General features: G+C 42.8%; 2 pseudogenes; both read left to right on the top strand.

Annotated features, from left to right (window-relative positions):
• Positions 1–35,019: 35,019 nt before the first annotated feature.
• Positions 35,020–41,680, top strand: LOC114204977 (protein NipSnap homolog 3A-like; annotated as a pseudogene).
• Positions 41,681–45,197: 3,517 nt separating this feature from the next.
• On the top strand, positions 45,198–45,560 carry LOC114205095 (large ribosomal subunit protein eL30 pseudogene; annotated as a pseudogene).
• The last annotated feature ends 26,529 nt before the right edge of the window (positions 45,561–72,089 follow it).

The raw sequence follows: 72,089 nt of genomic DNA, 5'->3' as shown, positions 1-72,089 counted from the left end.
AAGCAAGTGGGGTTCTACCTGGCTATGTGTCTATTTTCTTACTCCTATAGATGGTCACAAACTTGTGGTGGTCAGCTCTCCATCTCTCTTATGGTCCTTCACACAGTTCTCAGAAATTTCACATCACGGATCTCAGAAATTTCCTTCTACTGTTTGCTTGACTTTTTATTAAGTTATAAAATTGGCAGTTAGCCACAATAAGAAAGAGGCACAAGTTTTTGAATAAGATCTGTGAATCCTGATTCGAACTTTTAATAATTGTGTAAGTCTTGGGCAATTTACCTAAATTCTCTGAGCCTTAATTTCTAGACTTGTAAAATAGGGATAATAATATATCTTTATAAGTTTAATGATTGGAGATGACATATATGAAGGACTTGGTATACAGTAAGTGCTTATTAAATGGTGGCTTTTATTTTAATTTCAATAAAATAACTGTCAATGGGTTTTTATCAGTTAACAGGTTACTGTGAAACTCACCATTTTTCTAAGTTTGAGATTTTTTTCCTGTAACCTAAATTAGTTTCCACTTAGTCTTAGAAGGTTAGAGTTCAAAGGCCCTGTGAGATCATCATATTTGATTTCTGGGGACTTTGAATGGCTTATTCAAGGCCACAGAGGTAATTAGTGGCAGATAAGATGAAACCTTAATTCTTTTCACTTGTAGTTCAGTGTGCTCTCCAAGACATCCTATTAAATTCACTGAAAATTGAGCATACCAGAACTGCAGTTTCCAAGTGGGAGCTTTTGAATGACCATTTGTCTGATTTGGTTGGGTATGAGTCTGGGCTGTCATTTTCCTGAATTTCCTGTCATTTTTAGTATTATCATGTAAGACAAGTCTAATGAATTTTATTGTTTCCAGAGAGGTTATCTCTATCTAGTCTTTAAATTGTGACTTCCTGTTCATTTTCTCCTGAAAAAAAAAAAAGGACATAAAACAATAGATTCTAAAATGCCATATTTTAAACCTATTTTCTTCTCATGCCTCCCTTTACAAACCATTGGGCCTCCTTTCTTTCAATGGTTTTCTGGTGATTAAGAACATACCATCCCTGTAGATTTCTCTGTGTGTAGGGAGGGTTTTTTCATTCAGTAAATACGTTATAATATTCCATTGTGAAAATCCAACTGACTCAGCAACACTGTTTTCAGAGAACTGAATTTCTGATGAACATAATTAATAAAGATATAGACCTCCAGCTCTGACCATATGGTTATGAGTTGGATATTAATAGGGAGAATGAATGGTCGTTGCATTGTAACATATGACCCCGATCCAGCACTGTTCTTTTTCTTTTCTCTATGGGGTAGTCTTTGCCAGCCCCAGTAGGAAGGACTTACTAATCAGAAATGTCATCTTACTGCCTTGATGTTTTGAGAAGTTCTTCTGCCATGTCTCTACAACACAGGACGACTAGGTGAGGGTCTTTCCCAACTCACCAGACTTCACCAGATCAAAACCTCTAGGCTGTGGAAAGGCATAAAGGACTCTTAGCAGTAGAGATCTAGAGGGCTGGAAGGTCAGAGACTGAACCTGCCAGCAGGATTAATTCTTCTATACCACACTTCCAAAGGCTAGTTCAGGCTTAGGCCTCTGAGTGGAGGATATGCCATGAATATCCTCCCCTATCTTTGTCTCTTCTCTGTTTTCATGCATTCTCTCCTTTTAAATTCATTAATCTTTCAAAAATGCTTCATGAAAGGCATTTTTCCTCCCATTTTACCCCCAGAAGCAAAGGTGAGATCCTTGTTCCCTCAATTTCTTATAAATTAAAATGCTTTATTCTCTGGCCAGATATTAATAGTGTGCTCCTTGGCTTAGTTGTAAGAGTTTGGGAAGAGTGAGTTCTGGTCCCAATAACTACCTCTCGTTTCCTTATTGTTCACCTACAAAGCAAGCACACTGGAAGCACATTGGACCAAGGTGAGTGTTCTGAAAGACAACACAGTTTAATATCACACGAGGAAAGAAGAGTCCTAGAGCAAACCTGGAGTTAAGCTCACTTGTTTTGAAATATTAAACCCTTGCATTATTGTATTATGGAGACTTTGACTGCCTCCCAGACCCAGCTGGCTTTTCAAGGGTCTCCCCCAATCCTCCGCCCCGTGACATAGTACAAATGTCTGGCATGTTCTTGTTGCCCTCCAGGAAGCGAGGCACTATTTCTAACTCTTCTCTTCTATTCTCTATAAAAAGAAGTATAAGATTAATAACAAAAGTTTATCATTAGACTGGGAAGATGTACTATTGTGACTCTTACTGTTGCAAGTAACAGACAATCAACTGAGACTAACTGAGAAGAAACAAAGGATATAAATGTTAAGTTCCAGGGGAATATGTTTAGCTCCAGGTATGGCTGGATCCAGCAGTATCAACAAATAATCTCTCTCTCTTTGCATAGTTCAGCTCTGTTCACCTCACCTTGGCATGCTTCATGTGTTAGCATCAGGCTGCCGGCTGTCCCAGGGCTCTGCTGTTGTTACAACTTCTAAACTCTCTGGGACAGAGGCTCCAGAAATGATCCCATCTTAGGGTACTTTTAATTCCAGAACCACTCCCTGAGAAGAGGGATAATTTCCCTGATTAGCCAAACCTGGGTCCGATGTCCATGCTTGGGTGGTGGTGGGTGAGGGGTTAGCCCCACCTCAACCTTCGGGATGGAGCAGAATCACCTTAGGACGGAGGAGAGGATGTTCCTCACAGGAAGGAGGAGTGCTTTGTAGATAACAAATCCCACACTTCCCCTCTAAGAAGTATGACATTCTAATGGCAAATAATTAAACAATACCAAACAGTGAGTACTTAAATACTAGAATGCCAAATCCATTAGGGCAGGGGAAAGGGGCCTCCTAAAAAGAGGGAAATCAGAGAGTGTTTCACACAGAGGGCCTCTTTGACCTGGATTTCAGTGAAAACCTTCAGACAGAGAGTGGTTAATGAAGGCAATAGAGACACAGGCAGGGAAACAGAAAGAGGAGGTCTGAGACAGCAAGAATTCATGTCAAGGCCATAGCACAGCCCATCTAAACAAAGGATGGTGTAAAACCTGCAACTCCTTACCTTCAGAGTTTGTTTTTTCAGCAAATGTACCTATGATACTTTACTTCTTAGTGTTCCTTTGAACTTTGGCTTCCCCCAGGACTGAATCAAAGCATCATTTGCGTATGGGGAATCTGAAATGAAGGCAGAGATCAGGGCTAGCCCTCTCTATCAGCAGAGCAGGGGACTGCCGGGGAGAAATGAGGGCCCCTTTCTCCCCAGACCTCTTCTTTACCTGATGGTGGATGCCTGAAATTGCAGCAAGGAGATCATGAAATGGCTCGTGTGACCATGCCTGGAGAGTGAGGCTTGGGACAAATTCTTTCTACGATGCTTTGAATGAGTTCAGAACCTTGGGAGGTCAGATGGGTAAGGCGAGTAAAGGACTGGAATTAAATAAATGCTAGAAACGAAAGGTGAGGGTCTTAGGAAGTGGGAGAGCGAGTTCAGAAAGAGGAAGAAGGCTTAGTCAGGGACAAACTACCCACTTTATAGACCAGTGAGCTGGTGCGGGTGGTGTGGTGAGGAGTGTTGGGCGCCTGATAAAGAAAGCCATATCCTTCTGCTTTGTAATATGGTAGAAACTACTCCTCTAGGAACTCTTATTCTGGAAAGCAATGTAAATATTTATTTGGAGGCACATCACATCTTCTATGCTGTAAGTGAGTGAACAAGTGTGAGGGTGGGTGTTTGTTGTGTGTTGTGTTATCTCAAGAACAGTGTGACCTTTTGCTCTCAGTCTTGTCATGCTCAAGGAGGAGTGTCACAGCCTCAGGGGTGTGCTCTCATTCTTGTCCGCACGCAGCACATGGCTCAGCAAGTGAATGGAATAAGCAGACCGCGCTGCGTGGAAGGGCAGCCGTGAATCTCTGGGTTGCTTCGGGTAGATCATGAGAAAGGCTTTGCTCTTGGGGGGGTTGCAGCTTACTCTGGGCTGCACTCCCATGTTTATTTTGGGAGTCATGGAGACTCAGAACCCAGCATGACACTTGCATGACAATTTATTTTTAAAGGAGTTATAAATATGTAATTCATTCAGCAAGAAATCAAATCTCTTGGGTATATTTTATAATCAGTTACTAGCATCCTCCTTCTTTCTGGAATAAGCTGGATTACATTTTAATGCAATTTGCTTTGATGATTTCATTTTCATTTAATTATCAGCATTTTCTTTGCCGGCATGTAAGACATGCTCCCAACAGTCATCTGTTTCAAAGCTGTGCTATGGGGTCTGTTACTGGTACCCAAGAGTGCGTGCTTTCCGTGGAGGCTGTCTCAGAGTTCATATCCCCGTTCTCACTTCCTCAGACATTCATTTCCAGTTCTCCTTGTTATTTAGTCTTCCTTTCTAATATCGTAAGCAGAAATCCTGGTAGAGCAGAAGCGGGGGGCAGGGGGGAAGGCAGAAGGATGGAAGTAGGTATATTTTGAACAGTTCTCCGTGGTGGAGAGTATGGATTTGAGAAACAGATATGGGTGGTGGGTTCAATTCCAAGGTCAATCACTTCCTGCTCAAATTGGGCATAGTACTTAAGTTTTAGTCAAAATCTCCTCATTTGTAAAATGAAGATAACACTCTTCCTCATGGGGCTGTTAGAAAACTGAAAAGACACTATATAAACCACTAGGCAGATAGTAGTCACTTTATAAGTGTTACTTTCCTTCTTTACTTAAAGAAGAGGCAGAAATCTTCCAGCTTATGAAAGAGATAAAACATTTCTTTTGGGGCGTAGCATATGAGTCAGGATAGGAATAGGCTAGATTATGCTTCTGTAACAAACAATCTCAAAATCTCAGTGACTTACAAAAACAAAAGCTTACTTTTTGTTTATGCAGCAGGTTCATTGAAGGGGATTTGCATCTTTATTTTATTTATTTATTTATTTTTGCCGTGAGATCCAGGAGGATGGAGCAGCCTCTCTCTGGGACACACTCATCATGGCAGCAGAGGAGAAAGCTAATGAATTATGAGCTACCTCTTTGACTCAGAGTGACACATATCATTTTGCCCACATTTCATTGGCCAAATCAAGTCAAATGGCTAAGCGTCATGTTGATGCTGGTACAGAGAAGCAGAATTCTTTATCCCTGTGTGGTTCGTGGAGCTGACTTGTTAAAAACATAAGCTAAAATCAAAGTCTGAACCAGGATGGTGTATGAGAATCACCCATACACGCAACAGAGCCCTAGTGAATCAAAACCTGTGGTAAACTTCCAAATACACATTTTTGCTACTTTCCATAGGCAATGCTGCTGTGCACTGTCTGGTTAACAGCCATTGTGCTAAAAGGTTAAGTTTGACCTAAAAATCAAGAAAATTAGTAAGATAATTAGCTTTGGAAGAAAATGTTAAAAAGAGATAACTTTGCCCTTTTTTGCTAAGTCTTATAAGTCTCTCTTTCTTCATTCTTTTTCCTGTTATTCTTCTATTGAATTGTTCCATGGCCTTTTTATTTATAATTTAGGAAGCGGGTGAATTCAGTACTTTATATTTCTCCCAGGGAAATAAAGAACTAGGTTGCTTTTTATTTGTTTGTGGCCCTCCATTGATTTTTCAATGGGTCAGTGGTTCACAATGGAAAACAGCATCACCACCTTTGACTTAAATCTTTCAGGGATGCATGAAGATGGATAATGAGGAAGAGTCAGACCTTGATTAGCCATTTGCTTTGGGTACTATCTACCTTCTGCTGTACAGATAGTCTTCGGTTAACTTTATATGGTTTCTGTCAGTCAGTCAAGAATATTGGGTTTCACTTCCCAACACACTCATTTTTTTCTTTGGTGCAAAATAAGGCTATGAAAGAAAACAATTGGAGAGGAGTGTGTGAGGGAGGAAGGCACAGGAAAGCAAAAGGGCAAGGGGGCAGGTCTAGATTGAGCACTCTCACTCCAGATTGCCTTTTTGATGGTGATGTGCCTTCAGTCTTTATTAATCACATCCTCTAGTTCTGGATGTTCCTTGAATCAGGAAGAGGGGCCTGAGCCAGCACCTCCCTACATACCCCTGGGAAAGAGACCCAACCCATATGCCAGTCCTTGCAGGTGTTTAGTGAAGTCGTCTTACTAAGGGGGAGGAGTTGGCAACAACTGTGTTCTTGGTGAAAACACACCAAAGTGAAAACACATTGAAGCACAAGACCACAAACTCTCAGTGGGATTCTTGGAGTCAGTATGGCTTCCTCCCAATCTGATGCTTACTCTGGGGGTTGGGTTGTTCTTCCCATTTCAAAAATGAGAAGCTGAATTGCATAAAGTTCATGCAAGTGTTCAAATACCTTTAGAAGTCAGTGCACTACAGGACCATGGGCTAGTATTATTTTGTTCTTTGTTCTTGTTCTTCTCAGTGGTCCCTCTTTGTGTGTTCAAATGCCTAGGGAGTGCTTGACAGGGCTGATCTGTGTCTTGGCAGAAGCTCCCTGAACTGAGGTGTCAGAGCAGCAGAGAAGTCCCTTGGCTCCCCACGCATGCTGCCAGGTGAATGGCCCACAGCTGAAATTCCACAGACTGAAATATGCTTTGGCTTAAGGTTTCAGGTTTTGTTGAAGTGCCTCTAGCAGGAGTCAAATCTCATTTTATGTAGTGTGTGTGTATGTGTGTGTGCTTTTTGTGAAAATAGAATGTAGCGCTGTGCAAACTGTAATGCTCTACAAATGTTTGCTGATTTTTCCCCTGGGAGTGTGACCTAAGTGGCTAGCTCCTCTTCTATAATATATATCCATCCCTGGGAAATAACTGCTCAAGGTCTACCCTCTAACATACTCTCTTGTAGCTAAGTGTGGTCATGTGACAGAGTCCTAGCCATTAAAATGTAATTGGAAATTGCACTGGGTCCCAGTGGCAGGGGAAGACTCTAGTTACTTGGAGGCTAGCAAAGATCATCACAAAACCAGTCACCAGGAAGAGAAGCCCAAACACTTCTGACCACTGCATGTTAGAGTCAGAATCACCAAGGAACACATAATGCATTGGCTGCTGGGAAAGATGCACTGACCGTGGGGACTGATGCCCACTATTGAAGCTGCTCTTGCCCTGTTTCTTTTCTATGTGATTAAAGCACTCCATCCAGTGCTTGCCTGGAGGTAAGTGGATGACAGCAGGAAAAAGGGAAGCTGGTTCTATAGCTGACGGCATATGCATCAAAGGAGTTGAAGCTTTTGAAAAAGAAGGAGGCAAATAATTTGAAAGCAGCAGTGTCATGCAAGGAGGACATCTCCCAGATGCTCAAGCTGGTGGGGCACAAGATAGAGGAGGAAAAATAGCCACAGTTTGAGGGCATGGCAGAAAAGGAATATTTAGATCAGGGAGATAATGAAAAGGAAATTAGGATCTGAGAAGAGTTGTCCATGGAGTGTCCATCTAGTTCCCTGTATTTTTGGTAAGAGAGTAATTTAAATTTGAGGAGTTCCATCCTGGGTGATTTCCATATTAGGAGGTACTTCCCCTGCAAAACATGGAAGGACATTTGGAGGTTAGGGCAGCTGGTAGGGCCCTAAGGAGCACAGACCTACTCTATCTAATTTATGCTTCTCTGGTTAGGTTTCTGTTGAAGAGTTTTGATGTTTGTAAAGAAAATTGGAGTGTACACAATAATTTTCTACATTAAAAACTGAAAATAATATAGATTGCATCTACTTCTGTAGGCTGGTTTGGGAATCCAGCTATACAAAGAAAACAAGGTGTGTGTGTGTGTGTGTGTGTGTGTGTGTGTGTGTGTGTGTTTAGTACACGGTGGATAGCCAAGGGGTTGGACTTGCTCTTAAAGGAGGCCTGAGTTTGCTTCTAGGCTCCAATATTTAGTAGCAGTATAACTTTGTACAAAAATCTAACCTCTGTGAACTTTGCTGTTCTTATCTATAAAATAATGTTGATAATCCTACGTACTTTATAAGGTTGTTGTGAAGATTCGGTGAAATAATCCATACACAGCACATGACATGGTGTCTGGCATATAGTGAACATATTATTGTTGTTATTTTGCTGTTACTTTGAAAGGAATTCTGTATTGCAAACATTGTACCAAATAGACCTTGGGCTGTAGCTTTTGCATTAACAAGTAGCTGTTTGTATTTAAGAAAAACAGACCAGCTGTGTCTTTGTAGTCAGGATACTGCTGCACTAATGGGACCTATTGATTAGAGGGTGTGCCCAGAGCTCTGAGAAGCCTCTGCAACCCTGTTTATAAATGGACAGTGAGGCACAGAGTAATAAAATGTTTTATGGGAAAACCCATGAAAACTTCAAGGCTTCTATAATCCTGATTAAGGATAAGTTAAACCATTCATATTTTATTGGGAGACATCAGTGGCTATGAGTTAATCAATTTCAAATTGATTTTATTTGTGTAAAATCGGCATTTTAGAAAGTGAATTTATTGCTCACAGTTACCTCTTCCAATGTGAAATTATTGCAATATTAGTAGTAAATGCACTCTGATTGAATCTCTACCATTAATCAAATATTCCCAAATTGAACTCCTAATGTCTTATAAGATTCAATAAAAAGACCCAGAGGATGCTTACTGCTTTTCAAAGGCTCAACCAAGGATGAGGAAATGGTGATTCTAGAGGACATTTGCTATTTTATTTTATTTTATTTTTTTGGCTGCCTAGATTCTGAAACCCCACCTACGTTGGAGGAATCCCCCACCTGGTGAGTGGTGTAGGAGGCAGAATCCTTTTACTAGAGAAGGTGCGGGGCAGCAGCTGAAAGGCCAGATGCATTCCCAGTCTCCCCTGAAGCTAGAGTGGGTGTGTGACCGAGGTTCAATCAATCAGACAGCCCCACCCCAGAGTTTGAATTGTGGCTAATGAAGCACAGGACAAGCCAGTGGAGAATCCATTCTGGCCGCAGAGATAATGTGGGAGCAACTCCAGGTCTAAGACGGGTGGCAGGGGCAGGGCAAGGCGGCGTCAAGTGTTCTTCCACTGTAAACAAGTCAGTTAGCTGTAAGTAGGATGACCATACGTCCTGGTTTGCCTGGGACAGTCCCAGTTTATGCCTGGGAAACTCTTCATGCTCCCACCACCAAGAATACTGGCCTACTTACAGTTTACCGATTTACTTAGCTCTCTTTCCCTTTATAATGGACTGTCCATATGCTCTCTTCATCCAGACCCTTCACATGTGCACTGGATCCCACCCTCTCACCTCTACTCAAAGCTATTGCTCCTTTGATTACACCCACCTGCTCCAGCATCATCAACATTTTCCCTCTGTTGGATCACTCCTGCCCTTTTTTGCCATGCCTTCTGCTTTGATATGGAAGGGCTGAAATGATGGTTTATGCATGTGCACATGCACATGCATGCGTGTGTGCAAGTGAGAGCTATCTATGAATCTTCATATTTATTCTCCAAGGGTTTAATTGTAAAATCATTTCAAATTAACAGATATTTATTTATAATCTATCAAATGCATATATATTTAGTAAGGAGTAATGAGGCTTTAAAACAATGTAGGTGCTTAATACAAGTCCTAGGTTATCCAGAGAAGTTGAGTTATAAAAACTTTTACTTGCTATCTGCATAACTACATCTGTCCCTGCCAGCCTAAGTAACCAGTTTTGGGTTCAAAAATAGTTAAGTCATGTAAGAACTATCTCTGTCTTTGAATTCGTTTGGGGGTATCATGCATGAAATGCTAAGAATAAGGGACACAACCTGGGGAGATAGCCCCACCTGAATGGCTAGGACCTGGGGTTAGAAAAGTCTGGTTCCCCTGGAGAGGAAGAGCTTCTCCTGGCCAGTACTGAATGGGGCCAGTGCTAAGCAGTGGGTGGTTTTGATCGAAGGGCTGTGGTCTGGTTGAAATTGTTCTGTACTGTAGGCAGGCATCAGCTTTATTAGAAGTTGCCATCAGTCCTCCAAAGTGGCTGCACCATTTTATACTCCCACCAGCAAAGTAAGAGAGTTCCACTTATTCCACCTCCTTGTCAACACTTGTATTTGTCAGTCTATGATTTTAGCCATTCTGATGGATTTGCAGCAGTATCTTCCTGTGGTTTTAATTTGCAATTCCCTGGTGAGCAGTTACACTGAGCACCTTTTCATAGGTTTATTGGTCATTTGTATAGCTTGTTTTGTGAAGTGACTGTTAAAATCTTTTGCCTATTTTGTATTGTGTTGTTTGTCTTATTATTGATGTGGAGGCGTTCTTTATATATTCTGGATACAAATCCTTCATCATGTGTAAGCCAGGAATACTTCTGAATGCAAATAATAGAACTTGGGGATGCCTGGGTGGGTCAGTCAGTTAAGTGTCTGACTCCTGGTCTCAGCTCAGGTCTTGATCTCAGCTCAGGGTCGTGAGTTCAAGCCCTGCATTGGGCTCCATGCTGGATGTAGAGCCTACTTAAACAGTAAAATAAAATAAAATAAAATAAATAACAGAACGTGACTAGTGGTGAGTCCAGCAATAGCAGCATCGATTATCTGGTCAAACAAAAGGTCTAGAGTCAGGCAATCTATGGCTTACTAAGCAGATTTGCCATCCTTAGCAGGCTGGCTCTTCATGCCCATGCTTGCAATATTGTAATTGCAAGATGGCTGTCTTTGCTTCAAGCACTATACCTGCACTGAAAGGTGTAGTGAGCAGTGGGTACATCCAGGGAGGCAGTATGAAGTGGTCCTTGGACGATGCTCCTTCTTTCAATGGAGATAAAAGTTATTTCTCAGAAGTGCTCTCAAACTTCCTTTTATTTATTTCTTTTATTCTTTTTATTTCTAATTAGCCAGAATTAGGTAGCCTACATACATACAACAGGAAGGCTGGGAAAATGAGCATTAGGCAATGGTACACTACCCTAGAGCCATGACTGGATTAATCAGTCATGATCTGTGCCCTGGGGCTGGGCACACTGCAGGAACACAGGCACTATGAGTCAGAAGAGAGGAATAGCTGCTGAGTAGGCACCTGACATGTCAATATTAAAACACCCAAAGCTATATGTTTCTCCCTGCTGTGGTGGTGGTGGTGAGGGGGTAGTCTTTGGAACATTCTGAGAGACCTTGGTAAGCTTATGGACAACATAGAAGTATCAGAAAAAAAAAGTTAGAAAACCAACTCTTTTGATTTAAATGCATAAAACAACAACTGCACAAACTCTCATTAAATATCTGATCTCAGAGAAGCCCTACTGGCTGGATGAGCTGACTCATGTTGTTAGTTGTGATCACATTTTATTGCTGCAATAGGAAGAGCGGATTCATCACTACATCGTCCAGGGGAACAAGGCCCCAGTCTAATAGGAGTGCTGAGGGGAAGTGGGAGTTAAGGGTCCATGCCTTTGACTGGTCTCCTCTGAAAGTCGAGCCTGAGGCAAAGACATTTTAGGAAGTGTATTTGGCAAGTGATCCCAGGAAGGAGTGAGGTACTGGAGAGAGTGAAAGGAAGGTGGGAAGGTGATGCAAAAGCACGGTAAACACCGGTCATTTCTGTGGGCGGCTGGCCCTTGATTTGCTGGGAGCCTCTGAGGAGCTGCGTAGAATACATGCAGAATTGTTCTGTATGTGCGGCCCTTGAGCCAGTTGCATTGGTGTCCCCTTGACTGTGTTATTCATGCAAATTCATGGCCCCCACCCCCAGCTTCTGAATCAGAATGTCTGGAGGGGAGCGGCCCAGGATATTGCATTAAGGAGCTCCTCAGGTGACTGTGCACATTCACATTTGAGAACCAGAGGTCTCCTCTCCAGAGAGCACATTTATCCATGGGCTCACATCCCCTAGTGGTCAGACCCTGAGGGGGTTAACTCCCTTCCACGTTAAGTTTGCTCCTGCACTCCTGCATCCCTCACCTTCAGACAGAGAAGCCCAGGGTAGAAAGCAAAAGGGTTTCAGTGCAGCGGAGGCAAGATCTGCCCGCGAACATTGACGGGGTGCTGCTTTCCAGCAACAGCTGGAGCAGAAGGGGGCCAAAAGATTGTGGCACAAGAGATGTCTGATCCAGGAGAGAATAAGAACAGGCCAGTTTAGATCCTGATGGCTCTTTCAATACCTGAACTTCATGGAAGAGGCCAGGAAGTCACTTTCTAAAGCATTAAGCTCTTTATAAAGGGCCTTAAGCTTCTAGAAGGAAATATACCACGTAATTGCATAGGACTTATGTACAGAAAACATTAACAAGACACATGAGAAACAGTAGCTGTGTGTGCTGTAGTATATCCTCAAGGCAAGGGGAGTATTTCTGTTGAAAGTAGCCTCTGGTGTCTCCCTATTGGGATCGAGTTAAAGAAAATGGATTTTTCAATTTATTGGGGAAGAGATTTGTCTAAACAGAAGGTATTCATCAGCCTTCCCTAGATTTTTTTTGGAATTTAAATCTGTGTAGATTTCTCTTTTCTTTCATATCACCCCAGGAGAACTCCTACTTCTGTACCAGCCTTTGAGTTTCCTTCGAGTTTTCTCCTTTCTCCCTGGACCCTAAAAATGTCACTGGTGGGTCATGATCTGATTGAGATTATTTGAAGATAGGAGAAAAATAGCTTGTCAAGACTAGAATTAATGTGGGCTGCTGGGGCAGGGATGATTAATTGGGGCATGGTGTGAAGATTCATCCTGCAAATCCTTTGTAAGTGATGTTTGATTCAGCATAAGAAACCTCAGATTTTGATTCAGAAATATCATTAAGCTGGAGAGGCAGTAAGGTGAGCTGGAAAGATTGAGAGAGAGAACATATTGGCAGGCTTTTTCTGCTCTGGGTAGGAGGTACTTTAAAACTCGATTTAAAAAGTTATTGCGATTTGGAATTTTGGAGTTCATGTGTGTAGAGATTTCCCTGGGGGAAAATGGTCAACTTGTCCCTTATTTTCACTACTTTAGGTCTTCCATTCCAGTGCTTTTCTCCCAAACACCAACTGTTTCTGGTGATGACACTTAGTGCATTCCTATTGGTGGTGACTGAGAAAGTCCCCTGCACAGGTCATGGCAGGAGCTGACTTAGTGTCTAAGAGTGATAGTAATTTTCCAGCTTCCTTTGAAAGAACAGATGGAAGGAATAATTCTCCATTGGAGGAAAACTCTTAGATTCATCATCCTAAAATGTACCCTTTATTATGTTCCCACTTAGTTCTAGAATCTACATCTCTCATAGAATGCCCCAGATGTCAGCTTAGGCCTCTGCCCTCAGGATCTAGCCCAAACGAATCCCAAACTGCACATTATGGGGGCCCAGTAATGCCCAGGGCCTGTGAGCTGACACACAGGATGGGGAAGTCAAATCAGATTCATACCAATCAGAGGTCTTACCCAGTATTCTGTTGTACTAATTTGTTTCTAGGATACAGGCAATCAGTAGGTCAGAGAGCTCTGGGGCATCAAGAGTGGCTCCCCAGGTCCTTCCTTCCCTGGTTGGAGAAGTCTCCCTGGCTCAGAATAGGTAAGGTTTCCAAGTGAGTTTGATAGGGATCCTCCAACAGAAATATCTCCATTTTTACCTGCAGACAATGGTACAGCTCAAGTGCCAATCTCTAGGGGCCAGGCCTCATACCCAGATTCTACCTAGTTTTGGTGATCCTTAGCCAAGGGCATTTCGGAGATGAAATCTCTTTCCCAGCTCTGTTTGTCCTGAGTTTTGAACTTCCCTTTGGGAGGCTCTTGGATCTGTTACTGTTTCCCTTCTCTTGCTCGCCTCCAAAAAGTGGACAGCATCCCTTCAGGTTGTAGTCAGAGATGAGTGTCATCCTTTTTGTTCCTCTTATATCACAACGGAGGCAAGTCAGTTTTCAAAATGGACCATTCATTCACAAATTAAATAAACAGGGACACACAGGGGAAATATTCGAAACAAGAAGACAGGTTTGCAAAATGCAGGTTTCTGAAATTGCCTCTTGCAGCTCACTTTCAGGCTCCCAGGCTCTTTCACCTCTCTGGTCCTCACTGAGGCAGCAGAGTCCACCATTATCTAAGCTCCAAGGCTGTCTTCCTTCTCAGTGCCATCTTGCCTCCATATTCATGGGTCCATTGAATGGCCCACAGGTCTAATAGTGTGGGTTCTTCTGCCTGGGCCCTTTGATGCCTCAGAGCCAAGGAAGCAGAGTCTTCCACCTTAATGTCATTTGTTTAGGGCTATGTGGCCACTTGGAAGTTGTATGTCTAAGGAGCAGTCCCCTTTCCCTATTTATGGCAAATCTGTTGAGAAGGAAGCAATGAATGACCCCAACATTCCAATGCCACACTCCCTGTATACAGGGACTCTCTAAGAGGTCCAACAGTTTTATGCTAAAATAAAAATAAAAAACAAAAATATTACCCAAATACCCAGAGCTACTGTGGAAGAGATTTTATCTGGAGATCCAAACATTAAAATCTGTGAGTAATAAAATTATTATAAAAGAATTAAAAATGATTTTCTCTATTTTAAATCATACCATTGTCATAACTCATGATTCATTTTATAGCCTAGCCCCCCTGCCCCCCAGCTGTGATTGATCAGCCTATGATTCCACAGTTGTTCAATCTGACAGATAATTTTAGCGGGCAAATGCTCTTTTTGAATATAATTGTAAAAATATAATTTATCCTTCTCATTCCTTAGTTTTGCACAAAAAGTAAATTACAAAACTGGACTGGATCTCATCTCTGTTTGGTTCCAAGTTTGGCTTAAAGTTTAGTTAAATCAAAAGTGCTACCCACAGAGACCAGTACTAGCAGTAATAATTAACAAACACCCTGGATATTTTGGAGAGGGTTAGTAAGTCTTAACAATCACTTACTCCCCAGTGTGAATTAATGTATTTTATCCTTTCTTTATGGTGGGTTTGAAGGAAGAAAGGACAATGACTGAAGGCCATTAACCTGACTGCTGTCTTCTTTTTTTTTTTTAAAGATTTTATTTATTTATTTGAGAGAGAGAGTGAGAGAGAGAGCCCAAGAGGGGGTAGGGTCAGAGGGAGAAGCAGACTCCCTGCTGAGCAGGGAGCCCCATGTGGGACTCGATCCCCGGACTCCAGGATCATGACCTGAGCCGAAGGCCGTCACTTAACCAACTGAGCCACCCAGGCGCCCATGACTGCTGTCTTCTTGATGCGGTCATCACAAGTTATCCTGATGCCTTTCATCTACAGTCACATCCCAAACGTAAAATTGCATGAGCCCCTCAAAATATTATTGATGTAGCTTTAAGACTTCTCTCTTTCCCTTGGTAGGTTCAGAAAGCAGCTTTATCCCTTTTGCATTCATGACAGAGGGTGAGGAAGATGTGAATTCTGATTTCTCTCCAGCATCTCAACCTGGGAATAAGATTTCTAGCAACACATTGCTTTTATTTAGATCCCAGCTCATCAAAATATTTCGCAGGTCTCGTAGATTTCAATTGAATATGATTTTTATGCTGAGAATTTCCTCTAACTATTTAAGGCTGGATCTGCTCTGGGAGACCCACAGTTTGGACTCCCGTCGGGACATGCAGAGGAAAACACGAATAGTGAGAGTCCCAGACACTCCAGAGCACAGACCCCAAGATGCCCAGCCCATAAAAGTATCAGGAGCCTTAAATCCTATTGGCAAAATCTCATCACTGTCTATTCAGTTCCCGGTGGGAAAGAAGGGAGGACCTCAGTCATCTGGAAATGGGATGAGAATTCTGTCTTTAAAAACGCTGATGGGGTAAGGTATTTCTGCATAGACCCCAGATGATATCAGGGGTGCTGTGTTTGTTCAGAATTTGCAATCAGGATCCAGTCCCATTCATTTCCTGGCCAACCACAACCAGGACTCAATCCATGAAGTATAGACTGGGTGGGTGGGACTGGGCATGAGCAAGGAACAGAGCTAAGCTTCCGGTTGGCTGAGGTCTATGATGAATGCATGGGGTCTAAAGGCAGACTGGAGAAAAGAAGGTGATAATGGGAGGGATATTCACACTTTTCTGGGCCTGCACCAGGAAGCTTCTCTCCTCTGGTGCCTGAGGAGAAACCACCATAGCCTCAGATAATACTTGAATTCTGCAATAACTTGAATATAAACAGAAAATTACTTGTACATCATTTTTTAACTTCTTGGCAAACACAACATTCTATTTTTAAACATCATTTTTACCAATTCTGTGAGTCTCTAAAAGTTTTTGTTTTAAAATTCAGGGATTCTCTCAAAAATATTCACTAATTTTGAACTTCTGAAAGTTTAGTTCCAAGAAAAAGTGAACATACTAGGAATCAAGAAAAAAAAAGGAACAAAGAAGGACAACAAAATAGGTGAAGGGGATTAAGAGGTACAAACTTCCAGTTATAAATAAGTCCTGGGGATGAAAAGTACAGCATAGAGGATATAGTCAATAATATTGTGGTAACTTTACAAGGTGGCAGATGGAAACTATATATTTGGTGAGCATTTTGTAATGTATGTAATTGTCTAGTCACTATGTTGTGGACCTGAAACTCATATAGAATTGTATGTCAGCTACAATTAAAAATAAAAGTTAAAATTTTTAAGGGACATATTAAAAATTAAAATTAAAATTAAATATTAAAATAATTTTAAAGTAACATATTAAAAGCAATATCACTAACATGGTTCCTGTTGTGAGGGTGTATTTTCACTCTCAATGACTCTTACGGGGCGGTGTTTAGAGGGAAAAAGAATTCCGGGCTCTAAGTCCATTGGTTGTGTCATGCCTTCCTAACTAGCTGTGTAATATCTGCATCTTAACTTCTTTATCTGTGAAATGATGGAGCTGGATTATAGAGTCACAGGAACCCCCTTCCTTTCTCACCTACTCAAAAGCCAGACAATTCATTTTATTTTGGATTTTGAAAAGGTATTATGTTTAATTTAGTTTAAACTTAAGAAAAAATACTTAGTTGTATTTAGTCCATCAATTTAATTTCAGTTGAACACAACTTCTTAGCTCGGGTATGTCCTTTGGGTTTTGCATAAGCCTTGACTTGGATAGTATCTGATTAGGCATGATGCTTCGCCATGTGAATTGGGGTGGACCTATGGAGTCATTAGGTACTTAGGGTTCCTTTCACGCAAGCCAGACAGTCCAGTCTGTTCTCTCATCCAAACGTTTGTACATCTGGATTGGCTCTTGGGTTAGGTATCAACTTCTAGAGTTCACCTCCTGTGACACTGAAGGCCAGGACTGCAAGACATCTGTCATTCATTCCCATTTACTGACAACCTGTGATGACACTGGAATGGGACCAGGGCATATCTTTCCAGAGATGTACCATATTGGAAGGTAAATCAGCAAATTAGCTTTGTGAGATGTACCCCTCCCAGAGGAGAAAACATTGCCCTATTTTCTTCCATGATACCATTTACCAATGACAGAAAGCCGAGTAGGCTTTGTGAATGAGTGGGGTCCTCAGGATCCGTTAGAGGAGAGAGACCTTGGCTGGAAGTTAGATCAAATCCCTTGTCCTAATTGATGGATCAACTTGAAAAACTCCCTTCTCATGCCTATGCCCAAGGTGGTGTGTTTGTTTCCCCATCAAGTAAATGAAGAAGTTAAGAGAATTTCAACCTTTTCCTAGCTAGAACAACATTTTCCAGGGAGAGTTACACTTGAAGAGTTGTAAGGTATTACAAGAACAAAGGCTTCCATGGCTAAGTGGGAAACGGTGCATGAAACAAGGTTAACAGCTTTTTTGTTTTTTGTTTGTTTGTTTGTTTTTTAACTACTAGTCTCTACTATGAAGATATGCTTTTGATCCTCTAATAAGGGAATTAAAAGGAAGCTTTCCCCAAATTTATTTGAAAATGATTTTTTTTTCTTTTTTTGAGGAGCATCTTATGACATTAATGTTCACCAAACTGCTTTCAGCTTTATGAATGTCATCATAAAAGAGTGAACTAATTATTTTAGAAGAAGGGTAGGAATGTCCATTAAACCCAATACCCTTAGGGGCTCAATGAAGATCTATATTTTTGGGGGAAGCCATTCTGTATTTCACTGTTTTCCAACAGGAAACTTCTACTCCTCTCAGTGGAGAGAATATTGTCTGTGACCCACTGAAAAGAGAATTATCAAAGAAAGTGCTTCCAAATAATTTGATGCAAGTTTCCTTGACTTTTATTGGCCCCCTTGCTTCCATATAATGATTTTCCCCTCCATTTGCTGAACTACTGCCTAGTGTTAAAGTCAGTACATGCAAATCTGAACGTATGAAAAATTAAAAATGAGAGAAAAGCTATTCATACATGGAAGAATTCTTCATTTTTAAAAAATGATTCTTCCCAGAGTCTATTTTAAAGAGAAAGAAAGTTGCAGACACTGAAGGAAATTCAACAGTCTCACAATTTTCTCTAAGTTCTGTAATATTTATTAGTTTTTTAGTAACTTTAACCTTTAAAAGTACTTTTTTGATGCCTCCATTTACCCTTCCATTAAGATTGAGACCTTGATTCACTTCCCTCACCCCACTGGACACCAGCGGGCTGATTTAGCATATCTAACCTTAGAAATGGCACGCCTCCACTCTCACTCTGCCAGTGGCCCAAGTGCCCTGCTGGTCAGGGAGGATTTACCCACCAGCAAGGGACCACTGGTTAATGTTAGACAAACTCCCAGCTAGAACCTCATTGTTCATTTTTCTAGTCTTGCTTGGAGCTTGGAGACTTATTTATTTACTTGTGGAGATTATCATCCTTCATCAAAAATAAATCTTTGGATATCATTTTTTTTTTAAACATGCATGTTCAAATTGCTGAGACTTTTCCTCCCTTGTTTGGAAAAAGGGTTTCTACTTCAGATAGTTACAATGAATCAAGATGTACATCAAACTTGATTTTAAAGGTGTTTCCTGCCTTGTTAATCCAATCATTATGAAGACAAAGGAACACTTGGATTGTTGCTGTGTTGGCAAAAAGCATTAGCTTTCTTGAAGGGGTGATTTGCCAATTCAGGCATAATTAGGCCGCCTAAATGCTTATCTTTGTTAGTCAATGGACTGGGAAGTCTTTATCTTTATCATGAGTGATGTAGTTGAAAGAAAGTCTCAGCTCTAAATGGAGAAGTTCTTTCAGTGCAAGGTAGTTTCTTTTACTTTTCTATTTTTTTTTTTTAAGATTTTATTCATTTATTTGACAGAGAGAGACACAGTGAGAGAGGGAACACAAGCAGGGGGAGAAGGAGAGGGAGAAGCAGGCTTCCCAAGGAGCAGGGAGCCCGATGCAGGGCTCGATCCTGGGACCCTGGGACCATAACCTGAGCCGAAGGCACACGCTTAACAACTGAGCCACCCAGGTGCCCCTCTTTTTCTTTTCTTTTTAAGATTTTATGTATTTGAGAGAGAGAGTGAGCGAGAGGCAGAGGGAGAGAGAATCTGAAGCAGACTCCTTGCTGAATGCAGAGCCCAATGAGGGGCTCCATCTCACGACGAGCAGATCGTGACCTGAGCCAAAACTGAGTCTGACGCCTAACCGACCTATCCACCCAGGTGCCCCTGCAAGGTAGTTTCTACTGGGTTGCTGGACATTTTAATCTCTAGACCTAACCAACAGCCTAGTTTATGTTCTCCTAGAAGACTGTCACCTCTAAAATATTTCTTCAGTCCCTCATTAAGTAGAATTTCATATCCTTGATGATTCTTTTTTGGATGGTGGATGGGTAAGCAATGTCCTTTTGTAAATTTATAAATTCAGGGGAGGAGTAAACAATTAAAACACAAAATCCTGACAGTGAATGTTCCTTTCCAGAGTATCTTATGCTAGTATGGGGTGGGGAGGAGACCAAGACATCCATGCCTCCCACCCACACACTCTGTCTGTAGCTCAGGCTTGATGGGAGACACAGATGATGAAAAATGGGTGTGTTTGGCTGATTTCTTCTATGATGGTGAAGCATAATGACTTGTCCTTCAGGAGCAGGGGATTCCAATCCCGGCCCAGGCTCTGTTTCTCAAACCAACTCTGTGATCATGGGGATCAGTCAACCTTTCAATTTTCTCACAGCAAAGTGGGGGATTTATCTCTGCCTTGCTTGGATACACAAGAGTATTGGAGGGTATTCTACTGAGATAACGGGTTTGAAAATTACAGATTATGATGATTAATATGAGCAAGGGGCATGATTTTTTTCTTTGTTTCTTTTATATTCTGCTTGACTTATGTGGGAAGAACACAGATATTAGAATTGGACCCACCTGAATTTGAATTCTGGTTTTGCTAATTACCCAGCTTCCTCATCTATAAAGTGGTGATAGTGACCTTTTTCACGGGGTTACCTTGAAGACTTGACTAATTCTACTACTTGTAATTGTATGATCTGGCATTGTGACAAGCAATCTTTCCCTAATTTCTTTTCCCTCCTTGTGTGTTTCAGTAGTAGGTGCAGCTTCGTCAACTCTTTCATAGGTCATTTATGGCACTCTAGTTGTTGGGTTGTTGCTTTACAAGAAAATGTTGCATTGAGACATCTCCACATTCTCTGCTGATCTGTTTCTTTGCTCACTAACATATAATTACTTCATCATATAATCTTTTTGAAGACATTTTAAGCAATAATTAATAATCCAAGTTTAAGTTAAAATTTACTGCAGGTTAAAACCATAATGAGATACCAACAGAACATAAAACAAACAAAAAACAGAAGATAAAAAAACAAGAAACACCCCCATCCACACACATACACACAATGATAACCAACCAACCAACCAAACAAACAAAAACCAAAAACAAATCTGGCAATACCAAGTTCTGGCAAGGATGTAGGGCAACTGGAATTCTTTTTTTTTTTTTTTTTAAGATTTTATTTATTTTTTTGTCAGAGAGAGAGAGCACAAGCAGGGCGAGTGACAGGCAGAGCAGGTAGAGGGAGAAGCAAGCTCTCTGCCAAGCAAGGAGCCTGATGTGGGACTCGATCCCAGGATCCTGGGACATGACCTGAGCTGAAGGCAGACGCTTAACCGACGGAGCCACCCAGGTGTCCCGACAACTGGAATTCTTATACACTGCTGGTGGGAATGGAAATTTGCACAATCATTTTGGCAATACCTAGGAAAGCTGCCCCTATACCTACCTTATGGCCCATAAATAGATGCATATTTGCACCAAAAATGTACAAGGATGTTCTTGGCAGCTTTATTTATAATACCCAGAAATTGGTAATAGAATCAACTATGATGTATTCCTCCAGGGCAGTAGTATACAGAAATAAGGGGGCAGTGGGAAACTTCCCTGGTGTTGGTGATGTTTTACATCTTGATCTTAGAAGTAGTTATATGGGCGTATTTATTTTATAAATACCTGAGAATGTGAGATCATGACCTTAGCTGAAAAAACAAGCGTTGAATGCTTAACAAACTGAGCCACCCAGGCACCCCAATATCAAAGTCAATTTAAAGAATTCAATGCCAGATGGCTGAAAAATTTATATAGTTCATAATTAAAAGACCCATCACAATTTCAGAAATCTTAATATAGGAAAAATAAAAATGCAGTGTACAATTCAGTACTCATGTATTCAAGCATTTAATATTGTTTTTATTAAGGAATAATTTATAAACAAAAATGCATAGATATTAAGCATACAATTCAATAAATTTTGATACATGTATACATTAAAATAATTATAACCCTATACAATAGAACATTTTCATCACCACTTCAAGTTTCTTATGCTTCTTTCCAGTCAATAGCCTATGTCTTATTCCCAGAGGAAGCCAACTATTCTTAATTACAGCCCATTAGGTTAGTTGTGCTTGTCTTTGAACATGTTATAAATAGAATAATGTAGTATGTATACTCTTGTGTCTGGCTTCTTCATTTAATATCATGTTTTTGATATTTGTCCAAATCGTTGAATGTACCAGTAGTTAATTTTTTATTTTATTAATACACCACTGTTTCTTTTTCTATTTCCCTGTTTTTAGATATTTGGGTTTTTTTTTTTCCAGTTTGGAGTTATTTATGAATAAAATTGTAGTGAACATTTTTGCACAAATTTTTCTTGAAATATGTGTACTGTCTAAGAATCTTTTCTTATTCCCAGGTCATAAAGGGGAAAAGCTCTGTTAAAAGGCTCTTTTAAAAGCTCTGTTTTTTCTTTTATGTTTGTGTGTTTGATCTACATCAAATTAATTTTTATGTATAGTATGAGTTGGGGATCAAGTTTCTTCTTTTTCCCCCATGGTTTATCAGTTCCAGCTCAATTTGTTGAAAAACAAAACAAAACAAAACAAAACTTTTCTTTCTCTATTTGATTGCTTTGCCATCATCTGCTGAAAATCAACCATTTATGTAATGAACATTTATTTTAGGACTTTTTATTCAGTTCCACTGTTCTCTTTATTTACTCTTATGTTCATAAATTACTGTTTTAATTACTGTAACTGTGAAATAGGTAAGTACTGAAATCATGTAGTGAGTATTTATTTATTTGTTGTTATGTTTAGATAATACCAGTGCTTTTTATGGACCTCTGTACTATGGAGATAAACTTCATCTAGTGTCCTAGATGGTAACTTGATATTATGTTAGGTGAGGAAAAAAATCACTCAGATTTCAGAAACCTTTCAGGTAATGTACCCTAAATTACAGAATTATTTATGTTACACAATAAAAATTTTACCACTATCTTATCAATAGTAATATATGAGTTTCTTGTGGCTCTGTTGCTATTTCTGCCCTTACCATGAATGTAGTTCTGAGTGGTAAATCTGACTGTATTAAATAGTGGTTTTGAGGATATAGTAATTGATGAACATGCTTTTATTTACATTTTGGTCTCCAGTATCCGTTTTAGCACACTTGACTGCCCCATATATCTCCCTTTCTCTCTTTTCTTCTTTGCTATTTTTTATTTTATTTCATTTTTAAAGATTTTATTTATTTATTTGATAGAGAGAGCACAAGCAAGGGGAGTGGCAGGCAGAAGCGGAGGGAGAAGCAGGCTCTCTGCAGAGCAGGGAGCCCGATGTGGAACTCAATCCCAGGACCCCGGGATCATGACCTGAGCTGAAGGCAGTCGCTTAACTAATTGAGCCACCCATGTGCCCCTTTGCTATTTTTTAATGCTTCACATTCTTCTGGGTTTTTTTGTGTGTGTGTTTGTTTGTTTTTGGAAAGGAAGGGTATGCTACAATCTCAGCCTAGAGCAAATAAAGATTTGCTGTAAAGTAACGAGGTGGTCTCATTTCCTTTCCGTGAATGACTGGTTGAGATGTGGGAATGTGGCACAATTACGGACAATGAGAGGTGATCGGGGGTAACTTTGGAGTTCTTGTGAAAGTTTTTCTGGCTGATAAAAAGAGACTAGGAATTAGGGGCAAGATAACAGTTTCTCTCCTGACGCTGTTACTGCTGAATGTTGTTCTGCTGGTCTGTGGTACTTGAAACTGTTGCAGCCATCGGATGACCACGAGGAAAGGTACAGGCTGACTTGCTAAGTTAAGCAGAGTGAAGAGAAGAAATAAGTCTGAGTCCGCAAAGAAATGAGGGAGCTAAAAACAATGTCCTGATTGATCCCCGGTCTTCCAGTTACGAGATTAAAAAAATTTTGTTCATTGTTCAAACCATTTTAGTTAGGTTTTCTCTTATTTGCTTCCTAAAGCATGCTCCCTGTTAAAAGCATATTGCATTTTAGCAGCTCTTTGCTGTGCTAAGAACTCATAATAAGAAATTTAAATAAACAAGGTATTATATTGAGAACCGTAAGATTAAGGCACAATTTATTGATGAGTTTTAGTCATCACAATGTATGATTCTAAAGGGGGAGCATGCACTTTTATAAAGTATGAAAAAATTGGATGAACTTGATACTGCTGTGTCTTAGGATACAGTTACTCATGACTCAGGTAACTGCAGATGAATAGAATAGAATGTTGGGAGCAGGAGAAGCAAAACCAACTGTAGATTTTGGGAGAAAAGTCCATAATCATACATTTCCCCTGCTTGAAGAACCACTGGACTTTAGAGACTTGAGTAAGACCTAAGCTTACAAGAGCAGTCGAGTAACTCAGATAAGAAGGCTGAAAGCAAGGCAGGACCAGACAGTAGAGCTCTTGCATGGGGCGGTGGGGGTGGGGGGCCAGCTTAGGGCTGCAGACAGGTTGGGATGCGAGGCTGCCATTGCAAAGAACATCTCCTATCAGTCGTCTATATCAAAGAGTGTGGTGGGACAGTGGCTGTGGTGTTGGTTAACTTCTTTGGTGCAGTGATTAAGGCCAGACTAGTTTTCCTGCCTTGGGTGAAAAATCCCAAAATCATTAGAAGCAGGCCATCCTCAAAATCCAAAGCTCCTTTATTTTGAAATGAAGTCATTATTTCAATTCAAAAGTACATAAAGAATTTCTGAAGAGTCTCAAAGGCAAAGAATTCCAATTCTGGTTGGTTGGAAATCATAGGTAGTCTTTTGGGTTTCAATGTCATCAGAGATGATGCTCCATAATTTGAACTTCTGATGCTGAAAATTGAACTGAAAATGAGATTCTTATGTTATTCAATCACTGCCACGTTATTGGCATGATCATTATTAGCAGGTTATCTCATCCATGTTGGAGGAGGAGGAGAGACTCAGTCCTTGCCCTCAAGGTATACAACCATAATCCCAGAAAATAACTTTTTCAAATTTTTTTTCAAAGTAAACTTTTAATCACTCGTATAAATGGAAAACTAGTTAACACTTGCCAAAAAGGAATACAACCGTAAAATAAATACCATGAAAATAAAACGTTCAGATCTGCTAGGAAGTGTTGCCTGTGAAAGCTCAAGCTTGAGTCTCACTGCTAAAACTAACAATTAACAAAATCGCACTACCGGAGACTGAGCGCCAGTCCTCCAGCCTGGGCAAGGTAGGAAATGGTGTCTTCCACTGGCTTGAGTCATGGTCTTTCCATTCCAAACAAAGTGTCCTTTTTGCTGAATTTCTGCATTTTTAAAATTCCTCCAGTGGGAGGGGTCAATATGCCTATCATACAGGGGATGGCTGCACGGAGTTCGTAGACTGAATTGCTTGGGTTCCTTCTAACCATTGTACATAGGCAGGGTTAGGAATTTACTGGGAGACCTATCTTTCTTGCTAACATGTTAACATGACACTTCTCTTCATTAGTCCATTTGTATGTTTGTAGGGGTGTCTGGAAAAATAACATGAAAAACTATTTTCTCACAACTTATGTTTACCTTACCATGGGATGAACTGAGGTTTTTTTTTTTTTTTTTTTTTAAAGTAATGCATTGTTAGCTCATTTAAAAACTATAAGCTAAGGAAAAAGACCCACACCAAATATTTCCCATTTTCCATTTAACACTAGAGATTTTTGTGTTGTTAGGTTTAGTGTGTGTGTGTGTGTGTGTGTGTGTGTGTGTGTGTGTGTATAGGGAATGTAGCCCTCGGAATAAAGCTTTTCCTACCATCTTTGAGCATATGTTTTAACTTGGAAAAAAGTGCTATTGGTTTTACAAAAAATTCAGGCCTGCATCTAACTAATCATGGAAAATTATACAAAATTGAGTTCTGCCCTAAAATATACATGGATCATTCTGAAGTAGATGCTCAGAGCCTGTTCATGTCATGTTGCTGAGTCATTAGTGGAATAACAAGTTAACTTATGCTACAGATTTGTAATGTTTAATGATAAGTAACTTTTTTGCCCTTATTGTAAATTTGAGGCACTTCTGATCTGATTCTATTAGTATGAGAGGAAATGAGAATTGTTGTTCAATATTATATGACAGAGGTGAAAATATTGAAGCATGGGTACTATGGCCTTTTCCCTTCTTCATTTTTAGGGAAATAAGTTTGTCTGCATGACTGCACTCATCAGCATAGTGAGAGGAGGTGCAAATGGAGAAGTCAGAATGTTGGACTGATGATCACAGGGACTAGGTTGCGGAAAGATGGCAGAGAGGAGTCAGGGGAAGATGAAGTTCTTCAGGAGGGTTGATGGGAGAGTAGAGAGATTCTGGGTAGCAGAGCCCATAGTGAATAGGACACTGATAACTAGGAAAATGTAATATTTCACATGTTTTTTTTGTGTGTGTCAATTTATATCCACTTTCTGAAATCTTCAGAATGGATCTGATCAAAGTTGCCTTTTGCCCCTGAGAACAGCAGGGGATTGTTCGGTTTTACGTATGTATGGTTATTTATTCCACTTTATGCAAAATATTTCTGCCACTTGTCTTTCAAGCTTCTAGATTGGTTATTGAAAGGTTTCTTGAAATTATTCCTTGGTCTTGTTCAGCTATTAGGCAGAAAGTCCTGTGGCTTAGTGACAGTCTAACACTGGGGATGCAGCCCAGATCTGGCCAATTGGACACAAGAGAACTCTGTAGGCAGCATCTGGAAAAGATGTTTCCGTGATGTAGGGAGAGGGTCACAAGGAGACGGTCCCTTTCTGTCCTCACCACCCTTTTCTCCAGTTTTTTGGTGGCTTTTTGATGGCTCATGACTATGAAGTGACCTCCTAGGGGTGAAATGTCAGCCTAGGGATAGCAGAATGGAAGGATGGGAAGATTTGGGTCCTTATGACACTGGTGAACCATTGAACTAGTTCTTTGTTGCCTTCCTTTGGGGTATTTGTTCAAATCTTGTAAGCCACTATATCTAACTGGTACACTTCTCTATAATCCTAGCTTTTGTTAATCAATAATAAATATCCTTATGGGTAAGCCTCTGACATTTAACTCTTTCCTTACATGCAGCCAAAGGCATTACTAACTGGCACACAACACACTTTTGAAAACTTTTGTCAGTTGTAAGCACTTCTTCATAAGGTGCAACCAAACAAAACAGAAACAAATTGGAAGTTAGAGTGTATAAAAACTTGCAGTTGTTATCCGTAACATCTGATTTCAAATGTCTGTATTTATCAGAACCATTTGGCCTCCTTGGCTGACTTTATCATAAGTAAATGTCATAATTGAACTGAAGTTGTAAGTGTCTGTTAAGAAAACTGTGCAATTTATCTGTTTTACATAGTGGTATTCCAATCAAGATTTTATCTGAAAAAAGCTAAAATAATTGAAAAACTATAGCCAAAGCCAAAGGGAAGTAGGGTAGTTGAGTGTCGGTCTTCGTGCATCTGTGCCTGTGTTAATCACTGCATTCATCTGATCAGTTAAATTTAGTAAGCCCCTTCGACCCACTGTTCTGGGGGCTAGAGATACAAGGCTGAACTTGACACAGATTCTGACATGTACATGATTTGGTCAGTGGTGTCACGATTTGAGTACATACTCAGGATGAAAACTAGGCATTCATCCTTGAATCACATCTTCCTCATACGCTCCATATGCAATGCATCAGCAGATCACTTTCCCTCCACCTTGGCAACACTTCCTGGCCCCAACACCTTCCCACACTTCCCACGCCTGCCCCTCTTGCTCTAGGTCATGCCATCCGCATCTTCCACCTGTCCTGCTCTCCAGGTTGCAGGTTCTTCTCTACACCATAGCAAGAGTGAGGTTTTGTTTTTTTTTAACATAAGGGAGATCATGATGTTCCTTTCTTTTCAGCTCTCCCACGGCTTTGCATCACTATTAAAATCAATCCAAAGTCCTATTCCTCGCACAGAAGGTTTTATGTTAGAGCAAGAGTTCCTTCTCAACATAATTTCTACCCTGCTATCCCTCATTCACTCCCATCCAGGTATTCTGGTCCCCATTGCTCTTTGTTGCACACACCAAGTATGTTCCTTTTCCCTTTAGTAACCTTGTATGTACGTCTCACTTCGTTCAGGTTTCTGCTCAAAGGCATCCCCAGGAGGCCCATCCTCATCTCCTTTGTATTCTCTATTTCTTTACATTGTGTTGAATATTTATTCATTTATGGTCTACCTTCTTTTAAAAAAATTTTTTTTGTTTAAATTCAATTTAGTTAACATACAGTGTATTATTAGTTTCCGGGATAGAATTTAGTGATTCATCAGTTGCATAAACACCCAGTGCTCATTACATCATATGCCTCCTTAATGCCCATCACCCAGTTATCCCAGCCCCCATCCCCCTCCCCTCCAGCAACCCTCAGTTTGTTTCCTAGAGTTAAGTTATGGTTTGCCTCCCTCTGTTTTTTTTTTTTTTTTAAGATTTTATTTATTTATTTGACAGAGAGAGAGACAGCGAGAGCAGGAACACAAGCAGGGGGAATGGGAGAGGGAGAAGCAGGCTTCCTGCGGAGCAAGGAGCCCGATGTGGGACTCGATCCCAGGACCCTGAGATCATGACCTGAGCCGAAGGCAGACGCTTAACGACTGAGCCACCCAGGCGCCCTCCCTCTCTGTTTTTATCTTATCTTTCCTTCCTTTCCCCTATGTTCATCTTCTTGTTTCTTAAATTCCACACATGAGTAAAATCATATGGTATTTGTTTTTCTCTGACTGACTTGTTTCACTTATCATAATACCCTTTAGTTCCATCCCTTTCATTGCAACTGGCAAGATTTCATTCTTTTTGATGGCTGAGTAATATTCCATTGTGTGTGTGTGTGTGTGCGTGTGTGTGTGTATCACATCTTCTTTATCCATTCATCTGTCTATGGACATCTGGTCTACCTTCTTCACTTTTAACATCAGTTCCATGAGGGCAAGGACTTTGCTGTTGTAATGAATCTGAATGAATGAAGGAATGAATGAACACACAAACTGTGGATGAGCTGCTCATTTCTTTCTCACCCTGATTCTGCCTGACTGGTGATGTCTTCTTGGCCAGTTTTGTCCACTCTCTGTGCCTCTCTGTCTGTATTTGTGAAATGAGGGGAAATGTCAGGCTGGGGAGTGAGATTTTCAATGTGGCAGGCCTCTTGGCTCCCTCCCTTCCACACTGCTTGGGTAGCTTGCTACTTTGTTTATGTATCAGAAGAGCCTTTTGCCAGGCAGGATAGGAAGCTGGACTATGGGGAGTTGATGACTAATGCAGGCGTCTCTCCCCTTACACCTGGGAAGAAAAGCCAGCTCAGGCCACCTGGAACAAACAAACAATGCTCTCTTTTGGGTTTGCATCTTTTCTACACTTACCCCCCTGTTGCTCCTCCTCCTACCAGAAACTTAATGGAATCCTGATGCCCTGTTTCCTCATTCTAACAAGGTGCATTAGAAAATACAATGTATCCACAAGTATTCATCATATAGTTACTCCTCTTCCAAATGTCTTTGCATAGAGTTGTAAGAGGAGCAGTGTCCTTGGACTCTAGAACCATGTATATTTCTGTTCAACTCTGGCTCTTTTCTAGCTGTGTGAGCCTGGGCAGATGTCTCTACCTTTCTGAGCCTCAGAAAGGGGACATCTGCAGCACAGGGACAGTAGGCCCATTTCACATTGTTGAGATAGCAGTTACATGAGGTGATGTGCAGAAGGCACCTGACACAATGACATCACAGTAGAAAAATATGGCAGCAAGCCGGCACTAGAAAATTCAGTGATACCTTGGCTCACGTTGTCTTTCTAGCATCCTTGAAATTCACTCTCTGTATATTTCTGTTCAAATAAATGGCCCATCTTGCCTCTAAGCATGGAACTGGGAACTGCTAGAAATGAGGCCGAGACAAATGGAGAACAAGAGTGAAAACATTAATACATCCATACACCTGGGCCCATTTCAGCAGTGACTGCAGCCTTGTACACTGTTTGCAGTACCCATACTCTTAGGCTGGAGGAGCTTTGAACCCAAGGCTGGGTTTCTTTCTTCCTTACCCATTGTGCCTTCCCTCCAGCACTAGGGTCTGGTCTGGACTGCATGACCCTGACTGTAACCCCAGGCTGGCTCTGGGGGAGGTGGTTCTCTCATCCTTCTCATTGCTGACTCCCCTCCCTCCCTGGAGGGTCTGAGTGGAGGTGGGGAGTCCAGCTCACTTATGATGATGACACGTGTCAGTCCTGTGAGAAGTGGGGCAGAACGAGCACACTGTCAGCCTGCCCTTCATGCAGCTCAGCTCTGCCTCGCCTTTCATGTTTTGAGCTCCCCTGTGGGAATGTGGGGAGGGGTGGGAGGGAGGACTGCCCAGGGACACGTGGGGTCTTGCCAATCCTTCTACTTGATTATGGAGTCTGTCAGCAACAGAAAACTTGTGTGGAAAGGCCAAGAATCTGCAGCTTCCTGTCCGTGGGTGGACAAAGGGGTTTTGTTTACCTGGGAGAACTAGTCTTAAACCCTGGCAACAGAAGTTTTAGGGCAGAGTTACTCTGAGGTGTCTAATTCAAGCCAAGGGCCGGAAAGGCCTTGGATCTACCTGAGAAGGGGAGGCTAGCCTCTGAGTCAGGATGAGGGGTTGGGATTCTACCCAAGGCAAGAAAGGAGAAAGGCCAAAAAGAGAGTCTTCTGTGTCCTGACATGTCAAACTCATTTCTACCTGAGAGACTTGGCATGTTCTTTCCTTGGAATGTTCTCCCTCCTAAATCTGCTTGGCCTCTTCCTCACTTCGTTTAGTGCTTGTCCAAAGAACATGTTATCTGGGAGGGCTTCCTGAAGCCCCTCTCTCTCAATATGTTGAAATATTATCTCCAAGTGTTCTACTTGGCATATTCAACATGCCTATGAGGTCCTAAGTTAATATTTGACAAATAAAATCATGAATATTTTACCAGGAGTGCCCCAACTGCTGAATGGATCTTGCTGGTGATCAATTTCCAGGATATAAGATAGCTGTCTGAATTCAGAATAAACCATAATAGGGGTGCCTGCGTGGCTCAGTTGGTTGAATATCTGACTCTTGATTTCTGTTCAGGTCATGATCTCAGGGTTGTGAGCTTGAGTCCATGTCAGACTCTGCACTGGGCGTGAAACCTGCTTGAGATTCTCTTTCTCTGCTGGTCCCCGACCTCTCTCTCTGTGTTTTTTTTTTTTTTTTTTTTAAAGAATAAACTGTAATAACCAAGCAATTCATTGGCTGAAGCTTTCATTTGGCCAAAAGCAATAATACTCAGATAAGGCCTGATAAGAAACTGATGCTATTTATTGTTAGGTGTTTGAGGGTTTCCTCTCACATCCTCTATATCTGTGGAGTTAAACACAGGCTGCTATTTTTGTAAAGTCATTATTAATCTAGTGTAAAAGGAATCACAGTTATGATTTCCCTTCTACTTGAGACTTCCTTCTCCAAACAAAATGATGAAGACCATTGTTAGTGGGACAAGATTCACTTTTTAAATTATAGACACATTGCAAGCTTAGGTAGAGTGGAAACGTTTTGCTTTAACCATCCATGTGTATTTTTAATTAAAGAACTTAAAAAAGAAATGCTGTAGAAATGTTAATTATTATGTCTGTATGTCTTATCAGGCTTGGGCAATTTCTAGCTAATTGAATTGATCACTGAGAGATTGTTTCACTCTGGTGGAGAGGAAAAAGCAGGCAAACTGGCCATATCTCTAGCTCTTTTATGGATCTTATTTATTAAGCTGTGATTGGCTTAACCACAGAGCCAAGCACATCAGTCTCATTCATTCACTCTCAAAATATTTACTGATCACCTACCATGTGCCAAGGTTTTCTAGGGGACTTGGCAGTGACAAAAGTGCTGGGCATGTCTGCCTTCATGGAGCTTTCATTCTAGTGGGGGAGACAGGCAATATCAAAATAAATGAAGTATACAGCATGTCAGAAAGCAACACATACCATGGAAAAAAGGCAGAACAGGGAGATGGGGGTTGCAATGGAAAATGGGGTTGTCGGGGTAGTTCTCGGGTGACATTTGATCAAAGACTAAAGGAGGTCAGAGGGCTAGCTGGTAGAGGGACAGGCTAAGCAGAGGGAATGGCCAGTGGGAGGACCCAAGCATGTTTGAAGAACAGCAAGGAAATTGCTGTGTCTGTACCACAGTGAGCAACGGAGTGGAATAGGAGGTGGGCCAGAGAGGAAAGGGGGCTCCTATCTCTTAGGGCCTGTGCCCACTGAAAGGACCCTCGTGCTTTATTCCCAGTGAAAGCTGAAGCTGATCCAGGGTTTCACGGAGGAGTGACATGATGTGCCCACATTGTAAAAGGATTCCTGAATTGAATTCTTTGACAGCCTATGTTATTTTGGTCACAACATCCAAATCCAAGAAAAGGGCTTGCAGACAAAGTCATTCCTGGATATAGTGAGGAGCCTGATGCAAATCTCTATGCGTGCTGCTAATACCCACCACCCTTTAAAGCCTCTGTGTTTTATCTCAGGAATGCTAACGGCCCAAACCAGGAGCAATAGAGTTATGAGCCCTGGACACTTTTGGCTCCACAAGGTCAAGATTCTTCACCCCCACCCCGCAACTTTTGCATCTCTGATTGAAGAAAGAGGGTGATCCTAGGAAACGGGACAGGGAAGCTCAGCCTGGGATATTCACGCCAATGTCCTGCTGATAAATTCCTGGTCACAGCATATGTCATCTCGAGAATCTTATGCTAAGATTTCCTGAATAATTTTTCTCTCTTAAACTTTTGGTATTGATGCAATTGTTCATTTCATGGTTCACGATCTGCTATTTCTGTAAAACCAGGGGCACTTTGTTTAACAGGATTTTTTTAAAAGCTATTTTAAGATTTGAGAAGCAGCCTGGGAGATGTTTGGAAGCAAAATGTTGATGTTGGAATCACTGGGGTTTTGATTTGTCATGAAGACAAAAAGGTAATGAGTCCTAGCCAGACATTTCTGACCAGTGGGATGGAGCAGGATGACGTATTTTGGACGTCCTCAGTGAGACAGAGGAAGAAGGGATCTAAAGCCTTCAGGAGATGGGAATGCTAGAGCGGATTTATCATATGACACCAGCTCACCCATCTCCTGACTGTGTTCTCCCCAGAGGGTCCAGGGGGTACTCCCTTCACCAAGCTTGGGCAAGATGCGTTTGTAGGGGGAGGCCCAACATCCTTGGAAAAGCTCCATGGTGTCTCTTCTCTATGGGCCAGGAGTGACAGTGGGGACTGCTATCATCAGACTGGACTCCCTGACCTAAGTGGGGATGAGGGAACCTGGGAGCAAGAGGTGGTATCTAACTGCCAAAGACAAGGTGGCTGGTTCCTGAAAGGGTTAGCAGAGCCAAAGTAGTCATCAGAATAGTATGACCAACAGAACATTGCTTTGGCCAGTTGATCCTGATATTCCTTGAAAACCGAAACAGATGGGCAGGCTACTAAAGGGTTACTTGATTTTCATGAATGGAAAAACTCTAGATGTGGTGAAGGTCAATTGAAGGTCATGGACCCTAAACCAATTCCCAGACTTGAGCTAGTTCTTAGACCCAGAGGCCCTTAAATGATAGGGAGGAAAAGTCCCATTGAGGAAACCCTGCTGCACAGCCAACAGTCTGCGTTATCAGTCTCCCTCCTAACCTTCCCTAAAGAGCCTGTGGCTGCTCGGCAAGCTGACTGTGCACAAGGGAAAGGATGGAGCCAGACTTCTGGAAACTAGTGAACACTGGAGACCCAAAGTGCCATGATCCGTCCACCAATCAGATGATCAATGGAGTTGGGTTCTGGTCCACCTCAAAGTGGGCCCTGGGGGTCCCCTAACCCACTCTGTAGCTATTTCTGCAGTTCCAAAGGCCATAGTTGGAAAAAATGTCTCCCCAAGTGTGAGCACCCCCATATTGATTAGTATTGGTTAGATGGTAAAAGCATCTCTTCTTTCAGATTCCTAAATGCTGAGTTTGCCCAGCACTTAGAGCACTTCCAGTATGTAGATGGCCACTCACAGATGGCTGCCTCTCGGTGCAGTGTCTGCAGGGGGTGACCATGTTGGCTGTCTAGTGGGTGGCTCGTGAGGCCTAGCGTGCTGCATAGCTGAGCATGACGGAGTGCACGGTGGCAGACCGCAAAGGATGAGGAAGAGAACACTGGTCCTGGTTCTGCCATGACTTCCCTGTGCATTGCTGGGCAAGTCAGTTTGTCTTTCTGAGCCTTGGTTTTCTCATCTTTAAGAATAAAGGTTGGGCCAGAAGCCAGTGTTTCTCAACCTTGGAGGCATATTGGAATCACTCAGGGAACTTAACCGTTGCTAATACCTAGGCTCTACACTAGAGATTTTGATGTAATTGGTTTGGGGTGGGGACCCACCACTGATGTTGTTAACATCTCCTCTGGCAATTCAAATGTTTTTTGAATTGCCGCTAGACGAGCTCATTCCTCAGGCTCCTACCAGCTCTGACCCGCTGAGCCTCCGAAATGTTCCTCACCAAGGGACAGAAAGAGAGTCTGACACATTTGAAGTCAAAGTTCCAAAGGGCCTTTGGAGGAGAAAAACCTGAAAACCCCTATCCTCCAAATTAAAATCTGTAGTATTTCTCCTTCGAGGGAGACATTTGATTGGCCAGCCTGCAGAGAGGTTGGGTTGGGGAAGAGCCCAACTATTTGTTCCAGGCATTTCAAGGACATTTTGGAGAGCTGATCAAAGCTTTGTCTACCATGTGTGCCTGTGTCCTAGACACAGGCCCACATCTGTCCTTGTGTTTAATATGCCCCTTGCCATATCAATGTTATTATGTAGATTCAGAGAGAGACGCATATCTTCGCTTCCTGAGGATGCTCTCACTTCTCTGTCTCATTCTTATCTTCATCTCTGGCTAGCCTTTGAAAAAGTGTTGCTCCTATTCTCCAAATAGGAGTATTGGTTCTGGTTCAGCCACAAACTAGCTGAGTGACCTCAAAGATGGGCTTCTCTGTTTCCTTATCTTTTAAACGCTTAGCTCCAAAGTGTCTTATGGATGAAATGCTCTATACTTTTGTGTCTCACGGTTAGTTTATTCTACTTCGACTTTATTTTCATGTTGTGTCTGGTGTAAGAAAGTGGTCCAGTTTCATGCTTTGTCATGTAGCTGTCCAGTCTCCCCAGCGCCATTTATTGAAGAGACTGCCTTTTCCCCATAGTATGTTCTGAAATGCTATAGCCTAATGTAATTTTATCGAAACCTGGCTTATCCACCCGGAATATTAAGCTGAGCTACTTTTCTAAAGCAAAATGGACTCCAAGCTGTTGCAAACCAATTGCGTGCATTGATAGCCGAGGTGGATTTGTGGAGAGCATCTTTCCAGCTTGGTCAACCTTAAAAGAGCCGAGGCCTTTTCCCCCTGGCCTCCTCAGGGACAGATAAACCCAGCTTTGAGGCACTTACAGCAAGGACTGCTAGATGGCGCTGTCTCCCCAGATTTCCAGGGAGTCTACCTTTCAGCAGATGGCTGACGTAGAATTAACAATTAATGTCCATCGTATCAGCCGGAACTGGCAGAAAATATGTTATACCCCAGAAACTACAGAGAACGGAGATTGCTCAAAGACATTCTTCTGCCAGCCTGGTTCTCTGCTGACCAAAAGTGTAATCATACACACAGCCTGTCCCATCCACAATTCGGTCCCACGAATAGGGGCTATTAATAACAAGAGTAAATAAGAAATACCAACATCATTGATTCTTATACTTATTTTCTCAGTCTTATTATTTTATTTTGCAAGTTTTCCCTGCATATAACAGAAAACAATCACCGTTGGGTTGGAGGGTGATTATAAGGTAAAACCACATCTGATGTGAGTTCACTTTCACAGCTTAAAATAGGAAACCCACCAGATGAGACACACAGGCGTCTGCTCCGAGTTCATATGGTTGCTGGTAGGGTATCCTACCAGAGGGACCCAAGAGATGTGGTGGCAGGTAGAAAAGGTTTCTTGGCTTTCCTGATCTTCACTTTTCTGTAATAAGGCCATTTGAGTCAAGGACGCACTACAGATATCACTCTCTTCTTCAAAAAGAAAAGGTTTTTTGTCACACAAGGAGTTAGGGAAGTCTGAAAGAGGGAAAGGCAAAGAGGTCATTTGGCCCCTACTTAGCTCCGCTTCTTGCATTTTTCCCCCTTAGTGTTTGCAAGCTTCGTCACCAGTATTTCCACTGATGCCCAGCTGGGGTACCGGAAGGCAAACTCCTCTTTGAAAAACAGAGCTTTGGGGGAGGAGGTACCTCATTTTCTGCTGCCTGCTCCCCTTATGACTTTTCTGGTAAATGCGGCCATATCAAGGGCCAGGGGGTGGGGCCAGGGCCCAGTGACTTAGGAGGAAGGCAGGACACCGCGGGGGGCCTGGCTCTGCAATATGCAACCTCAGCCTTGCGCAGTGGTCCCCCTGCCCCCCCACCCCCGTTACCGTCTGGCCCTGACGTCTCCTCTGCCCAGAAACCGCAATCTGTCAAAATTAAATCATTTACTGCTCCATTCTCCCTCTGCCACAGCGTTTGCAGCTCACTTTTGCAGGCTGGGGAGACAGAAAGAAGGAACCCCATGCATTTTCTTGATGTTTCCCTTCTAGTTTAATTCTGCCTTTCATGAATTCATGGTGTGCATTGTTTAGATTTAGAAAAATGTTCCCAGTGCCAATTCCTCTGGTGTGCATCTAAAAAAATCATTTTCGGTCAACAACGTCAACAACTCAGACTCCAGGCTGGCCGGGCCGGAGTGGGGGGTGGGGGCTGGGGGGATGCACCACTGGGAAGCAGAGCATCTCCCCTCCTGGCAGGGAGAAGTGAGGCCCCTTGACCAGAGGCGCCAATTACTATTTTAACCACCCTCCCCCATCGCCCCAGAGGCAGCTGGAAAGGAAACCACACATTGGGAGTTCCCACAGAGTCTTGCTGGCTCCCTAAGGCTTCCAGGCATTTGCCCATCTGGTGAGGCCTCCAGAGCAGGGGGCCTAATTAGGCGTCATCTGGCCACCTGAGAAGGCTCGGTGGGCCTTCCCCCGGCTTCCCCCTCCTCCAGGCAGGACTCCACTCTCCCAGCTGCGGATCCCTGGAGCTTGTTTGGTTGAGCAGCTGCTCAGGCTAATTATTGGATAGCAGGGTCCCCAGGTGGCTGCCTCAGATGGGAAGGGGGTGGGCAGGGAGAGGGCTGGGGGACATAAAGGGACAAGGAAGGGAACAAGATGAGGGGTGGGCAGAGAGGGGTCAGAGGGAGTAGAAATGGAAAGCAGAGTTGGATGAGCATTGCGATTCAAATCTCCTGAGCTGGAAGATGAGGAGGGGTCCCTGACCTGCAGCAGGAGGGTGGAATCCATCGGTGGGCCCATCCATGACAGAATCTGCTGTACCCTCTGCCCTCCCTACCTCCCACCACATCACCATATTCTCTATTCCTGCCCTTTGCTTCCCTATGAGCACCTGCCCAGGCTTGCTCCTTCAGTCCAGGGACTAACCAACCATTTTTCCTTAGGAGAACATGACCTTAGAGCCCTCATTTGAGGGGGCAGCCTTTAGGAAGGGGGTGGTGTTCAACTGGAAATTATTCTTTGCTCTTGTCGGACTTTTCGGCTTGCAGGCGTGTCTGTTTTGTAAGGTGTCTCGCGCCCTGGTGTCCCTAAACCGTGACAGATGTCCAGCACCTTTGCTAGTCAGTGAACCAGGCTCTGCCCACCCCTTTTTGGGCATTTTCCCTTTGTCTTCTGGGCAACCACCCCGTGACATGAGACAAATGGGAAGAATATTGGGAAATTTTAAGGGGAAGCGGAATGGAAAATAAAATTACCCACAAGAGGTTGTGTTGGCAAAAGATGCAACCTTCGGGCCACTGATGTCCCACTGTCAGTTTGAACGCTCACTTACTAGAAAACTGAGCTGAGCCACTGAAACACTTAATTCCATGGATTTCTTCTCTTGTAAAGTAGGATTTTTTGAAGCAATAATATGGTGGGGAGTCAGGGGAATGTCCCTGGACTAGGTGACAATGAACTCCAGTTGTTTAATTTCTGGTCCTGTTATATCTGGGCTATGTGATCATGGGTGAATCATTGCATTTCCTCCAATATTCCCATTGGAAAATGGAAGAGAATGTTCTGTGAGTGTGCTAGTTTTCTGAGCATATTAGGAGTTAGAATTTTTTGTTTCTGTATTTGGTTTAAAAGGGCTCAAGAGGGAATGGCTTTCTCCTGTCTTCTCCAAAAACAGCCACAGTGCAATTGAAAGCAGTTTTGCTCCAGGAAAGGGAAACTGGTGCCTGGAGAACAGCCATTTCGAGATTCATGCGATGTGCCCCAAACTTCAGAAGGGGGGCTGTCCAGATGTATGCAAATTAATGACCACTGTGGCAAGAACCGGAAGGGTGGGGGGATTTTCAAGGTGGCAGGAAGATGATCTCAGGATTTTGAAGCCTTGTCTGGTTCCCTCATCACTGCCTGCCCATCCCTTGTGAATCCAGGGCCGAGGTGGGAAGCTTCAGCCCGCCGTAGAAGGATCCTGAGATTTGGATTCATCAAACGAGATTCACAAACATGAGCAACTCTCTTCAGACACTAGAATCCTTTGATTCCATTAGTTATAGGCTGTGGTCAGCTTTGCCCTTCCAGAGGGCCTCGGGTGTAAAACCCAGGTACACAGGGTGGATCCAGAGTGTGAGCAAAGAAGAAGGATCTTCTTATTAAAGGGTGTCAGCTTTTGGCTGGGTATAGAATTTCTTCGGTGCTGGAGGAAGAGTCCTTGCTGTAAATTACTCTGGGGGCCACGCTAAATCCTAGAGGATAATTTTTGTTATTTTTTGCAGGCCACCAAGCATACTAGTTTTGTCCTCCAGCTCCAATAGAAAATTACTGAATCCTTAATTCAAGCCTATAGACTCTGCAGGGGGCCTGGGGGCTCTGGAGAGTTGATTCGGCCCAGCATGTCACTGTGGTGGGCACCTCTCCTGTGTCTCGGAGAGATGGAAACTAATCCTCTGCTTGACTAACTCCCCCCAAAAAGCTGCCCAGTGCATTCCATTGTGAGCAGTTCAAGGGCTTAGAGGACCGCTCCTTGCTTTGAACTGAAAGCTGCTTCCCTCAAACTCCTGCTCACTAATCCCGGTTCTGCCCTCTGGAACTACATGGGATAAATATAATCCCCCTTTCAGATGAAAGCTCTTCAGATAGGGGAAGCTGGTTATCACATTCCCTAAGTCTTCCTTTATATAAAACACACATTCCAAGTATGACATGGTGTGAAACTCCTTCAGCATCCTGAGGTGGACCTCAGCACGTGCTTCCATCAGGATCCAGGAAACACAACACTTCCAAAAGAGACAAATTCATGCAGGAGCTGTTTACACAGCTATGGAAGGACTGAGGGAACAGGCAAATGTGAGATGAGGGAGACATTAGTAACTGCAGGAAACAGCTACCACCTTAGCAGCTGGAGAGCGAATGAGGGGAGCGTCCCTGAGCCCAGAACCACGGGAGGGCCACCCACGGCAGGGCAGGGACAGTGACGGTGCCAGGACTTTGGAAGGTGGAAGCTCTGAGGGGCGCTGTTTCACTGATGCTGGGACCACCAGTGCCCTGTTGGTGCTCCTGTAGGGCTTGCAGTCAACTAAGCCTCTATATACATGAAGCAGGTGAGGCCAAATCTGTATTTTTAAAAATGAGTGTTTGGCTCAAGTTCAGGTCTCCAGTGGATCTGTTTCTTTCTTTCTTTCCCAGCAGACTGCCCTTTTCCTCTGGTGATTGTGCCCTTCTTTTTCCCTTGGGAATTTGCCCTGCTGCACGCCTGTGGCTGGGCTGTCATATGACCCAACATGAAGCAGGGAAGGGGAGGGGGGAGAGGGGAGGGCACACTTTGCAACTTGGGCAGAGATGCTGAGGGACACGTGGTTGGTGGAAATGACCCGGATGAGGACACTTCTTACAGAAGCAGGTGTTTGGGTTCTCTACTGACATCCCTGGGTTTTTCCAAGACCCTGGTGTTCACCTCTCTTTTTACTATTATTGCAAGCACTTCTCAGTATCCCTCCCATAAAGTCCTTTCTTTCTCAGGTAACCTAGGGTCTACTTCAATTGCTTACAACCAAAGAACCTGGAATGATATGCAGTCTTTATCTGTATTCCTTACAGGCAAGAAGAAACCATCTCACTCGGTGGAGATCTATCAGATATTGACTGGAAAGCCGGCACACCAGCTATCCCTCTTTCTGTCTTCACAATATTAGAAGCGCAGTGAATTACTGCCAACCTGGAAAGTAAACTCCTCTTGGTGTGCTGAAGAGAGCTATCCTTACTGCTATGGAGTTTCAAAATCTGTGATGCAGATAAATGTATGGGAATCAGGTCTGGAAAAAACATTTGTATGTGACGCCTTTGATTTGGTCGTATCAAAATGGGCACATCAAAATATAAAAATATCTTTTTCGTTTCCTAGAAATGTGAACAATGAACACCTCAAAGCCTCATTCCATTCCTGGGTTTGACTTTCCTGCACCTCTAAAATTCACTCAGAAATGGGATGAAGATCAGGAAGTCAGTGTGGATATAATTCCATTAATTGACACTTTAGAAAAATTTCTGAAAATTAAATTGCTTTACATGGCTGTCAAAATATCTTCAAAGCAGTTGCATCAAAATATCATGCATCTGATTTCTATATGTCCCTATGAGTCATGAACATGTGTCAAATATATGTTTTTTGCAAGAGGACCACACCCATCATCACACACTACTTTTGAGATGGACAGAACTGAGTTTATCAATAGCATATACACTCAGTAATTCAACTAGTTAAGAAAACTCTTCATCATGTAACTGTCATTCAGTCCATGTTTATCCACATTGTCCATGGGTATAGTTTGACAATGACTTCTTGAAATCTCGACCCAGGAAAATGTTGGCTTCCCTTATAACTTCTCAGCACAGAGACAAGGTTCGTTTGGTAAAGCTTGTTTGATAAAAACCGTGGTGGCACCAAGTAATTATGTTCAATCATTATCTTTTAAATATTAAAAGATATTTACTCTTTTAAAAGTTGTCCAGGTCCTGGTTTCTAGTAGGGAAGCCGTAAGGGGAGGGACCCTTGAAAGACCACCAACTGGCTGTCCTTCTCAACACTTGAAGTGGCCACCATGCTTGTCTCCTGAGGGGTCTGGCCACACGGCCATTCACCCTCGGATGTGTTCATCTTTGCCATGGGGGCTCCCAAACAATATGATGGAATACTCTATGAGTTTCATACTTATTGCCTTAAACCTTTAAAGATAAATGAATTTCCAGAAAATATTATGAAAACCATTCCTCTTTGGACAGCTGACTCCGATTTGGTTGGATTCTGTAGTGCAAGCTTTAGAGGCAGAGTGAATAAAGTATTTCATGTTTGGAAGTACGATAGTTTTGCTCATGGAAATGAAGTTCAGAAAGGCTTGACCAAAAATAAAGAATGCCAAGAACAATTTCTCATTCCAAATTTGGCTCTCATAAACAAGAGTTTGAGATTACTTACGTGGTACCATGGTCCAAAATAGAAAAACCTCCAAAGGAGTCCATGAACTGGTTGTTTTCCAGATGAAACCTCATGGGCCAGCTCTGTGGGGTGATGCATCTAAGAGGGAAGTTGATGCCCCTGTAGACTTAAGCTACATAAAACCAATTGGTGTTCTCCACCCAGAGTACGGAACAACCGGCAGAGTTCATGTTCTTTGGTGAAATGAGTGTGGGTAGTCACGTAGCTGGGAGACCTCAGTCTCATGAGAACCTCAGACTTGTGGTGGCTGTTCGGGAAGATGTCAACTACTAAGTGTCACAGCGGAATATGCTTCTGATTCCCGTGTCATTTCACTGTTGACATAGTCTCCTACTGAAATACGCAGCATTTCATTAACTGCTCTAAAATGTGTCTGTTAAGGGGCTTAGATACTCCCAAGAGATTCTCACTTTTATTTGAAGGAGGTGGTAATTTAATTAGCTACGTCCCTTGCATCTTCGAAAGCCAACTCTGTCTTTTGCCACCACTGCTTCCGGAGATAGTTCTGTTCATTTCCCCCATGGATTTAAGTATCTGTTATAAGTTAGAAATTGTTGCCACTACTGCATGATCTTGATTTTTCATTTCTTTCAGAATATCTCTTCTTCTGTGTTTTGACAACCCTTTGCTTTATAACATTTTATTATATTCCAATGATGATGTCACATTTCCATACCTATGACAGTATTTTAACATTATTTGTACACAATGTCTAGCTTTTCATCATGTCTGTTTTTCTGAGATTTTTAAACAATTTCTTTCCTCAGTAAAGTTTATTTGGTGACATCAAATGTGATTCATAAAAATTTAGGTCAAATATATGTCTTTACTTTGAAAAGTACAGTATCATCTGTATTAATTATGGTTTCACATTAATTATTAGTCCTTCTAACTTGGAAAATAATGTAATTAGGTCTTTGTATTAAAAAACTTTAGAAGACTTGTTGGTTTATATGCTGAAGTGTGTTCATTTAAAATTAATTTTACTGAGGCTCCTCAAGATGTTAAAAATAGAGCTACCCTACGACCCAGCAATTACACTACTAGGTATTTACCCCAAAGATACAGACATAGTGAAAAGAAGGGGCACCTGCACCCCAATGTTCATAGCAGCAATGTCCACAATAGCCAAACTATGGAAGGAGATGCCCTTCAGCAGATGAATGGATAAAGTTGTGGTTCATATATACATTGGAATAGTACTCAGCCATCAAAAAGGATGAATATCTACCATTTGCATTGACATGGATGGAACTAGAGGGGATTATGCTAACTGAAATACGTCAAGCAGAGAAAGACATGTATCATATGATTTCACTCATATGTGGAACATAAGGAATAGTGTGGAGGATCACAGGGGAAGGGAGGGAAAACTGAATGGGAAGAAATCAGAGAGGGAGACAAACCATGAGAGACTCTGGACTCCGGGAACCAAACTGAGGGTTACAGAGGGAGGGAGTTGGGGGGAGGGGTTAACTGGGTGATGGGTATTAAGGAGGGCATGTGTGGTGGTGAGCACCGGGTGTTATACACAACTGATGAATCATTGAACATTATATCAAAAACTAATGATGTACTATATTCTGGCTAATTGAACATAATAATAATGAATAAAATAAAATAATTTAAAAAATAAAATTAATTTTATTAATTTTTACTGCATTTTATTTTATTTTTTAAAGTTTGTTTATTTTAGAGAGGGGTGGCGGGGCAGGGGAGAGGGGGAGAGAATCACAAACAGACTCCCTGCTGAGCACAGAGACCAATGCAGGGCTCAATCCCACAACGTTGATACCACCATGACCTAAGCCCAAACCAAGAGTCAGACTGAGCTCAACCGACTGAGCCACCCAGGTGTCTCAACTTCATTTTAAATCACTACTTAACAAAGATACTTGAGACACCTCTTTGTTTTAAGGAGATATTTATGGCTGTGGAAATACTTGCTGGAATAAAAGTCTACATATCCGTAAAGAAATATTCCCAGGTCTGAATACTTTTCCTTTAACCTTTCTGTAATCCACCCATTTCCTTTTTTTTTTTTTTTTTTAAATTGCAGTGTGTTCCTGTTCTCCAAAATGCAGCTGTTTACGCCCCACACCTTCCTCTGTGGGGCGGGATGTCATCCGCCTCAACGCATCTGAGTGGCCAGATATTTTCCTGTCTCCTTGCTTCTCTCAGGTTTCAATTTCCTACGAACCGTATTTGTCCCAGCCTTCCCAGTTGGAAGATCACTCTCCTCGATAGAGAAAGCAATATAGGAGTTGAATCGCCCTGCTTTTCTCTGTTAGCTTTCAACATGACATCATTTGCCCCCCGACAGGCCCTTCCATCCTCCCCCTTCCTGCTCTGACCACAGCCCAAAGCCCCCCTGCAATGCCCTTACACTAATTTTTAAGCCTCAGGGCAATTTAGACTCTGTTTTTCCTAGGATCATTAGGACTGGCTACTATTCCTTGGTTATAAGTGCCTCTTTCCATAATTTAGGCATTTCTTTTTAAAATCTGGGATTATGAGAGAGCTCTCCGCATGGCTTTTTGTTGTTGTTTGTTTGCTTTTGGTTTGTTTTTTTTAAAGGACACTTCCCCTTTTTCTTCTTGATCGATGTCATTTTTTTGTTATGGACTGAATGTCTGTGTCCCTCCTAAAATTCATATGCTGAAATCTAATCCCCAGAGTAGTGGTATTTGGAGACAGAGCCTTGGGGTGGTTAATATGGTCCCGAGGGTAGAGCCCTCATGAAGGGGCTTGGTACCCTGATAAGGAGAGGCCCAGGGGCCGGCCTGTGCCACGTGAGGATAAAAGGAGAAGTGGGCAGTCTGCGACTCAGAAGGGGGTTTTCCTGAGGCCCTGACCATGCTGACACCCTGACCTCTGGCTTTCGGCCTTCAGAACTGTGAGAAATAGATTTCTGTTGTTTATAAACCGCCCAGGCTCTGATACTTTGTGACAGCAGTGCGAATGGACTAAGACATTTGTGATTGTTCAGGTAGAATACTCTCCTGGAAACTTCTTTCTTCTTTTAGCCATTTTAACTTTTAGAATGTTGCCAAGGGGTCATACCTCCCTTTTCTCTGAACTTTTACAAACTATTTTTCCCCCTAAAATTCTAGAATTTATGTCAAATTATGGCCAATGCTCCTGCTGGGGAGCAAGAATGTCCTGTTCATTTCAAGTTCCTTCTAGCCAGACTGATTAACAGGAAAAATCAAATTTAACGGTGTTCATACGGAGAATCCACACAGACATGGAAATCCCAAAGGTGGGCAAAATAAAGTATATGTCATTCTGGACTAAGGGGAGGGCATAAGGGTCTGGGATTTCTTTTGAAAGAAGGAATGCAATTCACAGGAAGATAAGAAAGAATAAATGTTTGGTAAGCAAATATTTCCGGGGCCACTTGGAAACAATGGGATGTGGAGGACCATCAGGTTCCTCCCTGTCTACCATACCTAGTTTATATCATAATATAGTTATTTATGGTGATAGGTCTCTTCCTGTAAATTCTTTTTAGGCAAATGAGAGAGAGGTAAGGAGCTTTTCCTCAGTCTGCTGGGTTTGATCGCTTTTTAACTCAAAATAATCTTCATGCTACAGTGACCCATCTTGGGGTGGCCTGCCCTTGGACCCTAACACTTCCTTCATTTTTTGGTGATAGTCCCTTTAACTGACTATTTGACTACACTGGGCTGGTTATGCCTGAGGATTAGTAAGAAGCCTTCAAGTAGTAGCTGAAAGATCAGGGGCCTCTGAATTTGGCAGATTTGGGTTCAAATCGCCACAGACCTGCTGGTGATCTTAGGCCATCCATTTGACCGGTCTGACTCATAGGGTTAAAAAATTGAGTCAATTATACAACTTCACAGGGATGCTTTTAAAATCATTAAGAATGTAAAATTAGCTCAGTAAATGGTACCCATTGTCATTACTGCCTGAGTAATATTTTTGATTTTTAGGGATATTTTCCTCTTCCAGCCTATGTGCTAATATATGTGCATGAGCTTTCCTTTCTCGTTCCCAGCCATCTTGATGGCTGCTCTTGGTTGGCGCTGTCCCACACCTAAGGCAGGAAAATGGGGGCCACAAAGAAGACAAAAAAGTCTCTGGAGTCGATCAACTCTAGGATCCAACTTGTTATGAAAAATGGAAAGTACGCTCTGGGGTAGAAGCAGACTCTGAAAATGATCAGACATGGCAAAGGGAAATTGGTCATCCTGGCCAACAACTGCCCAGCCTTGAGGAAATCTGAAATAGAATTGTGCAGTTGTAAAAACTGCACCATGTTGGCCAAAATTGGTGTCCATCACTACAGTGGCAATAATATTGAAATGGGCACAGCATGTGGAAAATGCTACGGAGTAGGTACACTGACTGTCATTGATCCAGGTGGTTCTCATATTACGAGAAGCCTACCAGAACAGACGGGTGAAAAGTAAATCATGCAAAATTTTTCTTTAATAAAACTGGCCGGAGCTTGTTTAAAAAAATGTGTGTGCGTTGGCAGTGTGAATAAGTTAAGCTACAATAGGTAACATTAGGGGTGAAACAGACATATTGGTGGCAAAGAACATACCTGTTGAGCACATAGGTTCTGAAGCTAAAATGAGTGCCTTTCTGGGCCACATATTAGCCTTGGGATCTTCGGCAAATGACTGGACCCTTATCTACAAAACAATCCTAACTCATTGATTTGTTATAAAGCTTTGAATGAGTAAATACATGTAATTGCTTAGACTATCACCTGGCATATAGCACTTAATAATGTTAGCCCTTATTATTATCATGCTGAGGATGTCATTATTTGAAGACAGAGCTGAGCATGCCGGAAGCACGAGCATTCCCATGTCAACCAGAGTATCTGAAACAACACCGAGAAACTCTCAGAGATGAACAGGGCTAAGGAAATGAACGAAAGAAAGTTACTTACAAATGCTCACGAGGATGCTTAGATTGATAAGTCCTTCCATTGGGAAACATATGGACACATCTGGAGGGAAAGGTTTCAGAGTCATGATGCTGTAAGAGATTAGTTTATAAGGGCAACTGAACATTTACCATCAAGGTTGGGGTACATCTTGCTGAATCAGTACACCCCCATCTGAGTGGGCTCTCCAAGTGCCCCCTGCCCCTTTAGGGGACTGGAGGTGTACACTGTTCTCCAAGATGGATTGTCAGTGGACCCATGGGTAGGCAGTTATACATCTTTATAAACCCTTCTCCTCCCCTTTGTTTTTTGGGAGTCAGGCAATCCAGCTTTTAAAAGATGGGTGCTCAAAGGCTAAATTGTGGGATTAAAGTCAGGGATAGTTGCAAAAAGGACAAAGCACTTGAGACAAGGTCAGTGCCCTTCAGGACTATTCCTTAGACTCTAAGGGAACGAAACATTGCTCAGCGCTCAAATAAACATGTTTCCAAATGGGAGAGACTCTCCTCAGGGAATGAGGTTGTTTGCCAGACAGAAAGAGACAGATAAACATATACCCCTCCTCCTTCAATCTCGTAGCTGGGCAGGTGCTTTACTCATAACCTGATAACCTGATGTCCTTTACTTTCAAAACATAATCATTTCTGTACCCTAGTGAATACTAAGTCCCTTGTCACATATGACCTTCTGACTTTTCCCTTTCAGTGTGGTGGACCGAGCCAGATTCTCCAAACCTCCAACCGTGCCAGCTAGTCAGTGTAGCTTGTGGCTTAAGGGAACACACCAGCCCTGAACCATCCATCTGAATCTTGTCTCCACCATTTCCCACCTCTTACACCTCGGCCAAGTGTGTGTGCCATTTTAAAACTGGGCATGGTAATAATAACACCTAACCCCAAATGTGTTTATAAGGATCAAGTGAGTTAATACAGTGCCTGGCACACAGTAAGCCCTCAGCCCCTTTACCTTTATCCTTTGAAAGCTCTTAAGGAACTGGTGGTTGTAAAATGAGAAACTTTTCTTTGCTCAGGAATTCCTCCCTCTGCTTTCCATAAATATTCTTGTTTACCAAAAGTAAAATTCGAGGTGGATTTTTGGGAGAGTCTGGTCTATTTAAATCTAAGTTCTATATAAGGTTGGATTAATTCAAAATTCTACTGACTCCTCGGAGTTGATTCAAAACACCATTTCCTCTAGAAAGCCTCTCCAGCCACTCTGAATTGTATACTGAGCCCCACTCCCAGTTGCTCGTTGCGTATGTGGCCCAAACTTCCTATGTTGCAAACTGGCTGACATCACATTTTGCATTTTCTTCTCCTGTTTCATCTGAATAAATCGTTTGTTCTGAAATATATTCCCAGGTAAATGAAGACAGTATATGCTCAACATTTAAAAAAATATAATGAAATTAATTTATTTCTCTTTTGTAATCCAAGTCTGGCAAACAAAGGGCAAACTGGGTGGTGTCATTTTAAAATCATCATCAAGGGGCACGTGGGTGACTAAGTTGGTTCAGCTCAGGTCACGATCTCAGGGTCGTGAGATTGAGCCCAGAGTCAGGCTCTGTACTGAGCGTGGAGTCTGCTTGAGATTCTCTCTCTCCCTCTCCCTCTGCCCCTCCCCCTCCCTCTCTAAATAAATAAATAAATAAATAAATAAATAAATAAATAAATATCATCATCAAAAAAGAGTCAGGTCAGGTTGTTTGCTTTTAAGGTCTGGCTCCCCTTATTTTGCTCTAAGACACTATGCAAGTTCTCCAAACTCTCCGAACCTTGATTTCTTCATCAATAATAGAATCATTGAGAGGAACTAAATGGCATAAACCACATGCTCAAGTGCCTGGACTCAGGTGGGTTCTGGACAAATGTTGGTTCATAACTAGTGTCAGTGGACCCCCTCCTCTTGGTCAATCAGAAAACCTCGAGTTCCACCCACCCCCTTGTGTCCTAATCAATTGACAGCCCAATTGAGTGATCAGTTTCCGAAAGCTTTTTGTATTAGTCGTAGATTTTGGTTGGACTCCCAAGGCCTCTTTTATGGTCCTTTTCAACTCTTAGTGGTTCTTAAGCCATATAATGATAAATACTACCCGAGTGCTTAGTAAGAATGCAAATTCCAGGACCCCCGCCTGGATGATCCTGATTCCTTAATGCCAGGAGGGGCTCAGGAATCACCATTTTCAGCAGGCACTGAATAATGGCACCAGGTGATTCCCATGCAAGTTCTGTAGGAAACACACTTTAAGGAATTACTAGTGAGGTTTCTAGGTCCTAGAATTAAACTCCTCACCTGTGCTATCCAAAAAAGCCTCTAAGCAGGGGTGCGTACACAGACTTTACACACCCTGTGAGCTCCCTGAAATTGAAGGCAAGTCACGTGTAAATAGATTTGTTTGGGGAGATGTTTAACTTTAGCTTTCATCTTATATACTTTCATAAATCCTCTATCCCACAGGTCCTGCTCAGCAAAAACAAAACAAAACACTTAAAAGCTATATCTCCATGCTACAAGCCATTTTCCATCTAGCCCGCAGGGTCTGTCTATCTCCAAAATAGCCAACCCGAGAGAGCTGTGTCAACAATTAGCCTATCCCCTCACGGAGCGATCTCACACCAAAATCTCATTGCTTTTTATGGCTGACAGGTGGCTCTTCCTTGCCAGGCACAGCTGTATGCCATGGGTAGGAGCAGAGCATGCAGATGTGGCTTATCTGGCCTATCTTCCACAGTTCTCCAATTGGTTTACACCCCTACTGAGCTCAAGTCTTAGAGAAACCCTGCAATGGCCCCCATGTGGGTCCAACTGGGTGCCGAAAGAAGGCAGTCCATCAGACCTTCTCTGGGTTGAAAACTGTCTGCCAGGGTCCACTGTTAGGAGTTCAGGTTTTCACAGGTTGCTCATGGAGTAGCTCCACAGGAGTCCAAATTATCTACACTGGGGAAGGCCCGAGTCCCCGTGTCAACCCGGTTATCCTCCCTCCTGGCCATACTGAAGCTCCCTTGGGCACTGAACCTGACCCAAGGTAAGATTTCCCTTTCTCTGTACCCGGGAACACAGTCCAAACAAACCAGCTCCTTGGGGGGTGGTGGAGAGCCTGCTCTCTGCTCGTGCCCATTGTCCCTTCAATTCCATTTTCTCTACCCTAAGCTTGTGGGGTAAGACCTACCTGGACTAGTATTCATTTAAGTACCTCGTCTCCTAGGCTCTTCTCTTAATAAACATCAAACATCATCTCTTCACGACCACCACGGCCACCAATCCCCGATTTGCCCTTTATGAGAATCCTGCGTCCCCTCTAATGGCCTTTGACATTATCTGGCGCTTTGGGACATCTATAAATGGCTCAGGTTATTTGCTGCTGATGCATGCATGTGTTCTTCCTCCTGAGCATTCTCTGTCCCAATCTTTAGAGCTGATTACCTCTGGATTTCACGTTGCGGGGTACTGGAGGGGTAGGAGGACACAGAGGAGGGCAGAGGGACACTGGTGTGGCCAAGCAGCTCTACCTGATATCCCTCGTGATCTCTGAACCACCCAACCCACCACCTCTTTGGTCCCTTTTTGTCCTTTACTCCTATGACAAAAGCTTCCCTGGAGAAGTCCAACATTGACTCCTATGTGGCTGGTAAAAATGTGACTCTGGGTCTGGAGATGGTTGTGCCTTTTATATCCACTTGTGTGCTTCTGATCGCTCTGTTCTCCTGCCTAGTAGCTTATCCTGTATGAAGAGCTTAGCAGCGCTGGGCTCTGGAAGACAGCAGGCAAATATGATGATATAAAATGCTAACAATAGCAGATGGCAGGAAAATTTCCTTTAAATTCAGATGAGCAGTTGCTTCTTCTGGTGGGTTTTTATTATTAAATTTATTTCCATCATTTGGCTAGATAGGTCTATCCTTGTGCTCAACTTATCATGTGCTGAAATCATCTTGCTTTTAATATCTGAAACAAGAAGCTGTTCATTATACCAATTAAAAATATATCCATATGGTCCCATGTGGAATTGTCAACTCAGTTACACAGATGTAGCCTTCGTGTTTGGAGGGAGTGAATGCTCACCTTATTCTAGGGAAAATGGTAGGCTTCTGAGATTTTTAGTCTCCTACCAACCATTTTCTTTAGGATACAGTGGACCTTTCTGGGGGACAAAAATTATTGATCCTTTAATTGATTTCAAACACATTATCTTTATCTTAGGCCCTGAGGTCCTGACTCTATCTTACAACTATTGACACATAGCACTCTTATATTAAGCTATCTCTGCTCCCTCTGTGAATTTGTGATTTTTCATTTCCAACATTTATTAGGAGGAACCAAAGTTCATCAAGTTCTTTGGAAATCGAATTAAAATGATTCTTTTATCCTTTGGTCTCTGTGCCAAAGTAGAATTCTTCACTATCACTGTTATCATCAACATCTCCCTGATCACCGAGGCCTTTCCATTCTATAGTTATTACCATCGATATTGATTAATTTCATATGTAGCCAAAATGGCGTCAGATTAAATATTTTTGACTATTTCCAAGTCAGGAATCCTAGAATTCCAAGGACACAAAGGGACATCTGGGGGTCATATAACCCAATCCTCTGCTTTTCCAAAGAGGATCAAATCATATGGAAGAAATTTATTTTCAAGCAACAGATTCTCTGCGATAAGATGGCCACAGAAAGGATAATGGATATCAACAGGGCATTAAAATGAAACGCCTCCTCTTTTTTCACAGGATCTCTAGGTACTAGGAAGGGACCTTCAGTGCTAGGGGAAGACCATCATAGGCCATTTTGTGAATCCAGTGATAATCCTCCTACTGAAGAGAGATGTGCAGTGAACCTGATTATTTCTCAAAGACCTGTCATTTTCCCAAGAGCTGGTATTTTCAGCCTCTTGAAGAACACCAACCACTGTTATCACAGCTCTAACTTGAGCAATCAATCAGGGGTTTGAAACATTAAACTCGAATACATAATTTCACCCCGAACCAAAGCCGCTTGGGTCAGCCCTTCTCCAACAAGAGGGTCACTGCCTGCTCTTCTTAACACTGATAATTCTGTCTCCACACTCCCTCCATCCTCCTTTCCAGCCAGAGGAAATGAGGTGCCAGGCCATGGGTTTACGGGATCCCTGAGAAGAATACCCAGCAGCCTTGAAAAAGAGGCAAATAGTCTACTCAGGAGAACTCCCAAGAGCAAGAAGTGATTCCCTCTTGTTACTTTGCTATGCAAGCTGCAATTTCCAGGGCAGGAATATCACACATGGAAAATGTGGTCTGGGACGTACCTCGGACACTATCAGATGTCCTAAAAGATACAACTTCTGCTTTAGAAGCCCAACAAACCTGTTTACATTTAAATTCATTAGCTAATGTTCTTATGGCTAATCACATAACCCTTATTTCTTCTTAGCTAGCCAAGGGGAAATTTATGTTATAGCAAACACTTTTACTTTTTTTTTTTTTTTGTACCTAAATAGAAGCCTATAATTAGTCTAGAAAAGAAAGCACCATTTGGATTTCAAGAAGAGACCATTTGGAATTTGGGACATGTTTTCATGGCCTGGATTTGATCATCTAGGTCCCTGTCTTCAGGGTCTATTACAAGAACTAAAACCCATTTTTGTGTCTGTTTCTGGTAATTGCCTGTGTTGCAGTTGGCTGATGCATCCTGTCCAGAGTTATAAATGCCACTGAGCAGCCGTTGTCTTGTCAGATGTGAAGTTACTTGTCCTGCAACAAAAGGAACAGCAGCTGCAAACCCTATTCCCACTAAGGACTGGTTCCTGGAGTCTCTTCAAGCTCCTAATCAGCAAAAGCTCAGCCATGACAATCCGAATATCCTAGATGAATGTCCTGCAGCCCAACTCTATACCTGTCCTCGGCCAAAGGGGGTAACTGAGGAAGGAAAGCAGCCCCGACATCCAGGAACTCCCCTGGTTGTCAGTGGGGCAGTGGTGTTGTGAAGGGCTTCCTGTCCTTTAGAGCTCAGCTTTGGTGTGCCCCTTTTGACCACAGACAATCTCAAAGAACACAAACCCCAGGCAAGGCCACCCAGAAAAGACACAAGCAAGATCATTCTGTAAGCATGTCAGAAGACAGACAAAAACATACACATTGTCTCTACCACAAAATGGTTCAACTCCACCTCATCCTGGATCATACAAGCTTGATTTGTCTTTACCAATCCCAGCCTCAACCTCACTGCATCCTTATGGCTTTCTAGGTAGAAGAATTACCCCACTTTCTGACTGCATCCAAAGTAGAGCAAATCACATTTCCCTGTATAATCTGCAAATCACCACCAAGAAGCCCAAATTCCACACGCCCCTTCTAACACCCTCTTACTGAGGTCCTCTATCACCTCCCACTGTGTACATTCTCTCTTATGCAACAACTCCACCCCTCGAACTGTGTTCAGTTGCAGGTGTGTTCCTGGTGGCCTTTGGCTAAAGGGCATTGACATCAGCTTGTATTGTTTCATATCTCGGTAAGCATCATCCTCATCTCATCCATTCCCCTAAATGGATAGGGACCATGAAGTCATACTTGCCATCTTCCTCTCAACCCCATACTGCATCAACCACAGATCCTAATAACTTTACCTCATAATAGCTCTCATAACCCTTTCCTTCTCTCTATCTTCAAAGCAAACTCTGTCATCCAAGTCCCGGTCATCTCTTACCTTGCCTACTGCAACAGTCTCTAGTCTTCCTGCTGCTTCCATGATTCTCTCCAAACCGTATCTCATACTGCAGCCAGAGTAATCCTTTTTAATTGGAAACCTTACAGAGCCATCCTCATGTTGAAAGCACTGTAATGGTTCCTAAAGCCTCAGCTACTTAAAATGGCCAAGAGGGCCATAAGAAGTCTGATCAGCTCTTGCCTCTTAAGCCTCATGTCCCGTCATTCCCCACTCTTCTGATCCAGCCACAATGGCTTTCTCTCATTTCTTTGATCACCATGTGCTTCCTGCTACCACAGGGACTTTGCATATGCCTTCTCTCTGAAAGTTCACTCCCTTCCTCCTGCACTGAGTAAACTCTTCTTCTCTTTTCAGATCTCATTTCAACTGTGTCTTGGGCAAGCTTCCTTTGACCACCCTAGGTCAGCTCATCTTTTTTGTATCTCATAGCGCATACATCTCTCTGTGGTAACACTTCTCATAGTTGTAATTTTATTTGTATTGGTGTGATTTGTAGATTAATACCTGTCTGCTCCATAAGACTCCTTATACTTAGTAAGTGCTTAATAAATATTTGTGCAATAGGTGACAACTCTCTGCTCTGCCATTGGGGAGCTGCCTCCTTTTGAACATGTCATTAAACTTTACTATCTTACTCTGGTTGAACTACCATAACCACATTCCACAGACCTAGTGGCTTAAACAACAGATGCTTATTTTCTCACAGTTGTGGAGACTGAGAGGCTAAGATCAAGATGCTGTCAGAGTTGGTTTCTGGTGCGAGCTCTCTTCCTGGCTGGCAGATAGCCACGTTCTTACTGTGTCCCTACATAGGTCTTTTCTCTGTGCACAAGGATAGAGAGAGATAGACAGAGAGAGAGAGAGAGATCTGGCATCTCTTCCTCTTGTTATAAGGACACCAGTCTGCTTGGATTAGAACCCCACCCTTATGACCTTATTTAACCTTAATTACCTCCCTAATGGTATCTCCAAATACAGTCACACTGGGGGTTAGGGCTTCAATATATGCATTTTGGGGGGAACAGCATTCAGTCCATACCTTTAATCCTTAGGTTTCTCTCTCTCTTTTTTTTTTTCCAGTACAGAGATGAATCATTGTCTCTATGAGATGTTATGAATGTAAATGGGGCAGTGTCTGTGAAAGTCCCCTAAGCCATACAAAGTCCTAACCTGTGGAGGGTGGTAGGAGTCTACTTTTTGATCAAGAAAGATTGTGGCTAATGTCCATTCAATGTAGAAAAAGTTTCTGAATAAGAAACCTCATATTGGGGTGGGGATGGGGATTGTTTTTATCTTAACATCAGAAACATAATAGGTAGAATTGTGGTGTTCAATAAAAGGCTGAGCTTCTTGGACATCGTGAGTGCTCACAGCTGAATGGCTTCTGTAGGACACTCAGTGGAGTGGGAAGCTGGACCAGTAGTCTTCCACATTCTCTTCCAACTTCAAGCTTCATTCTTGTCCTGTGCTGTGTGTTGCCTTTGTCTTGTTAGGAACGGGCCCAGAATTAATTTTCTCTGTCCATGCATATTAGAAAAGGGCCACATAGTAAATAAATATTTTCGGGTTGGCAGGCTATGTGGTCTCTTTTGCTATGACCCAACTCTGCATTCGGTTGTAGCAGGAGAGCAGCCTTAGACACTATGTAAATGAATGAGTATGGCTGGGTAAATAAAACTTTATTTATGGATACTGAAATGCAAATTTTATATGATTTTCATGTGTCATAAATATTATTCTTCTTTTGATTTTTTTCCCTCCATCCACTAAAAAATGTAAAAATGATTCTTCTCTGGTGAGCCTACAAACACAGGCAGCAGGCTGCTTTGTCGACCTGTGATCTATATCATTAAGTCAGAATCTGAAATGCCATGAACTTCCTGGCTATCCTTAGACCACCAAGGCACACTGATGTTCAGGCCTGGTTGGAAAAATCTACTCTTCTCTAATTTGACTCCCTGGCTAGACAGAACATTTACTTTATTGTTTCCATAAGTTTAATTTTACTGCTGGCTGTGAAAAAATTACTTACCCATTTGCCAGGTTATAACAGCTGATGCTAAGTCTCTTAAGCCAAACCTGGCCTTTTCCACAGTCCCTCTGCTTCTGGCCAGCCTTAATCCGGCCATCTTCTCCAAGCCCCTTAGCTGCTGCCAGTGCCAAGCCCCCAACCTCTAAACCAGCCTCTTCCAATAAGTATTTCCAATCTCTAGATTTTAAAAATACCCTGATGCCATATTTAGATTCAATTGCAAAGCATAGACATGCACAGAGAAGAAGAGAAAGGGAAAGAGTGACTGATGTTTCACCAGCACCTCTTAGGCTACTTGGCAAGAATGCTCCCTCTGATTTAAGAACTGTGGGTAAATGGCACCATCACATTTTCCCAAATATCCTGAAAGTAGAATGCACATAGGCTTCTTCAAATGTCCAACCGGGCATAATTCTTCCATGAATTCAGTGTGTAAAATGGCAGAGCAGAGGTATGGAAAGGGATTGAAGTTTGGAGACAAGGCAGGTTATGGAAAACCTGTGAAGGATGAGCAGTCCCCACCAAGGAGAAAATGGGAAAAAACATTCTAGGCAGAGCAGACAGGACAAACCCCTTACTCTACCAGAGGTGCTTTTCTCCAGCCCAGGCCCAATCATGTCTTCACTTCACCTGCAACCGCTTGCCTCTGTCAGCTACTCCCCTTCTTTCACGGTCCTTTCCTAGCTAGGCTGGCATACGATGAACTTGAGTCTGTAACTAGAGGAAGACAGGTGTTATAGCAGGGGGGAAGGACTTGAAGGCCAAGCATTATCAACTTTTGGTCATAGACAGGTTTCTGAGCTGAGAAGCAGGTTGATGTAAGCAGTGTTGCAGAAGGATCGGAAGCATGGCCATTGTAGAAGGGCCCTGGGATGTAACGTGAATTGGAGGGAAGTGGCTGGATTTGGGATGTCACCAGGAGACTTTGTTGGGGATGGGTTTTCTGCCTTCCACAGCACAGCACAGGTCACACACGGAGTGATCGATGGGCCCAGAGATGGGCAAGAAATGCATCTGCATACTCCACGCCAGCTCCAGTAGTGACAGAGAACAAGGCAGAGCCTTGGAGGGAAAATTTAACTTGCAGCTCACTCAGCCCTCCTGGGAAGAACCTGGAATTGTTTAGCAATCAGGGAAATTTGGCCAACATGGCAGATGGGCAGGAGCAACACTTGTGCTTGGCCCGTGGTTGAAAATGAGGTAGGCTGCCATCATGCTGAGCAGGGATGGGAAAGCAGGGATGCAATGAAAGCTGCCAAGGTGCATGTCAAGCAGGACTAACAGAGTTCCAGAAGCCGGAGCCAGGAGGAAGTGATAAGTAGATACAAGGTTCCCTGCGGAACCCTGGCAGGTAGAAGAGTGTTATCAGGAAATAGCCTCTTCTCACCAAAGAGGGAAATTGGTTGCTTGCCAGGCCCAGACACTTCAAAAGCTCCTTCCCTTGCAGGTAGATTCAAAATTGAGATGTCAAGTGATGGCAACTGTGTCACATTGTGTAACAACACTGTTGAACAGATAAACAAATTGTGGAAGCAGTGGGGGCAGCAGACCTGGCTCAAGCCCAGCTCATCCCCCCACAATTGCCCTGATCTGGGGGCAGACCACAGAACTTGCCAGACCTGTTTCCTAGTGCATAAAAGAGGGAGGAGGTGTGCCTAACTAAATCATCTCCAACATTTCTTTCATATCTCAGTTCCAAACATTATGGTTGCTTGTGTGTGTGTTAAAGAAATTATCAAATTTAAAATGATGGGAAAATCCAAATCACTGTTAGTAGGGGAAAAAAAAAATGAGCACAACTCATTTGGAAAGCAATTTGGCAATCTACGTCAAGAGTCTTGAAAATGTTCAAAACTATTTTAAGAAGTGTTCTGAAATTCAGAAAGAAAATAAAAGTTCACTGTATTATTATTTTTAATAGTGAAAAGTTATCCAGGATTGGGGGGAGTGTTTAATTGATAGTCTATACAATAGGTCTGTTTTAGTCATTAAAAAATGAATATTGAGCACATAAAATAACAATTTTAAGTCATTTAAATAGTAAACAGGGAAATTATTGAACTAAGTAGGGAAATGTTTTTATTAGAATATTAAGTTTAAAACAACCAGAATCCCAAGTTATGTAAAGACTAGAATCTCAATTATGTAAAAAGGCATAAACATATTGGAAGAAAATACTCATTTTAAATGTTCTAGGATTATTGATTTCATTTCTTTCCTCTTTGTTCTCTTCTAATATTCTCTAATAAGCTTGCATTACTTTCATTATAATAAAGACAAATAACTCAGGTTTATGATTATTAGTTGGTAGTATATATTAAGCTGTCAGAAAAAAATGGAAATAATCACAATTATAGAACTTCAGTTGTTATACAATAGGAGATGATGTACTGTGGAGATCAGCAGTAGATGTGTTAGTGTGAGGGTCCCTGACCTCGCAGTCAAAGCTCGAAATCAAACTGTTGTTCTTATATTTTGTGGCCGTGGGGCCTGTAAGCGCATTCCGTCTCTGAATCTCAGGAGTATTATCTGTAAAATAGAAATTTGACAAATATTCATTGAATTCCTACCGTGGCCAGGTACTTGTGAAATGCAGTCATGATACAGAATTAAAGAAAATGTGATTCGTGCTAATGAAAGATGCATAAATTAATGGGCATCTTCATTGAGTCTTTCAGCTCGAGCAAAAGGGGGAGTTAGTCAAATTAAGGACATTATAGAGAGAAGGAACAGCAAACCCACATTCAGGGACTGACTAAAGTGTGTCATGAAGGGAAGTGACCCGGCAGCACCCTGTCATGGAAGACCGGTCTCAGCATCATAGGTTTGTGTTCAAATCCCCACTTTGTCTCTTACTGGCTGTGTGGCCTTGAGCACGTTGCTCAGTCTTTCTGCGCTTCATTTTTCTTTACTTTAAGATGGAGATGATATTGAATACGTTTCATGAGTCCTCTGATATTCAGAGATAACTTTTGTCTTTTTTAATATTTATTTATGTATTTTTAATTTAAATTTTAGGTAGTTAACATACAGTGAAGTATTGGTTTCAGGAGTAGAATTCAGTGGTTCATCACTTAAATACAACACCCAGTGCTCATCCCAACAAGTGCCCTCCTTAGTACTCCTCACTCATCTAGCCCTTCCCCCCCCCACCCCCGCCTCCCTCCATCAAGCCTCAGTTTGTTCTCTATCTTTAAGAGCCTCTTATGGTTCGTTTCCCTCAGAGACAACTTTAATACAGTAGGTGACAAAGCCGTGATCCATCTCTTCAAAAAGTATAAATTGAACGCCCAGTATGTACCACACATGGAGACATACTTGCTCTTCTACCTGGGCTAAATGATATTATTATTGCTGTTATTCATATTAATAATGTAATTATCAGAAAGCAGTTCTCAACACGTTCTGTGTGCCATGTAGTCCTATCAGTTTTCATTACTGCAGTGATTTTTCAGCCCATGGGCACATCAGATCATAGTATCAGACATTATGATATAGTTGAGGGAAGACGTCCCTCTCGGACACCTGGTCATGCCTCTTCCTCCTTGCCACCCCCTTGGGACACTCCCAAACCCCCATTAGCCAGGAGCTGTCACCCAGCCCAGAATGGGAGAGATGGAGGAGGGAAGAAAGCCAAACACAGACGCCTTCCAGAGGATTCCTTAGAGACAGGGGGAGTAATTATGGCAAAGGTTTCAGCAGCCACAGGGGGAAGGGGGAGGAGAAGGGCGGTGGAAGGGAGAGCCTGGTTAATTACGGAACAGATGCCCAGCAGCTCCTTGGGGTGAATGCATTAGGACAGGAACTGTCATCTCAGTCACCCCCTGGCATTCATTCACAGACTCTTGGGCTCCCAGCTGGGGTTGGTTTCATGTGGGTTTTGCCTCACTTGGAGAAATCTACAAGTTCAAAGCCTTCTCCTTATTTCCAAATGGGATCTCCCCCCCCGCCTTCTCCCCCTCCCTTCCCCAGGCTGCCTCCCCATCTTAACTCTCCCTGCACCCCACGGTGCTGGCTCTGCTTGCAGACAACTTTAATTGCTTTGCATGAACCAGTGCAGGAAAGCTAGCTGCAGACCTTTGGGCAAATGGGAGGAGGGGGCTTCCTACTCTGGCTCCCTGGCCACTTCCCCTCCTCTCTGACCTGCCCAGGGCCAGGGCCAAGTGCACCCAGCTGATCCACTGCAAACTGTGCCTCTGAGGGAAGTCTTCAGAACTCTGCTCTAGAACCACACCGTTCCTGCCTGAAACCCAGAGAAACTAACGCAGGCTGTACTGACAGAGAGAACAGAGGCCCCGGTGCCGGGCGCCCAGCACTGCCCTTTGCTACCCCAATACCGTGCGGTCTGCACCCTGGGCACAGTGGTGCCGGGGCCCGCGTGGGGAGAGCAAACAGGGACTCGGGCTGTCCTGGGTTCTCCCTCATGTCTTGCATGGCCATTCACCACACACTCTCCCAGGCTGCCAAATGGAGATAAAACCTGGAAATCAAAAGAGGGGAATGACTTGCATTTCACCCTGTCCCCTCCTCCCAGAAGTTTCAAATATGATTCACCCCACGCCCCCCAAGGCGCTGACTCCATCAACCTCTGTTATGACAAATATTCTAACTCCCTTGGCACCTCTCCTCCCTCTTCCTCCTGAGTTTGTCCCTAAGTTAACACTTGTTTTTCTGCTAATACCGGAAGATCCTTTTTCTCCCTGGACAGATTGTCAGTTTCTGGAGAAACGATGCCCACTTCAAAGCCGTTGTGATTTAATCTGGGGAAACACATAGTGGAAATGGTCATCCTTCCACACAGCCTGTCCTGATGGGCACATGCTCACCCTCTGTGTAAACTTTTTGATCAGTAAAGTAAAAGGCCGCTCATATTAGGCACGTCTGTACTCTCTAGCATGGCCATCAGAAAATGGACAGAGAGATAAGCAGGTCCTACTTTTATTTTATCCACAGTACCTGATTCAGTGATAATGTTTCCTACATAAATGAGATGATTGAATACTTTGAGTAGTTTAAACCAGATAGCACAAATGAACTCACTGGAAATGAGGTACTTCATGCATCATTGGCTTTATCATTGTTATGCTGTCATTATTCTCATAATTTCAGGATGGGGGTTGTCAATTAGATTCAGGAGTGACCTTTGAGGGCACATAGTCCAATGTCCTACTTGAAAGACAGCCCTCAGCTTACAGAAAGCGGAGGTAAAATGCTAAGTCTGCTAAGGCAGAAACATATAAGGAATGTGAAATTGGTGTGAGGCACTTGCCATGCTGTGGAGAAAGCCCAGGGTCTGAAATAATGGGATCTGTCTGGCCCTGCACTCGGAGATCTCTAACCTTTCATGAGACCATTTGAAGCAGAAGCTGCAAATTGGTTCCTCGAGGGTTGTCTCCCACCTGCCAGGTTTGGCCTGTATGGAATTTATTAATTTTTTATATGAGTGAACATTTAAAAATCAGGAGAGTTTAACTAAAACAAACCAGGTTTTTCTTTTTTTTCTTTTCTTTAAATGTAGAAGCTTTGGAAACAATGGTCTTGCAATTACTTGGCAGCAATTAGCTGGAGGAGTTTTCTTTAGATCTGGGGTGAGCTCTACATTTACCACAGTCCTCACTAGTCCCTCTTACTTCCCTGTCCCTGAGGCTAGGTGCCAGTTGCCACTTATCTTTATGCTTATTTTTAAATCTTTTCTTCTTCCTTCCTTCTTTTTTTCATTTCTTTCCTCTTTCTTATCTTTCTTCCTTTTAGCAAAAATGGGACAACAAAATGTAGATGAACATCATTTACCCTTCAAAATGTTACCATATACATCTTGTGCTTTCCTTCTATAATATTTATATTCCTATTACTTGCTTTCTTCTTGTCTCCCCTCTGGACTATGAAGTCCAAGCAGTTAGGCTTGCTCATGGCTGTGCCTAGCCCTGTGCCTGACAGAGCTCCCATTCAATATATGCTGTTAGGCTGATATCACATTTCTCTTATTCTTCTCTTAATTTCAAGTATAGTAGTAAGATACCTCCTTGGTCAGAATGGACTAAAATCTTGCCACAACAAGAGGAATGGGCCCTAAAAATTCAAAGGTATAAAATGCAGGTCACATCATTGGGAGGGAGTGAAAACAGTATTCTTTTAGTTGGTCTGTGCTGTTACAAGGAGCTAAACACGGAAAACTAAATGGTCAGGCATCCGTCACTTCCTCACTGACTCTCCCCACCAGAAGGTAAGAAGCCAGCTCACCCCTGTCTGAGAATGGGAGCTGGTACAACGTGGGAGCCAACCATCACTGGAGATGTCCAAATACCCATCATTACAGTGATGCTTTCTTGGGACCCGTAATCAAGGGGTTTCAGTGAACACTGAAGTTCTTGCTGGTCGTTGTGCAATAAAAATCTTGGGTCTTGACTGGCTAACCAAGGTGCTCGTAGGAGTAGCCCAGTCCTTGGTGTCATTCTGTTGTTTTCTCCTTCACTGGCTTTTAAGCCTCAAGAGACAGTGGCTTGTCTCCAGCCCAAGCAGAGTGCTGCCCCACAGCAGGAACCCGTGCTTCTTGGTCCACTGTGCCCTCTCCGGAGGTTTTCTGTGCCTCACCGTCATCTCTAGTTCTGAGCCCTGAGGGGTCTGCCTTTCCCCAGGGGCTTCAAGACACCCCAGTAGGAGCTCAAGTAGGGAAGAGAATGATCAGCCTTCTCTCTGTCTGGTATATGTTAGGGGGTCTCACTCTTTCCTTTGGGGCTTGAAGGGAGGAGCATGATTCCTGGCGGGCTGGTCTTAGAATCTACTACCATCTACTATTCCTTGCCTGAAATGGTCATCTGGCCCTTGTACATGCTCACTCTCTGCTCCCTTTGGGCTTCGCCAAACTCTGGGCAGGGAACCTGGCTAGGATGTGTGAGGATCACTCAGTACCCAGCCCCAGGTCCTGGCCCCATCCCAGCACCCAGCTGAGGCTGCTTGCTTACATGTAGATATTTAGTGTCTGCTGGACACCCAGCCCTGTCTCCTTTGTCTGATCACAGTGACTATTCAACGTTGGACCCCCCATTACAGAAAACCAAAGGGAAAATGATTTAATCTGTTTTGGCTCTCTACTTTACCATTCCTTTAAATTATTATTTTTTTTCTTTTGCCTATCCTTTATGCCCTTCTTAAACACAGCATCTGGGTGGCATGTAAGCAAGTCAGTGCTGAGGCCAAAGGTGGCCAGAATCTCCAAGGGCTGGCGGTAGGCTTGCAGGAGGCCGTGGCCATGACTGACAGGGCAGATGTATGCCCTTAAGGAACAGTACACTGCTTTAGTGATTCTGACTCTACATACTTTTCTAGCACCAGAAGCAGTGATTGTGCATCCAGAGAGAGCAAATGGGCCAATTTTGATAATCCAAGCTACCCAGCAGGCTTCACTGGTTTCTATAAGCAGTCAGAAATCCCACCACGCTAGGTTGTTCACAGTTTTATCCTAGGATTCAGAAGTCACTTGGGGGTATCTCTAATCCTTTCCGATACAGCATATGCCTTCCACTCTCCCTCTTGTGCTCCCCCATTTCCCCAGATCCTGCCCTGTCAAGAACCGTTGTTTTTAACTGTGGCTTTATCAAACCTCACAGTGATGCATTTAGTACCTTATTCTTGTCAAAACCTTTCACAAAACCACTGCCTCAGCTACCTTGAGTCTGTTCCCACTGAGCATATCCCTTCGTTAATGCCCCATTTCTCTGATGAGTTCCCCCCTGCCCTCCTTTCTTCATCTGTTTAATTTGCTTGCTGTGCACTTTGAACCCTTCTCTTGGAAGACATGACATAACACCATCTATTTCTATTTAAACCGTTATTCAGGACATGTTTGAAATGTGCATTATTCATGTATTATTCATGGGCATTACTGGAGATCAGTGTGCAAATCAGCTTTATTGGGCACCCCAGAGGCTGTAGCAGAGCCCCGCATACTTATAAATTGCATAGTATCATTTCCTGAAAAGCGAGCCTACTCTGCCTTCCGGGGGAAAATGATAGTTTCATGGAACTGCCGAGAACAATCATGATTTTGAAAGAGATCATATGGTCATTTCATTTGTCTTTGATGCACATACTTCCGCCAGCCGGGAGAACGCCTCAGCCAGGTTCGATTCATGTGGTTTTGAAACCTTATTCAGACCCAGACTTTGGTCAGCACCCCCTGCAAAACTCATGGCAGGGTTGTGGGTAAAATAAAAAAATCCCCAGCCTGTTTTGCTTAGCGGGAGAAGGAAAGGCTATTGTAGAGAACTTGCCCAATCTAAGGATATCCACGAGCAGAAGGCACAGACGTGGTTGTGAAGGTTTGGCAAGTGTAACTTTGGTGCCCTGCTTCCCTTTCCAAGTCTGTCCTCTGTTCAATGTTCCCTTCATGCTCTGAGCACTTCTTGTCTTGGAGGAAGTGATCCATGCACTGGGTTGTAGACATTCACCATACTGCTCCTCTTAGGAATACACGCTGTTAGAAAGATTAATGTGGAACCCCAATTTGGATATTTCTTTGGAAGGAGATGGAGGATTATGGCTCTTGGGTGAGGAGACATTTGGAGGACAAGTTGGCTTTCCTAGAGTCTCCCTAAATCAGATTGCATGTATGATTTAGATCCCTTCTATGCTTTGAGAAGGCAACCCTTTCCCAGCTGATGGGTAAAGCAGGCTCTGTGCCAAAGTCAACTAGATCCTCTGGTTCCATTCTCTTTGCACTGGTAGTATATATGCTCCAATAGTCCCCATGGGTAGATTAGGGTCTTTCGAAAGCACTCACTCTTTGAGGCTTCTGTACAGATATGTATTAAACAAACTTTTTTATTTATGAGCGGGTTGGATTCTAAAGACTACTGAAGTTGATTAGTTCCAAGGGTCCAAAGTGACATAATAAAAGCAGCTGCTTATGCCATTGATGGGTGATGGGCAGAGTTCACACACCTCTGCCACAAGTTCTGGCTTTGTTCCAGCTATAGAAGTTCTGATGTGGAAAGTTTTAAATGAAGGGCTTTTGTAGAGGGAAAAAATGAATGGCTCCCTTGAAGATGCAAAGGGGAGATATATTTCCATGTGTACTGAATTCCTCACACTAACATCTCAAATTGTCAGAGCCCAGTAAACCTAAAACTTTTGGTTCATTAGTTCATTAATTAAATAAAAAATTTGTAAATGTTTATTCCATGCCACACTGGGCTAAGTGCACAGGATAAAACAAATGAAAGGTAGAGTCCCTATTATGTGTATGTGTGTACCCCCCCATGCACATATGTGCACACACATGTTTGCAGGGAATTAGTCCCACAATTAGGATTCAGTGGAATGAGGGTGAAGATGGAAAGAAGGTGGGAGTGTTTGGGGATTTGAGATGGATAAAAGGAGCTAACTCAGTGCTGGACGGGATGGCTGGGGAAATAGGCCAGAGGGATTGATGCTTGAGTTGGGTCAGGAAGGAAGATGAAGATCTTTGTAGGGAGAGAGAAGAAATAGGGTGGTCAATGCAGAAGAAGCATGTGTGGAAAGGCATAAAAACAAGAGGGGTTGAGGCTGCTGAGGGAAACGAAGTAGTTCTGCAGCTGGGAGGTCTGAAGCATGTAGGGATTCTGGCATGAGAAAAGGTTGGAGAAGAAAATTGGATCCCAACGGGAGGTTCCAGGCATGCCTTTTTGAGGAGTTGGGACCTTATCCTTAAAGTGATGGGAATTGGCTGCAGATCTCAAACAAGACTATACACTTTGGTAAGACCACTGTGATGGTAGTGGAGGCTGGATTAGAAGAGAAATGAGAATCAAGGGGCCAATTATGGTTCTGTGACAGCAGTCCAGGTAGGAAAGGCTCAGCAAAGATGGTGGCAGAGGTGGCTAGAAAGGAGAGGGACCTGAGAGTCACTGAGGAGAGTCACTGTGAATGACTGACCTGACGTGGAGACCAGAAGGTTCTCAGGCTTCACTCTGGTGATGGGATGGTGATGGACCATTCCCTGAGATGAGGAAGTTGAGGAGGGTCCTCCTTTTGGAGAAAGGGACTCATATTGGAAGAATATGTATCACCTCAGGGAACTATATTTAAAAAAAACAGAATTAGCTCGTATTAAGAAAAAGAATTTTGGGGGTGCCTGGGTGGCTCAGTCATTAAGCAGCTGCCTTCGGCTCAGGTCATGGTCCCAGGGTCCTGGGATCGAGCCCCGCATCGGGCTCCCTGCTCTGCGGGAAGCCTGCTTCTCCCTCTCCCACTCCCCCTGCTTGTGTTCCCTCTCTCACTGTGTCTCTCTCTGTCAAATAAATAAATAAAATCTTTAAAAAAAAAAGAAAAGAGAATTTTTAAAGATATAAACAAGCAGCTCCCAACGGTGAATGCAAATTCTAGGCTCAGTGGAGTAGCACTCTTCAGGCACCATCTCTCTCCATGGGGGACAGAGACCACTGATATTTAGGATGATGACCTTGAGGCCTTGTGAATCATTATCAAGGCTGAAAGATTCAATTACTTTCATTAAAGCAGAGAACTGAACTCTGGCATTTGAATTTATTCCAACTCTGCATGCTGCCCACTTTGGAAACAATTTAAGATAGTTTACAGATTTGGACTACTCAAGATAAGATGTTTTTGAGGAAAATAGAAGGAGTGGGAGCTTTTCAGACACTGGAGTTGAGCACACACCACCGTTTGATGATAAAATATCGCAAAAATTTTGCATTCTTTCCACTGAGGTAAAAAAAAAAATTGGACTAATTCCTTTTTTGATAATATAAAGCTTGTGCTCTCCTCAGTTGTAAAACATATTTCTGCACTAAAATTTAAACAAGATCCATTAATCATTATTCCCATTAAGGTGACCCCAGTCTTGTCACCATTCCAAGATTTAAATTGGTACCTTTTGTCTTCACCCCCAAGACCAGAGAGACATTCTTTAAACAATCTTTAAGTTTCTTTTCCTTCTCCTTCATCCCCATCCCATGTGCCTGAACAATTGCCATCTTCCTGGACCTTCTCTCCTTCATGCCCTGTCCTCTCTGACATCTCCTTTGTGTACCCCTGTTCTCTCATCTATACACAGATGACACCCTCATTTATATTTCCAGCCCCTGGATTTCCTCCCTGATTCATACACCCACCACTCTATTCAACATCGCCGTAAGGGCTGCCTATGACATATCTTCACCCTAAAGCAGCCAAACCTAAACTGCCTACTTCACAGTCCAAACTTGCTCTTCCTGCAATCTTCCCACCTCAGGTAACAGCACTTCTATCTTCCTGGGTGATATTTCAGCAACTTCTGTTGGCTTTACCTTCATCATACATCCAGATTCCTACTACCTGTCCCCACCTATTCCCTACCACTCTGGCACAAGTCATTACCATTTGTCTCCTGGATTATCAAAAAACCTCTACTGGGTCCCTTGCTGGTACTCCTGACCCCTGCAGAATGTTTAGATGAGAACAGTCAGAGTGATCCTACTACTCTGTAAGTTAGACTGTGTCCATCCTCAGCTCAGAACCCTCCAGCAGTTCCCATCACACATGCAGTAAATCTGAAGTACTCACAGTGGCCTTGTGGCCCCTTAATCTGGTCTCTGGCCCCTTTGCTCATTACATTTCCTACCAGTCTCCCCCTCACTAACTGTTCTAAGCACACTGGCTTCCTTTCTTCCATAGATTCCAAACACTGTCTTGTATCACGCAGGAGTTGCCTGTCCTTTGGTCCAATCGTGGCTCATATTGTTCTCCCCTAGGTCCTTTCTGCCTGCCCCAAGCTCCCTCTTACTTTCAAGTTCAATTCAGGCTCACTTCCTCCATGAAGATTCCCTGACACTCCAATGATCTTCCTCTTTTTCAGACCCTATTGTTATTTTTTGACCACTGTGATCAACTCCTCACTCATGGGAAATAGCCTGGGACTCTTAGCTCAGTGATGCAGCAGGTTTGGGGCTAGCTAACCAGTGGGATGATAACTTCCCTAAAGGGAAGGACCATTTCTTTTATTTCCATCTCCTAAAGACCCTGAGTTTGGCATACCTGCTAATAAGACACTTTAGGATTCAGTTTGCATCTGCCTCTACATCAGGCTAAGATAGAAGGTGCAGGAGAACTATGGGAGCACACAATTACATGGATGCAGCTCAAATGCTTCATGTAAAAGAGTACAGAGTGGTAGGGAACAGGTGGGGACAGGTAGTAGGAATCTGGATGTATGATGAAGGTAAAGCCAACAGAAGTTGCTGAATTTACATGAGTACCACTCATGTAAAAGAAGCCACACCCAAAAGGATACATAGTGTATGATTCCATTTATGTTATATTCTGGAAAAATCAAAACAACAGGGATGGGGAATAGACCAATGGTTGCTAAGGGTTGACCCTTCAGAGGGTCAGCATGAAGGAATTGGAAGCATGTGGATCTATTCCGTATCAGCTGTGGCTATGAACCTATGTATCATTCCATGAATTTGACAAAAGTCAGAAACTGTACCCCAACAACAGTGCATTCTACTGTTTGTATGCTGAAAATAAATTTAGGGGAAAAACTCGGAACCAGACTAACACATTTAACTGTTGAATAAATATTTCTATTGCTACGGAAGAGAAAAGCCTGCTTTGTAGAAAATGAGGGATAGATCAATGCCAAAAAAATTAATTTACTTTTGGAGTATTATCGAAGCAAAACATAAGATTGGTTGCAAAAATATTTCCCAGTGTGTGAAATATTGTATTTATACTTTATAGGGACAACATTTTATCTTTAAAATAATGAAAGAGAAAATTATGAAAATATTGCAACTGTGTGCTAATGATTTAAAACAATCCAAAAGAAAATGACTATTGTATTATAGTTTGAAAAAACGTTCTCACGGCCAAGCACATACATTTTCATTGTTTATAATGTGTGCGCGCGCGCGCGCGCGCGCGCGCGCGCACACACACACACACACACACACACACACACACACACACACACACACACACAGTTTGGGAATACACATCTACACAAATATAAATAGCTATTACCTCATTTTCCAGGGATAACAACTCGAAAGGGAATTCAGACTGAGTCTACTTGTGCCAGGCATTGTTGCATTTGTGAGTTCTTATAATAATCCCCTGAGGAAAACAATATTACCCCCCATTTTATAGATAAAAACTATGGGGCCCAGAGAGGTTAAGAGACTGAACGAGGATGACAGGGCTGGTGAACGGCCGGGCCAGGATCCTATCGGGGCTGTCTGCCTCAGATGGTACCCTTGCCACATGCACCTGCTCCTTCTAGCAGTGCAGATGGAAGGCAGCCAGCGCCGTCAGCTCCCGCCATGGAGGCTCTGGCTTGAACAGCAGGTGTGTCTCTCAAGTCTGGCCTCTGCTGAGGACCTCTGTCCAGCCGCGGGACCTATAACCCCAGGGCTCCTGCCCCGTGAGTGGCCTCAGTTTGGTCAACATGGCAAGGAAAATCTGTCCCTTTGCAAAGTCACCGAGGCGGGGCCGGGATCTAAGTCCTGTCTTCCTCAGCTGCAGGGCCAGCTCAAAAACAAACAGCCTCTTTGCGGGCCCTTCTGTCAGGAAGATAAATGCTGCCTCATTGAATCCCTCACCAAGGAGCTTGTCCGAAATGGCAGCTGCTAGACTGAAACGCTTTGAAGATTGAACCCAGGAGTCCAGTTCCAGCCTCTCTTGCTGTCTTGCTGAGCAATTCAAACTCGCACTACAAATTTAAGTCTCTGTCGCAGGCTAGCCTAGAAGCTAAAAAGAATGAGTGACACAACTTCTCCAATGAGAGTGTTATGGAGTTGCCAGTCCAGGCCTGATCCCACTGGATACTCCCCCGTCCATCATTGTAACAGCCCCCTGCCCCCAGGGTCTACCAAAGTTCTTTATAATGGACTTCAAGGACAAAGGGAAATCCTGACAGGCAATGGAGCCAGAAATGGGGAGAGTGGAAAGTCGCCCCTTCGCAGGAGACGGTGAAAGGTGAAGGGTCACTTAGGATTGTGTGTGTGTGTGTGTGTGTGTGTGTGTGTGTGTGTGTGTGTGTGTACACGGATGTCTGAGTATCAGAGCTGTTGTTTTTACTGTCCCAGCTCATGGCATCATTCCTTCCCTCTCGCCAACCCTCTCCCCCGTATCACTGTTCCGTGTAAGCTGTTACTCGTAGCAAGAGTCCTCAGAGGGCAGGGGCTCAGGGAACTACATCCTAGTCCCCACATGCTGGGGAAGTGGCATAATGCCCTGGATGAGATCGGGGTGGGCACAAGGTCTGGACCAGTCCTCATTCTACCCCGCCTATCAAATTGGGGGAGACTATTGCAGTGGCAGGTCTCCCCACCAGGTGGCACTCACAGTTTAGCTTTTTATTTCTATTCATCTTGCTAGAAAATTTTGCCCTACCATCACTGTCAAGAACACATGACTTAACGCTTCCCAATTCATGTACTGATTTCACGTATTGTCATGTTTTGGGTTCTGTTGTCTTCTATACAATTACAGCGTATTCTTTCCTTCTGGGACCTTGGCAAGCGGTACTGTAAGAGGATAGCCATTACATCCAGTGGAAAGGGTCGTTTTCATCACACACACACACACACACACACACACACACACACACACACTCCTCAACAACTCTGAGGATAAGTCCTGAAATGTTTTTTCTATTCCAGTTTTTCTTATCTCCTGTCTTCCTGCCCCTTCCCTGTTCCTGTCCAAGGTCGGAATGGTGTGACCAGCTGGCACACTTCGTTTATTAGAACCCAGCACAGGATTACCTTTTCAGTATTCATGTCCATTACATAGTGGCCAAGGTTTGAATTGCAGCCTCAAGACATGCTCACCCCTGAGTCTTAAAGGTCAAAGACCAGAGGGGTAAAGATGATGGTAAACTTGGCTTTGAGGGAGGGCATCAGAGCTGTTTGGGTCCGAGATGTTGTGACTAGATTTTACATGCCCATTCTCTCTGGGGAAGCTGTCTGTAGGGCTGAGCTGACTCAGGTTCTTAGAAGCCCCATAGCTAAAGTTATTGGACATGATCCAGTTATTAGAGTTCAAGACAAAAGATGTAAGATATCATCCCTGTCCTTAAAGAATACAGTCTACCTGGGAAGATAAGAAATTTAGTTACATAATGGTGTTGTTGCCGTAAGGTAATCTCTGCTAAGAGCTTCATGTTCAACATATTTGCTCTGAGAGTTCTTAAGGAAGCCTGTCCTTGAGTCCTGGGGGTTGGGGAAGCTTTCAAGAAGAAGAGGCCTCAGGTAGGTCTTGATAGGACTGGGTAGAGAGGGCAGACCCAGGAAGGAAGGGAGGAATCTCATGAGAGAGGCATAGGTGGAGACCTGCCAACCACACGTAGCTGGAGCTCAGTTAGTTGGCATCCTCAATGATAAATGGTTCCTTTAAAAATTCTATTTTATGAAAAGACCAAACCACAGATAATTCCCAATTCCTGACACATGGAAAGATGATATCTCTGAAGCCCAGAAAAATTATTCGTCTTTAAATTAATATTTATTTTTATTCTTGTTAGGTACTTAGAGTGACCTCATTCGTTCAACACATATTTGTGGGGTATTTTTATTATGCTGGTTGTTTTGTGGGAAATCAAGATATATCAGGCAGAACAGTTTTCTCTGGAGCCTTTATGCTAGGAAGGAAGGCAAGAAATATGAATAACTATGCCAGAGAGAAAGACAAAGTCTCAAAAGTTAAGTATAGAAAAATATTATAGAAGTTAAGAGTAAGATAAAAGTTATTTTTAGCTGGGGGATCATGGTAGGACAAGTTAATATAAAGATAAGGGGAGGGGAGAGACATTTTGCAGGGAGAAATGGCATGCACAAAACAAAGAGGTTGAGAAGAAAAGCCTGAATGAGAAAGGTTGTTCAAAGTTTAGGCTGGGGCCACATGGCACTCAGCCTTGCATGGCAGACTAAGGAATGAGTTCAGCAGGAAGCTGCTGTTGACTTTTTTGAGTAGATGGATAAATAGATCTTTTTGAAAAAAGGAAAAGTGCTTGGCACGAACATACAAGACAGACTGGAAGGAGAGGGAAGAGAATGAAGGGAGCTTCTGGTTAAAAGGCTATCTTTCAGTTCTGAAAGGGATTTGGCTTCATTAAGTTGGCATTTATTCTTATCATTCCGGAAATTAGCAACATTCCAAAAGTAAAATTAGAGAGACAAAGACCTGGAAATGACTTTTAGTGAAATTAGGAGACTTGTATAATTCACAGTTCCCAAAATACGTGTCCAGAGTCACCAAAAGTAGCTGAGAATCAGGAGAAATGGTGCAGGAAGTGAAGAGAAGAGGCATGGACAAGGGTTGGTGGTAGGTATTTCAGATGTTCCAACATCTCTGAACAGAGGGATACGCACTCAAAAGCAGAAACTATATCTTTTGATTACAATAGTTGATGTAGGAACTGTGTTATTCAAAGGTGTTAGCAGAAGTTGTCACAAAATGGATCTGGCAGAGAGAATCAGAGGATGGGGGCTTCATAGAAGATTGTTATCAACATGCCATATTTGCATAGATTGTGTTGCAAATGTCTGCTAGCCTGCCCCTTCCCCTAAGGTACACTTTTCCTTCCAATAAAGGGCCTTCCTGACAATAGCTGGCCCAGGGATTCAATGAGGACTAAGAAAAAGAGGAGCAGGAACTAAGTCAATGCAAAGGTACTTTAAGAATAAAAAAAGCAGGGGCGCCTGTGTGGCTCAGTCATTAAGTATCTGCCTTCAGCTCAGGTCATGATCCCAGGGTCCTGGGATCGAGCCCCGCATCGAGCCCCGCATCGAGCCCCGCATCGAGCCCCGCATCGAGCCCCGCATCAGGCTCCCTGCTCAGCCGGGGAGCCTGCTTCTCCCTCTCCCACTCCCCCTGCTTGTGTTCCCTCTCTCACTGTGTCTCTCTCTGTCAAATAAATAAATAAAATCTCCAAAAAAAAAAAAAATAAAAGAAGCAAAATGGCATTAAAACTTACTAACAAATGAAGAATATTTACCAGAAAAATGTTTCCACAAAAATAGAACAAATTTGTGACCATATTTCACTACAAACCAAAAAGACAGAGAGAGAAAGAAACCCATACAAAGCAATCACCTCTACAAATAAAGAATTTGATGAAAAATATAAGAACTTAGGAAAGAAGGGACCAGATAATAAGACAAAACACAAGGAGTCAGATCTCAGGAGAGAAGTAGAAAATGAACAAACAGCCATCACAGAAATGAAGACAAAATTGTAAGAAGAACAATGGAGAACATACTCCATGGAAAACAATCACAGACACAGAGGAAGAAATTAGAGATGTCATAAAAATGAGTGCAACTCGAA

Source organism: Eumetopias jubatus, unplaced genomic scaffold, assembly GCF_037043125.1.
Source record: "Eumetopias jubatus isolate StellerSeaLion01/CBP00866 unplaced genomic scaffold, mEumJub1_p1.0 scaffold_16, whole genome shotgun sequence".
NCBI classification, from domain to species: domain Eukaryota; kingdom Metazoa; phylum Chordata; class Mammalia; order Carnivora; family Otariidae; genus Eumetopias; species Eumetopias jubatus.
This window is presented reverse-complemented; position numbering and strand designations above follow the sequence as displayed.